At 36.1% G+C, this 72,089-nt stretch overlaps 1 protein-coding gene across 4 annotated transcripts; it reads left to right on the top strand.

Annotated features, from left to right (window-relative positions):
- Positions 1 to 18,175: 18,175 nt before the first annotated feature.
- On the top strand, positions 18,176 to 54,139 carry LOC122023781 (protein FRIGIDA-ESSENTIAL 1-like). Of its 4 annotated transcripts, none has more exons than XR_006123232.1 (6): positions 18,176 to 18,563; positions 42,237 to 42,408; positions 42,882 to 43,090; positions 43,226 to 44,538; positions 44,631 to 44,776; positions 53,829 to 54,139. XR_006123232.1 is itself a non-coding variant. In XM_042582103.1 (5 exons), exons 1-5 carry the CDS (start codon positions 18,317 to 18,319, stop codon positions 44,658 to 44,660), a joined length of 1,971 nt encoding a protein of 656 aa, XP_042438037.1. In that variant the 5' UTR covers positions 18,176 to 18,316; the 3' UTR covers positions 44,661 to 46,217. The 4 variants fall into 4 exon arrangements, 1 of the variants encoding a protein (XP_042438037.1); XR_006123233.1 differs by lacking the exon at positions 53,829 to 54,139 and adding an exon at positions 45,728 to 46,217; XR_006123231.1 differs by lacking the exon at positions 53,829 to 54,139 and adding an exon at positions 45,718 to 46,217.
- Positions 54,140 to 72,089: the final 17,950 nt, after the last annotated feature.

The following is a 72,089-nucleotide window of genomic DNA, read 5'->3' as shown; positions in this document are numbered from 1 at the left end:
TAGTACATCTTGTTGAGTTTTAGATTCATCAAAGTACATAGTCATGTGATTTCCAATCATTGGGAAAGCTAATGTACAAGTCATGTGCATTGAGCCCAAAGAACATGGTTGGATATTGGTTTTGAAAATAATTTTAAAATGCTTTTGGAAAATCTTGGTGAAGACTATTTTTTGATAGTAATCATCATTGTAAAGTTAGACATAAACTAGGAGAAAACATTGAAGTTTTCAAGACTTTTCGAATTTGTGTCAATCTTTGAAAATAAGTAGTATTTTCATAGAAAACTATTTTTCCTTGATAAAGTATATTCTAAATAATGTCTACATAAGTTTTCATGATTTTTAGAGTTTTGTAAAATTTTTGGGGAGTTTCTGAATTTTGCTGAAATTGAATTTCAAGAAATCAGAAACTCAATCGATCAGCCGATCGATTGGGATGGTTTTAATCGATCAGTCGATCAATTGGGAAGTCAATTCTTGTGAACAGAGAGTTAGTGGATCGATCAGTCAATCGATTGACCCAGGATGGATCGATCAGTGGATCGATTCATAGGGAATTTCTGCGAACAGTAGCTTGCGGAATTGATCAATGGATCGATTGAAGTGATTTCAATTGATTGAGTCCCAACTTCAATCGATTGGGAAGTCTGATTATGACTGGGAAAGCCTGATTTCCACACATTAAGCCACTTCAAGTTCCAATAATCATTCCAAATCCCTTGGAATACATTTGTATACATTTAAGGTGGAGTTTTCTTGATGAAAACATTTATGGATTGGTTAAGATAAATCAAAGTGAAGTTTAGGATGGGGTTTAGTTTCAATTTCGAATTTTAGAACTTCAAAACTTCAAGTTTTGGTTTTCAAGGGTCATTAACCATTCCTAACCCTTTGGAATACACTTGTATATATGTAGGGGGAGTTTTCATAGTGAAAGCAAGTATGGATTGCTTAAAGTAGACTTAGGTGAAATTTAGGTTGGGGTTTAGTTTCATTATTGAATATTGAACCTTAAAACTTCAAGTTTTGGTTTTCCTAACTGTTTAGGAACTCCAAGTTATTGTTGGTGCAATGATAGAAATTTAACCATATTTTTAGGGGAAGTTACTCCTTGAATGCATGAAAATTTATCTTCAAGGACCTTGGAAGGGGGTTAAACCTTCGTGATGGATAATACTCAAGGTCAAGTATTGGGGAACAATGGAAGATTGGTTATCTTCATTGCTAGAATGATAAATGCTTTTGAATAAGCATTGTGGAGTAGGTTAATGCTCAAGGGGGAGCATTGGATTAATGAAGGGGATCGGACCTTCATTGGTAAAGTGAAAAAGCTCTTGGATGAGCATTGAGAAGAAGATTACTGCTCAAGGGGGAGCATTGAATATAATGAATGAGAGTTTCATTGGAAAGTTGATGCATACTCTAGGATGAGCATTGTGAAGTGAAGTAGAGCTCAAGGGGGAGCTTTGGCGGCAATGAAGAATATGAGATCTTCATTGTGGGGTTGTTAACAACATGTGAGGTTATAAACAACGTAGAGTTAACTCTTATGGAGAAGAGTTTGTTTTCAGTTTTTGATGTGTGACAAAGGGGGAGAATGGAAGGTTAAGTTAGGCCTTCATCCCAAGCAGGGGAGTTTGCCCTCTAGGAAAGGGAGAGAATGAAGGAAACCTTCATTCATGCCTTGTCATGAAAGGGTTAAGGCTATGGGATTTAGCCTTGTGATAAAGAAGAGGTTAAGACTATGAGATTTAGCCTTGGTATAAAGAAGAGGTTAAGGCTATGGGATTTAGCCTTGGTGTAAATAAGTGATTAAGGCTATGAGATTTAGCCTTGTGATAAAGAAGATGTTAAGGCTATGGGATTTAGCCTAACTTAGGGGTATTGTCAAACATCAAAAAGGGAGAGATTGTTGGGGCAATTTCCCAATGTCAAGTTTGATTAGTTTGACTAAGCTTGAGTTGAGTCAAGCTTAAGTCAGGATTTAAGTTTTGATGTTTGACAATATAAGGAGTTTATTGGAGCAATCGTCCGGTTATGGAGATGGTCAAAGGGTAGACCAGGTTGATGAGAATACAAGTCAAGTAGGTCAAGGTTGACAGGAGACTTGACTGGGAAAGTCCTAACTGGATGTTAGGCATTTGGAAAGTCCTAGTGAGGAGCTAGGCAGGAGAAAGTCCTGGTGAGGAGCCAGGCAGTTGGAAAGTCCAAGTGTGATCTTGGCAAAGGAGAAAGCCCTAGTGAGGAGCCAGGCAGTTGGAAAGTCCAAGTGTGATCTTGGCAAAGGAGAAAGTCCTGGTGAGGAACCAGGCAATTGGAAAGTCCAAGTGTGATCTTGGAAAAGGAGAAAGTCCTGGTGAGGAACCAGGCAATTGGAAAGTCCAAGTGTGATCTTGGCAAAGGTTGTAAGTCCAAGCATATGATCTTGGGAAGGTAAGTGATGTGCGTAGATTTTATATACTTTTATGCATATTTTGGCGCATATTCACATACTTTGAGCATGCTTGATCTATGCATTTTTATACTTCCAGCTTTCCTTTTAACATATTTACTCTTTTTGTTCGGAGATCTGCTTTTTGTGCACTTTTTATACACAGGAGTCGAATTTGGTGAAGATTCTACATTCTTGGACAAACTTATGAGCTAAGCATTGGAGAAAGCACTTGGTTGTGTGCCACACAAGACCCTACCTGGGTGGAGTGCTCTGGCCGTGTGGTCAACCAGGAGAAACAGACAAGGAACTTGGCCTGGTCGTGTGAACCTCACACGGTTGTGCCAAGTCTTGAAGCAAATCAGAGTTTAATCCTTACATGGCCGTGTGGATCTACACGGTCATGTAAGGTTTCCAGAGACTAAGAAGGCCCTGGTTGTGTGCACCACATGGCTGTGCAGGGCTCCCAGTGCTTAAAAGTGTTCTGGCCATGTGCACCACACGGTCGTGCTAGGTTTCCAGAAGCTAGGGCAATCCAGGCCGTGTGGATCTACATGGCCGTGCTTGGAGGTCTTGATGGGAGTTGTCCACGGCCGTGTACACCACACGGCCGTGTATGGATGGCAGAGAGGGGAAAGGCTCTGGCCGTGTGAACCTCACACGACCATGCCTCAGGGTCGTGTGGCGCCCGAAAGCCCCCTCTATTTAAAGCCTCTTTGAAGATTTGAAAGGGGATCTTCTCCTCTTTGGGAGAAAGCAAGATTTGGTGGATTCCTCCCATTCTTGGGAGGATTTTTGGACGATCTAAAAGGAGATCTTGGCGAATTCGACTCCGGGAGCGAGGATTGGATCCGAAGATGGAGCTATATTGTAGATAAGTTTTCTTTCTCTCCTCTTCTTGGATTGGGATTGAAGAAATGCTTGTAATCTTCTTATCTTTGGTTTTCTTTCTTCGTTTTATGGAGTAGATCTTTGTGTTCTAGGATGGAGGGAGTATTTGTGAGATAAATTGATATAAACTCTTGTGGATTTGCCATTTCTTTATTTCTATGATGTTGCCTAGTTTGTATCAATTGGATCTTGAATGATTAATTGTGATTAGGGCTTAATTCTTATTCTTGATTGATTGTTTGAATATCTTATAGACTTTGTAGAGATTAACTCTCACTCGATTTTCCGAGGGATCCACGTGACAGGTGCAAGCCCGTGTAAGGACGTTTGAGGGATAACCTTGAAGGGGAAATGAGAATATTCAAGAGGGTAGGATAAATTTAATGATTCAATCCTTGTATCTTTAGGGGTTAAGAAGCTATGAACTTCTATGTTAGTATCCGAGGGAAGCATAGTAATAGGTGCAATCCTGTGTAAGGACAACGTAGGTTCATATCTAATTGATCACATTTAGGTACATTTTTCAGTCCTAAGCCGGTTATCTATTGCAAGAGAGAACCGGCAACCTTCTACAAATATTAGACAATTGAGAAATAAGAATTGGTAAACCATATACATTCAAGAGATCTTACAAAGAAACCAAAACTCCTAGAACCTCCCTTTATCATAACTCAAACTCCAAACTCTTGTTTGTTAATCTTTCATTTTAGATTTGTTTTTCATCCTAGCATTTGAAACCAATTGATTAGTTGTTTAGCTAATTCGCTTTGAGATATTTCTAGTGCTTATTCCAGCCCCTGTGGATACGATAATCTTTTATATTACTTGCGACATTTCCGTACACTTGCGGAACGTGACAGTAAGTCCTAGTGTGACTTGGCAAGGAGAACTCGATAACTAGGATGAGGCCGAAGGAAGCTCCTGAAGGCAAGGCATGAAGGATGGGGAGATATCCGAGGGACGCAAGGCTAACGGAGGAGGCTAGAAGGCTAGTTCGAAGTTGGTTGGGTGTGGCTAAATACTAGGCATGGAGACCTAACAGGTCACGGTTGACCAGAAGTTGGGTTAGAGACTTTGGACTTGAGTTTGAGTCAAGTCCAGGATGGTCAATTGATCGGGCGATCAATTGAACCAGGGTCCAATCGATCAGCAGATCGATTGGAGTGTGCTGCGAAAGGAGGAAGGGCCCAATCGATTCGTCGATCGATTAGGACTATAATTCACGAGCACAGAGGCCTTCCCAATCGATCGAGCGATCGATTGGGAGCTGCCGATCGATCAGCCGATCAATCGGGCAGGGGAGTTCTTACGCGATCGCGAGAACACAGAAAGCATCTGAATCGATCCACCGATCGATTCAGACTATCCCAATCGATTGGCCGATCGATTGGGATTCGACCGTTGCGCAGGATGCAGGTGATGGATGATTGCGATGGAGCGGTGCTAACGTGGAAATCGATTAGGGTTGATTTCGATCGATTGGAGGCACTGTATATAGTCTGGGCGGAGCGTTTTCTTCGCGAGATCTTTGCGATTTTCTCCTGTGAGCTTACAACGGTCTTCACAGTGATTTCTCCAGTACTCACGCTAATTCTTGAAGGCACTTGGGGGTATCTCCAAGGTTCAAGAGGCAACAATAAGTAGCAAGAAGAAAGGTGTATTTACTTGTATTCTTATAGTTTCTTCTTGTATTTGTATTTGTGTTGTGAGTGAGTTTGTACAAGGCTTCTCCGCCTTCGGCTGCGACCGAGAAGGAGGGTTTTCATAGTGGAGGAGCGTGTCATGTGTGGATCCTTGGATTAGTCACTTCTTCTTGAGGTGGATACCAAGTAAACCCTAGGTGTTAGCGTGTTGGTTTGTTGTGTGTTTGTATTTTATATTCCGCTGCATATCAAGACGAAGCAAATCAATGCAAGCGCGAAGAAACGTTATTCACTCCCCCTCTAGCTGGCACATCAGTCTCAACATGTAATTGTGCATCATTTGTGACACGTGTTGCAGTTTCTTGTGGTATCTCATCTTATTCTGTTGGTACTAGATTAGATGTGTCCTTTATTATTTCCTTAAGAACAATTTTACTCATGGGCTTAACATAGTCCTCTTCTAAAAATTAGCCATTGGTTCCAACAATGACCTTCTGATTTTTTAGGACTATAAAATAAACCACCTTTCGTTTATCTAGGATAACCCACAACCAAGTGAACTTCTATACGTGATTAGTGTCTCCCTTCAGCACACGTGTTGGACTACCCCAAATCCGAATATGCTTCAGACTAGGCTTACGCCTATTCCACAATTCTATGAGAGTAGAGGGTACTAACTTAGAAGGTACTATGTTCATTGTCGTTTCCAGAGTATATCCTTTCAATGAATTTGGTAACTCATCATTGATCTAACCATTTCCATAAGAGTCATATACCTTCGTATCGCCACACCATTCTGTTGGGGTGTGGTGCAGTCAGTTGGGATTGAATCCCGACTTCCGATAAGTGACTCCTAAACTCTCCTAAGAGGTACTCGTTACTACGATCAGACCGTAGTGTCTTGATACTTTTACCATGACGTTTCTCCACATCAGCCTTGTACTCTTTAAACTTATCAAAGCACTCAGACTTGCGACGCATCATGTAAATGTACCCATATCTCGAATAGTCGTCTAAAAAGAGACAAAATATTCGAAACCACCTCTTGCCTGGATAGTCATAGGTCCACACAAATCAGAATGAACTAATTCCAACATATCTTTGGCTCTATACCCTTTAGACTTAAAAGACCTGCCGGTCATTTTTCCTTCTAAGTAAGACTCACTGGTTGGAAAGTTTTCCACCACCAATAAACCCAAAAGTTCATCGGCTATTATCCTTTGAATCATACTCAAGTTAATATGACCTAGCCTTATATGCCAAAGATATGATTGGTTTATTTCCGAAGGTTGCTTTCTCTTATTAGAGTTAGAAGATGTGTTATTAATTTCCATTTATTACATCGTGGGAGTTATTGGATTATAGAATATATAAATTGCCAACCAACATACCAGAACAGATAACTTCCCTATTTTTCTTGATAACAACTTTGTTATCAAAATAGACAGAATATCAAGTTCTTTGAATAGTTTAGAAACTGAATTCAAGTTCTTTCGAAAACTTGGTACGTAAAGACAATTTTTCAAAATCCATGTTTTATTCCTATTAGAGGATAAACACCTCCCACTGCAACAGCTGCTACTTTTGCAACAGTGCCCATATAGATGGTGATTTATATAGTTGTCAGATTTTCTGGAACCCCTGTAATGAATTGCAGACATGATCAGTGGCTCCCGTATCTACATACCAGGTACCGGTTGATAACATCACTAAATATGTTTCAACAACTAATGAATAAAATACACATTTATTGTTCTTAGTTCTGAGAGGACAGCCCACCTTAGTGTCTAAGTTTTATTTTCAATCATTATAATTGGGATGACTAAATCTATTCTATAGTATAACAGCTAGAGGATTAAAAATATTTAAAATCCTAAGAATCACAAAAATATTTGGTCAAGACCAACACTTCAAAATCCCCGTGAATTTTGTATGCCACGTTAGTGTGAACGTATACAAATTCAAACATTTGTAAGAGGAGATTTTATTAATTTTATTATCTTGTCAACCTATCTTTATGACAAATAAAATTAATAGTTGGTCTTCCTTCGATCAAATATTTGGCCAAAACTTTAGAATTTAAAATAATATTGATTCCTCAAAACAATATCATTTAAATTCACCAACACCTCAAATACAGTGAATTTTGTATATCACGTTAGTGTGGATGTATACAAATTCAAACATTTGTAAGAGGAGGGTTTTACCCATTAATTATCTTGTCAACCTCACTTTATGACAAATAAAATTACCTCAAACACCGTGAATTTTGTATGCTACATTAGTGTGGATGTATACAAATTCAAACATTTGTAAGAAGGGTTTTACCCATTAATTTTATTATCTTGTCAACCTAATTTTATGACAAATTAATAGTTGGTTTTCCTTCGATCACACATATAATAGAAGTGACTCCGTTGGGGAGGATACTATTAAATGTTCCTAAGTGTATACCATTACTTGATACTAAGTCCATTAAATAGAATTGCGCCCCTTCAGTTGGAGAAGATCACACACATCCTAAATAATTTCCTATAATCATCCAATAAGAAAGTTTGATCTAGTGATCCGTAAACAAACCCATCCGTTGTGGAGGGATGCACTCAGAGCCAATACACAAGTTTGTTGCATCACTTACAAACCAGTAATGGAGACCGCAGAATTTATTTACTAATCCCTCTCCCACTTAGTTATTTAAGGTGAGGAATTTTAACCCTGCAAGCACACATCACACACATTACAGTAAATAAAAGTAATAAATATGGAAATATAATTTTCCAACTATTATGGCTTCTTTCATCACTGTCCTTCGTGTGCCGCCAGCCCTAGCAGTCGTCAACTCTAACCACCAGTCCTAGGGCTCATGTCGTCGTGTCCATCGAGCTTCCTTTTCCGCTGCGCCTCTGGTCCTCCAATAGTACCACGCCTTGCAAGGATACGATCCACGACAAAAATAGAAATTTACATACTCGATCCTACATTCCACAAGGGAATGTACATAAAGTCTAGATCGAACAAAAAAGTAAAATCCTAATAACTAATACACAAAATGCCCTCGACATGTCTGAGGGTCCAATCACACACAATCACAATAAGCCATGATAGTTGAAGCCTATAACCACAGAGTTAGCATATCCTACTATTATCATGCCTAAATTATGTATGACATGTGTATAATTAAACTAAAAACTAAACACACAGAGGCAAACCCTAGCTCTGATACCAATTGTTGATTGCTACTCGGAATATCGTACTGATTCCTCTGTACAAAAATTTTGTACAAGTTCTGAACCTTTCCTAACAACCTATTGTGTTCTTTAGAAATTAAATTTAGAATCACAAACGGAACTTAACATTATTGATTCCAAATTCAACTTATCTGTTCTTAGTGGTTTAGACTTGGATCGCAACAATGCTTAACATTATTGATTCAAATCCACCCATGTTATAAATTCAATTAAATATTAATTTCAGAAATAGGCTTCCAGGTTAAACATGGCGAGACACTAGGCCTTCTTGTGTATGGGAGCATCCACCACTTCCTAGACAAAGCCTTTCAATGAAATTTAATATTTAATTTCCTTATAGTAACCCTAGGTTTAACCAAAAGGAACAATCGAATCACAAGTTCAAAAAAAAATAAAAGAAACATAAAATCAAAAATATAAATTCGATTACCTAGATTCATTAGCCTCTTGTGTTTGATATTTCAAGATCTAAATAAAAAGATGAACTAGTTATGATGCGGAAACTAATAACTAGTTATACCTTTTATAGCTTATAGACCTCACGATCTTTTGTCGTATTCCTCTTCTTATTTCGGATGTCATGTGGATGACGATCTATCGAGACGAGAATCCACCCAAGCTTCCTTCTTCTACAAGCAAGTTTCGGCCACCACAAGAACTCCAAGAGAAGATGAGGTTCGGCCACCACCAAGCTCTAAGGGATGCTAAGAAACAAAACCTCATATCTCTCCTTCTTCCTTTAACAAGATCTGGCCACCAACCAAATTCCTTGAGATGAAGATGTCGCCGGCCAAGGAAGAAGAATAGGAGAGGGAGATGAAGAGAGGGGTCGGCCACTAACCAAGGAAGAGAGGAATAATAGAAGATATATTTTTATGAGGTGAGGCATCTCTACTCTCTCTTTTATATCCATTGGTCTTGGCAAATAAGGAAAGTTTTATAAATAAAACTTCCTTATATTCCTTGCCAATGTTTAAGAAGGAAAATTTAATTAGAATTTCCTTATTAAACCTCTAATGGCCGGCCACCTTAATTCCTCCAAACAAGGAAAGTTTTAAACACAAAATTAAAACTTCCTAATTTATTTTCGGAAATTTTTAAAATAAAAATTTCTCTTAAAAAATTCCCTTCATGATTGGTTATAAAAGGAAAGTTTTATAAATTAAAATCTCTCTTTTAAAACATATGGATGATTAAAATTAAGGAAAGTTTTCTCTAAAATTAAAATCTTCCTTTTAACTATAAATAAGGAAAGATATCAAATCTTTCTCTTAATCTTTTGTAGTAACTATAAAGGAAAGATTTAATTTTAAAAACTCTCTTTTAAATCATGGGAATGGTTACAAGGAAAGTTTTCTCAAAATTAAAATCTTCCTTTTCAATATACAAATAAGGAAAAATATCAAATCTTTCTTTTAATATTTTGTAGAAAGTTATAAAAGGAAAGATTTATATTTTTTTAAAACTCTCTTTTAAAACTATGAGGATGGTTACAAAAAAAGGAAAGTTTTATCAAAAATTAAAATCTTCCTTTTAACTACAAATAAGGAAAGATATTAAACCTTTCTCTTAACCTTTGTAGAAAGCTATAAAAGAAAAGATTTAAATTTTAAACTCTCTTTTAAAACCATGACTTCCACATAAGAAAAGATTTTAAAAATAAAATCCCTTTTATTTTATTGTGGCCGACCACCTAAGCTTGGGCTCAAGCTAGGGTTGGTCACCTCTTGAAACCAACTCACCTTGGTTTGGCCGGCCCTAGCTTGGGCTCTAAGCTAGGCTTGGTCGGCCACCTTAAGGTGGGTAAGAAGGTGGGTATGAGTGAGTATAACACTTTATAATTAAGAGGCTGCGACAGGGACCGAGAGGAGGAATTGATTTTGGTCTCCCGATGAACTTGAGCTTCCCGTGTTCGCCCTGAACACCCAACTCAAGTTCATCAATAATAACTCATTCCACTAAAGAGTTATTATTGAACTACCGCACCAATCCCATATTACTATATGGGCTCCTTCTTATCATGAGTGTGTTAGTCTCCCTGTGTTTAAGATATCAAATACCCACTAATTAAATGAGTTACTGACAACTCATTTAATTAATATCTAGCTCCAAGAGAAGTACCACTCAACCTTATCGTCATGTCGGACTAAGTCCACCTGCAAGGTTTATATGACAATCCTTATGAGCTCCTCTTGGGGACATTATCAACCTAGATTACTAGGACACAGTTTCTTCTATAATCAATAATACACACTATAAATAATATCATTTCTCAACTTATCGGGCCTATTGATTTATCGAACTAAATCGTACCCTTTGATAAATTAAAGAAATAAATACTAAATATATGTGCTTGTCATTATATCAGGATTAAAAGCACACACTTCCATAATAACAAAGGTCTCGTTCTTTTATTCAGTCAGTATAAAAAGAAACTTACCTTAAATGGTCCTGCTTAATACACTTAGAGTGTACTAGTGTAATTTTATAGTCAAGATAAATTAATACCAAATTCCACTACGACTATTCCAATAATTTGTTCCTATTCATCTTAGTCGTAAGCTACTGTTTATAATTTATAAGGAACTGATAACATGATTTTTTGTGTGTGGCACTACACACCATGTTATGTTTAATATAAATTAATTGAACAACTACACTTTACATATAAATGTAGACATTTGACTAATATGATTCTTAAATGTTTATGCAAAAGCTAGACTTTTAGTATATACTCTAGCATCATCAAGATCAGATATAGGGCTTGACCAGTCAAGTAAGGCAAGTTTTCTTGATCTTGATAGTCAGAAAGAGTTATAGCACAAGTTTGGCTAATACTAGATGGTGTTGGCTTACTTGCCTATTCACAGGCATTTTTGGAAAACATTGACAAGATGAAGTATTATTCATAGTATCAGGTGACATGGTTTCTATTTGTGATTTGATGGTTAAAGGGTGGATAATAGATGGATAGTCTGAGATTATAGGTGATACTATGAGTGAGGAAAAGAAAAGAGCATAATCCTTAGTTAGAAGGAAAGCTCTATCTGGTGCTAAAAGGAAATTTAAGTATAAACTTAAGTGAATATTAGGATGTAATAATGATTTAATCCAAAGTTTAGAGAGTGAGAATGGTGTGATATATTTGTCATAGTTATTATAAAACCTGAGATGAACATTAGTGATGAAGTTTGTACAAGCTAAGTATTGACCATCAAATTGTGTACTGATTAATGGTTATGATGATGTTTTTATAAAAGTTGTTGGCATGACTAAAAGAAGTGTATTTTCATCTATTGCGGAGTTAGTGGCTCCACTATCTAGAAAGGTGTTAGAGTGTATACTAAAAGCCTAGCTTTTGGTATAAACATTTATCTAGAAATAAAAATCACATTGGTCAAATATCTACATTTATGATAAATGTAGTTGTTCAATTAATTTATATTGTAGATAATATGGTGTATGGTGTCACACACAGGGGATCATGTTATTAACACCTTATAAATTATAAACAGTAGCTCATGACCAAGATGGAAAGGAACAAACCATTGGAAGGTTGCAGTGTAATTAGGTATTAGTTTATCTTAACTATATAATTACACTAGTACACTTAGAGTGTATTGAGTAGGACCATTAGAGGTCGTTTCTTTTTATACTGACTTTATAAAGGAATAAAGACCTTAGTTATTATGGAAGTATGTGCTCTTAATCCTAATATAATAACAAGCACATATATTTGATATTTATTTCTTTAATTTATCAATGGGTGAGATTTAGTTCGATAAATCAATAAGGCTGATAAGTTAGGAAATGATATCACTTATATTGTGTGTTGTTGATTATAGAAGGAAATTGTGTCCTAGTGATCTATGTTGATAATGTCCCCAAGAGGAGCTCATAAGGATTGTCATGTTAAACCCTGCAGGTGGACTTAGTCCAACATGACGATAAGGTTGAGTGGTACTACTCTTAGACTAAGATATTAATTAAGTGAGTTGTCAGTAACTCATTTAATTAGTGGACATTCGACATCTTAAACACAAGGAGACTAACACACTCATAATAAGAAGGAGCCCAAAATGTAATTTGGGATTGGTGCAGTAGTACAATAATAGTTCTTTAGTAGAACGAATTATTATTGATGGAATTAAGTTGTGTGTTCGGGGCGAACACGGGAAGCTTAATTTCATCGGGAGACCAAAACCAATTCCTCCTCTCGGTCCCTATCGTAGCCTCTTGTATATAGAGATTTATATCCACCACATACCCATCTTCTTACCCACTTTTGGTGGTCGGCCAAGTTAGCTTCGAACCCAAGATAGGGCCGGCCAAGACCCAAAGGTTGAGCCAAGTTGGTGGTCGGCCAATGCTTGGAGTCTAAGCATGATGTGGCCGACCACATCATATTAAAAAGGATTTTATTTATAAATTTTTTCTTATGTGGATTCCATGGTTTTAAAAGAGAGTTTAAAATTTAAATATTTCCTTTTATAGCTTTCTACAAAGGATTAAGAAAAGATTTGAAATCTTTCCTTATTTGTAGATTGAAAGGTAGATTTTAATTTTAAAAAACTTTCCTTTTTTAACGATGTTCATGATTTAAAAGAGAGTTTAAAAAATTAAATATTTCTTTTATAAGTTTCTACAAAAGATTAAGAAAAGATTTGATATCTTTCCTTATTTGTAGATTGAAAGGAGATTTTGATTTTTAGAGATAACTTTCCTTTTTGGAAATCATCCACATGTTTAAAAGAAATATTTTAATTTATAAAATTTCCTTTTTATAATCCACCATGAAGGGAAAAATTATTGGAGAAATTTTTTTTTTATAAATTTTCGGAGACAAATTAGGAAGTTTTAATTCTTGTGTTAATTAAAACTCTCTTGTTTTGTTTTTAATAGTGGTCGGTCATTATAAATTGAGAAGAGAAAATTGTTTTTAATTAAATAAATTTTCCTTTTCATGGCATAAGAATTAAGGAAGTTTTTATTTAAATTTCCTTATTTGCCGAGACCAAGGATTATAAAAAAGGGGGTAGAGGTGCCTTCATGGCTAACGATTCTATTCTTTTTCTCTCCCTCTTTTCCTTGGTGTGGTCGGCCATAGAAGTTCTTTCTTCTTCCTTTTCTTTCTTCTTCATTGGCCGAACCTCATCATCTCATGGAGCTTGAAGGTGGTCAGATTCTAGCATGGAGAAGAAGGAGAGAAAGGAAGCATCCCTTAGAGCTTGGTGGTGGTAGCCGAACCACATCTATTCATGGAATATTTGTGGTGGTCGAATCATGCTTGGAGAAGAAGGTGGCTTAGGTGGATTCTCATCTCGGTAGATCATTGCCCACACAACGTCTGGGATAAGAAGAGGAATACGGTAGAAGATCAAGAGGTCATTAAAGTTTACAAAGGAAGGTATAATTAGTAATTAATTTCCGCATCATACTAGTTGTATTTCTTTTGTATGAATTCCAAACACAAGAGGCATTAGATTCTAGATTTTTGGATTTGTTTCGAAGATGTGTTTCTTTTATTTTGTTTTTCGAATTTGTGATTCGATTGTTCTTTTTGGTTAACCTAGAGTTATTTAAGGAAATTAAATATTAGCTTTCCTTAAAAGGCTTTGTCTAGGCGGTGGTGGTTGCTCCCATATCCAAGAAGGCCATGTGTCTCGCCATGCAGTCTTGGAAGCCAATTTTAGAAATTAATATTTAATGAAATTGATAACATAGGTGGATTTGAATCAATAGTGTTAAGTTTCGCTTGCGATTCAAATCTAAACCATTAAAAACAGATAAATTAAATTTGACATCAATGATGTTAAGTTCCGTCTGCGATTTCTAATTTAACTTCTAAAGAACACAATAGGTTATTTAAGAAAAGGTTCGACACTTGTACAAAAAAATTTTGTACAGTGGAATCGGTACGTTTTCCTAGGACTAACCAACAAGAGGCATGTAAAGTAAACTCATGACTATGGATATTTACCAGACATTTGACTCTAATATCTAGAGTCTTTCCCGTATTACATATACTAGAGGCTTTTATGAAGACTAGATCTTTGTTTATATTTACTAGTGTAATTTGTAAGCCTTTATCTTTATCAGGAGAAGCCTGAGAAGAAAATGAAGGAAGGTTTTCCGTTATTTTTTATCCAAAATATTTAGTTCTGTCTCTAGTTGATTAATACGTGTTTGTAATATAGAGACCCTTGTTTCTAATAAAAAATTTCGAGCACTTCCCTTAGATAGCTGACTTATGGGTATTGTAATGGAGAATAATTGCTAAAGGAAAAGATTACATGCTTGTTTGTTACTGAAAGGAACAACCTTAGGTCCCTGATCCAACTAAAGAAACCAATAAGGTTTCCAAGTTGAGATCAAGACAGTTTTACTGTCAATTACTACTCATTCATTTTACTATTCATGGATTATTACTATGCTAACTTTGCGTTGCAGGGATATTTTATACTACTGTGCATACTAACTCTGTTTTACATAATCCAGGTGGATTGGTCGACCGAATAGGAGGATCAATCAACTGAACCAAGTTGACATGGCACAGAGTGATATAGCAAAGCACATTTAGTATGCAAGGGGATCGGTCAACCAAATCTAATGATCGATTTACCGAATCCAACGATCGGTCAACCAAATATTAATTAACATTGATGACGAAGCAGATTTAGATCCTCGCAAAGAAGGCAATTTGAGGGATCGGTCGACAGAACAAGGTGATCAGTTGATCGAACCTTTCATGGCATTAATTACACTAAGATCAGATCTTGCCACCAAAGGAAGGCGCAGTATTCAATCGACCGACAGACTGATAGAGGGTTCAGTCAACCAAACAGATAAGTCAACCGAAGGGCTTTTCAGTCAACCAAACTTGACTTATAAAAGGAGCTCGAGATTTATTCCGAAGAAACAACTCTCTGATCATTCCTCTGTTGCATTCTGCTCGTGACTCTACTGTTCTACGCCACAACTCCACGTACAAGCTGCTACGCTGAAAAGTGCTGACTCGCTTAATCATCTGCTCTTTATCGGTATATTTTATTTGTAGGTTGCATTCTTACAAGAAGGTAGTAGTGTATTACTATTATTCTTTCATTCTACGAATTGCTTCTTTCTCAAGATTTCGGAAAGAAGAATTATAGTGAATTACCCAATGGTGTGATCAATGATCGCGAGTCTTGGAGTAGGAGTCGGCATAGGCTCCGAACCAAGTAACCAATTGAGTTATTTGTATTGCTTTTACTTTTATATTCCGTTGCAACTTTGATATTTGTTTTACGAATCAATATGAAAAGGAAAAACTTTTAACAAGCAATATTCACCCCCCCTCTATCACTTCATTTCGATCCTTCAATAAACCCAAGTGTACATAAAGAATCTTAGGATTAGTAATGTCGCTAGAGGGAGTGAATAGCAATTCACATCATTCGTTGTTTGTCGATCATGTGCTCATCTACAAAATGTTAATAAATAATAAAAAATAAAAGAAAATATAAAATTGAACCTAAACATAAGCTAGATATTTTTTACGTGGTTCAGAAACCTTAGTTCATACTCCACAATTTAGCTTCCTAGCATTAACACCACTATATTTTCTCATTGTCGAACATCCTCTGAAGTAAAGAAACCTCTTACAAATTTGTTCTTACAAACAATACAAATATACAAAAGATATTGAATGCAATTAAAATAAACAAGATTAACATAAACAAAAAAACTTGGCTTTAATTACGTTATGGTTCTTTTAGATTGCTTCCTAAAGGTCTAAAATGTAACAACACTTCCTTTCAAAACTTTCAAGAATCAACATCTGAAATCTTTCATAAAATGCTCTTTTATAGGCTTCAAGTCATGGTTGGAATCTGCCTAGTAGTTGATTGCTTGTCACCATTAGTCGAATGCTCTAATTTTTATTCGAATTGCTCTGCTTTATGAGGCCAACGACTTAATCTAGCTCAACAACAATCGATTTCTTATCACCAGTAATCGACTGATGCTTATTAGTTGAGTTACTTAGTTAAGTACCAAATATTTCATTCGCTCCAACAATGTCATCAATTGCGTGTACCACCCGATTCATTCATTAATCGATTAATCACCGCAAACCCGCTAAGCCTTCTTAAATGCTAAACTTGTGATTTAGGGTTTATCAGTCAACTATTAACATTCAACAGTCAATTGCTCACAGTACAACAACGCTCGAAACCCCTTTAAACCTCGTAATTATGGTTTCAGATCATCTATTGACTAGTAAACCTATAATAGTCAATTGATACCTCTTATATTTCAGCCTTACTAAGATTGAATTCTCACTTTGTTTAGTATCCGGTTAACCTCAACATACTAGGACTTTTTTTTACCTAACATTCCGTCAACCTTACTCGTTAGGACTTCACGATTGCCTAACATTTGGTCAACCTTGACCTGTCAAGACTTCCTTTCGTATGCCTAACATCTAGTCCTCTATGACCTATCAAGACTTCATTTCTTCTACCTAACATTTGGTCTTCGATGACCTATTGGACTTTACCCACCCACCTAATATTCAAACCTTTACCCACACACCTAATATCTGGACCTCCATAACCTATTAGGCTTTACTCACATACCTAACATCTGATCATCCATACATATTAGGACTTTCCTTATTGTCAAGTGTTCGGTAACCATAAGCTACTTAGACTTTGCTCGCTAACCAACTCTGGACTTTCAATTGCCAAATATCCGATCAATTATGACCCATTTGGACTTTACCCTTATTAACTCCCTATTGGACTTTTAACTACCAAGTGTTCGATCAACCATGATCCACTTAAACTTTTTTATCGTCAAGTATTTGGTCAACCTTGACCAACTTGATCGACCATTGAAATCCAAATCAATCTTATTTAACCTTGACTCTAGGTCAATTACACCAACAATTTCTCCTTTTACTTGACAACTCTCTCTACCATTAAACATATTGATTGAATATCAAAATTTAACTTGAGTCAACTCGAGTTTGGTCAACCTTAATCAAAGATTAATTGTACCAACAATCTCTCATTTTTTAATACTTAATAATATATTTAAGTTAGACTAATTCATTAGCCCAATATCATACATCCTATACCAAAGTATAAATGAATATTTTCTAAGTTAAATCTTTTATTCTATATATAGAGGGACCTTTTTTAATATGTTGACATATATATTAACTTGGTTCCTTAATCTTCGTTTGTCATTTATTATGCCTTTAAAATGGTTCTCCCCTCACCTCATTATTTCCTTTAATTATTGCACCAATAAAATTTTAAAATTTCTAAATTTTTAGAAAGTTTATAAACTAACTATTAATATATAATAATTAAATTATTTTAATTTTAATATATTATAATTAATTTAATTATAAAATTTATAAATTTCTATATTTTATATATAAATAAAAAATTTAAAAAAAAAAATTAAAAATTAAAATTTACACAAGTTAATAAAAAATCTTTTCAAGATTTTTTTTTTTTTAATATTAAATAAATATATGAAATACTCTTTACTAAAAGTAACAAATTTATTTAAGAATATCATATCAATTTTTTTTTAATATCTTTAAAATTTAAAATAAATCATCCACTATATTAACTATACACTATATTATAAAATGATATTTTATTATTTAAGAAATAAATTTCATTCCCTAAATTTAGAAAATATTATTTATAAAATTTAAATTTAAAAAATAAATATAATAGTTAATGTAAAAACTTTTTAATATAAAATATAAAATATAAAATAAATTATATATTTAAAAAGGTAATATGGATGTTTTTAATATTTATAAATTTTTTTTACTGTACTAAAAATATGTATATATTTTTTAATTTTTAATTGACCTTTTAGGCCGATTAACCATGGTTGATCGGCCCGCTCCACTAAATATTTGGTATAATATAAAACGCCGAATTAAAATAATCAGGGAACATTACTGACGGATACATTTTTCATTGTTTTAAATAACGAGAGGTCTCTAACCTTCGCTTTCGTCCCCTTCGCAGCCGCGCCTCCACCGCCGCCGCCGCCGCCGCCTCCGAAGACGGTTGCATGAGTAGCTGTTGGAGATGTTGAAAGCCTTCCCCAAGGCAACCCTTGATTCCTCCCCTCATCCAACGGGAGAGGTCGATTCACACGCTGTCGCCGCTAATGGTGATGGCGACGCTGAGTCTCTGTTTGAACACCAGGGAGAGCGCTATGAGGAGGACGAGAAGTTGGTGGAAGAGGAACAAGGGGAGGAGATGGAGGAAGATGAAGTAGGAGGAGGAAAGGAAGGAGAAGGAGGCTCCGATTTGCTCAGAGACCAAGACGATGGTTTGTCCCTTTTACCGATCTTTCATCTTCTATGTTTTAAAATTTTTCTATTGATTCCTCTGATATTGTCTATTACTGAATTCCCTCATTCCCCTTATTGGGAACTGTTAGAATGTATGCTTTAGTTTACAGCAAATTGGCAAAGGTTATTTCCATAGTTTTCTGGCAGATCATTGAATTTATGGAGTGATAACTAGTCTATAACATGTTCTGAAATCCTGAACATTGAACATCTTATTTTGCCAGTGTCAGGTACTTTTTTCAGTTATTTCAAGGTATTCACTAGTAAAATCCACTTGAACAACTACTAACTGATTAAAAAAGCTATGCTTTTTTTTTTCCATTTAGATGGACAATTCTTCGAAGAGCTTATATCCTTTTATCTAGCCTAACCGTGGACTTTTAGGTTTGAGTTCTTACTTTCTTGCCTACGTTTCATCACCTGGTTGCTCCATTCCACTATTAAAAGGGTCTTGTATTGTCTTGTTTTGTTTGTTTTAGCAAACATAGGTTTGAGTAGAAGTATTTAACTAAATTATGATCAGTTTGTGTGATGTCATCCATCTTAAGATCAACTTGAAATAAGAGCACATGCTAAAATTACAATAGAAGTTATGATGTCTATTTTTTCTTCAATTTTCTATTCTAGTTCTTCATCCCATTACCATTTATATTACTTCATCTAGCCAATACATTTTTAGTGAATTGTAACTAGTACTTTCTAGTGAAGACTTAGCAGAACCTTTATTTAATTTCTTCTTTCATAACTTACTCCTTCTTTCATAACTTACTCCTTGTGCATCTTTTGAATTGAGCTATGGACGATTGAATACCATCAAGGAATAATATCCCATAATACTTTTGTTAATGACATTAAAGCCATAGTTTGATTCTGGAACATTCTTTTTGAATCCTCATTTGACAAAGAGCTAGCTATTCTACCACAACCTATCTCCCCTCCCCCTTTACAACAACAACAACAACCAAGCCTTTAGTCCTCTAAGTAGGGTAGATTATATAGACCCTCTTAGGCTATTGGACTCGATCCTCTACTATATCCTCATCTATTTAAATTTATATTTTTCTATCGTTGCTAATAAGTCTTTTTTAGCCTTCTCTTTCTCAATTAATGTGTGTATTTGTCATGATCTTATATCGTTTAATTGGAGTATCTATTGGTCACCTGTACATGTTTGTACAAGCTTAAATGCATCTCTCGAAATTTTCTTTCAATAGGCATAACCTCAAATTGTTTTTCCTAAAATTCTCATTTTTTATTATGTACATGCTCATATGCTCACACATCCATCTTCAGATTTTTATATTTGTGTCTCTTGTCTTTTGCTCGTGTGCTCCCTATATTATAAAACTTCTTTATAAGCTTTAGTGGTACCTTATTATAACAAAGAATGCTATCCGTCATTTCAACCATCCTACTTGTATCATATGTAAAACATTGCTTTCAACCACGACATCTTTTTATAAAAACAATCCTACATAAAATTGTCAGTTACAAGAAACTCATTATCTTCTATATTAACAATTGTTTTGCTATGTTTACTAATACTAAATTTAAATTATATATGTTTTGTATTTACTCTGCTAAGCCTAAAATCTTTTACTTATAATATTTTTGTCAAGATTTGAGTTAAGAACTCTTTTATGTCTGAAAACAATGTCATCTGGAACAACATGATGTGTTCAATGAGTTCATCCATGACTTATATAAACAAATATGAAATTTTGAGCTGATCCTTAATGTAACCTTATTTTTACAGAAAATGTTTAAGTTAATCTGCCTATCTTAACACCCTTATATTTTAGATTCTTTATATAATTTGCCTCAAAATTTTGCCATAGGCTTTTTCTAGGTTAATGAATATCATATATCTTATTTTTTTTCTCGATACTTTTCAATTAGTTGTATGTGAATTGTATAACTTACATTGTTGACCTTTTAAGAATGAATCTAAATTAATTTTAGTCACCTTATTCTCCTTTTTTTTTTTAGCACTATTTTCCAAAGTTTCATGGTATAACTTATTATCTTAATGCCACTATAATTCACACAATTTTGTAACTCTACTTTGTTTTTATATAGAGGGACTAGAGTATTTATCTTTCATAAGATATTTCTTCTATTTTCAATATTAAGTTGAATAACTTTGTAAGTCATTCACTTTCATACCTTTATTGAAATATCAACTATTTCATACCTTTATTGAAATATCAACTCGTCCAATTGTTTTCCATTTTGCATCCCATTTAACGCTTGAAATTTAAATTATTCTATAAAAAATTAAATTTCCTAAATTAAGTAGGTCATCTGAACTTTCATTAAAAAGTTAATAAACATACCTCCTTCATTGCTCCTTTATTTCTTCATCCTTCACTAGTATCATATTAGATTTATTTTTAATATATTTTATTTGGTAAGATCCCTTATTTTTCTCTTTCTTACGTTAGTTATTCTATATATATACTTTTGCCCTTTTTTTATCAAGTTGTCGATGCAAATGTTCAAAAGCTTCATTCTTAGTTTCACTTATTGTATTTCATGACTTCTATCTTGACTACTGCATACTTTTTAATGTTTCTTCATTATCACAAGTGTATAGTAATTTATAGGTTGTTTTTTTAATCACTTTCTCTTGTACTTCCTTATTTTACCACTAAGATTTTTTATTTAGTGGTGTCTGTCCTCTTAATTGAATATGCTCTTGGCCGCCGTTTTCAAATTTGATACTATCTTATTCCATGTTATTTTTGAGTCACCATGTGTTTCTCCTAATACTTGTGCTTTTGCTCTCTAAAAATAATTTGCTTCCCATTCTTTAATTTCCATCACTTGATCCTAGGGCTTATGCATGTTTTTCTTCTACTGATACTATCCTTCAGTGGCATGTCTAATATCATTAACCTATGTTGAGTGGGTATGCTTTTTTGAGGGATGACCGTATAATCTTTATAATTTTTTTTATCCCTTGTCCAAAATTTGCGACTTATTATTTTAACTTTTAAGCGTAACCAAGTGTTATTCTCGTTTCATGAAAAATGTGTTAGCTATTATAAATTCATATGCTATCACAAAATTTGATATAGCTTTTTCTTCATTTTTTGTTTTAAAATCATGACTCCTATATACCCTATCATATTTTTTTATTTCTTACTCTATATGCCCATTTAAATCTCCTATTAAGATTATCTTGTTTGTTGAAATATTTTTTTTACTATCTCATCTAGGTGTGTCCAAAATTTATGCTTGGTGTCTTCATCTAATCCTGTTTGTGGTGCATATATATACTAATTACATTAATAATTTCTTTTGATACCACTATTTTAAGAGTTATAATCCCATCTCCTTTCCAAACTACTACTATTTCGTCCCTTAACTAGATATCTATAATAATATCAATTTCATTTCTCGTTTTACTCTTTCTATGTACCATAATTTAAAATCTGACTTCTTTATCATCTCTGCCTACTTCCTTACTCATTTTATTTTTAGAAACATAAAATATTAATTTTTCTTTTAATTATCATATCTACTATCATCATTGCTTTGTCAGTAAGAGCTCCTACATTCCATGTTTTAAATCTAAGACAATTAATATTCCTATAATGTGTTCCTATCTAAGTGTAAGAACTCTTGTATATTCAATGCTACACCTAAATTTTATGGACATGTAGCGATCCTTGTCGAGATATTGTACCCCTGTAATGCATTTCTTTGACGGAACAACCTAGCATCTGTGCAATAGTTTGATGGATTCACACATAATATTTGTGTAAAGTTTAAAATTTCAAGTCATGTTGAAGTTTCATTTTATGATCAATATACAATTTTAGTACCATGTCGTGCTGTGTCAATATAATTTTAATATTTTTTAAATATAAAATATAATTATAAAAAATATTTTTATTAATAGAGTGCTATAGATTCTCACAACGGAATTTTTTTATATAGCAGTTGTGCCCAAAGATGTTTTTTTCCTCATGGATGAATGAAGAAAGGAAAAACATTTCTAGAGGTTTTTTTTTCTCTTTGTTTATCCTTGTGGACGGATGAAGGAAAAAAAATTAAGGATGGAGGGGGAAAATTATTGGATAAAAGTGGAAAAAATTTAAAATAAGAGACGGAATTGAAATTAATTACGTAAAAAAATACAAAATAAAAAAACAAAAATAGGGAAAAAGAAGAAAGGAAAAAAAATAAAAGAACCTGATGGTCACAACAACTTGTCATCATTGTTATATTTGAGAGATGTCCTAAGGCAATCGTCTTGAATTTGAGTGCACATTTTATATGTGTTTGATTGGATCTTAAACTTACTTACTGAATGTCCGTAATATGATTTATAGCATGAGAAAACTTGTGATTGGATCACGACCAGTGAGCATTTCTATATGTGTAATTATGAATGTATTGAAATCTTCTCTAGTCGACGAATTGATGTGTTTAGACATTATCGATTCTATGAGATTAACACGGATAATACTCCTTGGTTCAACCAAGCAACTGTTTCTCACTGGCTAGAGACATTGGGTTGTCGAGAGTTAAACGTGGATGCTAGTTATTATAACTAGTTCATTAGAATGACTTGGCATGAGACTTTATATGGTTTTCTACATATACAGATATGTATAAAGATCTCATTGCAGCTCGAGTGTAAGTTTCTTTCGACTTGAGGTATTCAAGTCACATTAGTCATGGAGACTTATACTTTGATATCGCAAGCAAGAATCTTCGTGGAGGTGTGGACCCGGGATGATTGGGTATAAGTCGAAGTGCTCGAAGGTTTTTGAATAGCCAACAAAGGATTCACCACTCCTTACAAGAAGATGTATACACTATGACCCCCTGTCAGGATTATTATTCAAAGTTTTTGCCAAATATCATATATTAAGAGTATGGTACTCTTTAGACACATGTCTGAGTAATTTGAATGCACAGGACAAGGAAGTATTACCTGGTTAGGTGTGATGTAGTCAGCTTAGTGGAGACTGACACATAACTATCTCCTGAACCAAGTGGGTATAAGACGAGTGAAAGGAACAAAGCATGACTCAATGTAGCTGTTGAAGGGTTTAGAAGAAGTTCTAGAATCAACTGTTGATTTTTTGGTTAATTGAGAATCATGATATACTACTTGGTGTCACTCATGATCGATCCATAATTAATGGTTAATTATGGACAACCAACATAAATCGGAAATCTACAAAGTCACATGCACTACAAGTTTATCCGAGAGACATAAAACAAGTTTGATGATTGGATTCTCAAATCGAGAGAGATTAAATCTGATTAGACCAGACGAAGGGCTAATATGGAAAGAGTTTGGCGCAACGAAAGTGCAGATAAGCCACGCCTTTTAAAGACGAATTGGACCTTCTTTGGTTTAATTATAAACCAAATTGATTTGGTTTTAATTAAAAGAGGTTTGATTATTGAACTAAGTGGTTTGGTTTTGAACTAGCATGGTTTGGTCGTTAACCAAATTAAGGCTATTGGTTTGGACTTTGGGTTTACGTTAACAGGTTTGGATTTGATCTAAACCTAATAGAAGATCTATAAATAAAATTTAGATGGAAGAGAATAATTAATTAATTCAATGAAAACCTAAAGGTTAGGTTTTTGGGATCTTTTCTCTCCTTCTCTCCTAGCCGCCGCTGATCACCAAGGGGAAACCCTCCCCTTGTGCCGTCGTCCAGCTTCAGCAACCGGCTGCCCTCCCTCCTCCGGCTAGCCACTGACCTCAGGAGCAGCCGCCGGCTGAAGTTGCCATCGCCGTTGCCCAAGGACGAAGGAGGCTGCCCCCTTGCTATCCCGCCGCCGCACGCCAACAAGCAGTCACATCCGACCGTCCAAGACATTGTTCCGGACAGCAAAGGACATCGACGGAGTTCCGCGGAAGGTGTTGTCCCGCCGGAAATTATGTTCCGGCGAAAACGGTTGCTGCCCAATTGCAACATGAACGAATAGCCATTCACGTTGACGTTGCAAACCGGGATTGCTTCATGTTGGAACGTGAAAGCCACTCACGTTGCTTGATAAGTTGAAAACGTGAATTGTTCACGTTGTTGAACAAACAATTGAAAATGTGAAACTGTTCACGTTTTTCAACCAAGCAATTCATGTTTTTCAAACGTGAATAACTTTCAACGTGAACAACAACCAAAACTGCTATGCGGTGTCAGGCTCCTATTTCAGCCAGCAACCAATGCGGTGTCAGGCTCCTATTTCAGCCAGCAATGGTTGCTGTCAAAAATTCCAGCAAGGCCAAAATTTGTTGCCGGATCTTGCAAGCACCGGCTGAATCGGTTCAGCTGCCGCAATCATGCTGCCCTCTTTTGGGTAGCGTGGTTCCAGCCTCTGGACAATAGCTGGCTGCCGTCCATCTCGATTGGTACTGCCGGGTTGCCTTGTACCGCCGGGTCCCGAGTCGAGTCATGATTCCTCTCTTGGATTGCTCGTCCTCCCCTTTCGGCTAGTACCGAAGCAGAGACACGACTCATGACTTAGTGAAGTTGCCTCGAGAATAACTTGGCATGGATATGAGTAGAGGCAAGTTTCGTTAAGCTTGCTCGTTGATTCCGATAGAGACTAGTCTTACGAGGCTAGCAAACGCTATCTACAAACATTTTCTTTTCTTTTTTACTGCCTTGGAAATGATCTAAGAATTACTTTCTTAGACCTACATTTTCATTAAGAACCAAGAAGGGTATATAGTATGAAAGGGGCAAAACATAACACATACACTCTTTTTTAGATCATCCCATTTTATCAGTAAGTAAGATTGGATAAGACAACACTAGGCATGATGTCTAATGGTTTAAAAAAAAGAATTCTCCATGCAATTCAATATGCTTTGGGCTGATAATCCTTAATAAAACTTGCTTTTATGTTGTTTTTGAAGTTCTTATTAGTTGTTGGAATTGGTTTTAAGATTGTATAACAAGGTTTTCTAGATTGTATATTCTATTTGAAGTAGTGCTTTCCCTTGAGCTGAAGCCTAGAGACTATGTTGACATAAATTAGAACTCTCATGAGTAGAAACTAGAAAGATGAACTAGACATGATAACAAAATGAAACCATAATATGTTGAAATAAACCTATTGACTTATTCAATCACACATCTCATGATCCCTTTAATGACAAATATGAGAATATGTAAAAATAGTTGATGGAGGATGCAAGAAGTTGGGTCATTAGCAGAGATTGATAATGGTGGTTCTCACATTTTTGCTAGGTGCAATTGTTGACAAACTATCAAGTTAAGTTGCGAGAACAGGTTATTAGTGGTGGTGCTTTCATCTATGTGAATTATAGTTGTAGCCAAGTTGTTAGATCACAAGTAGAGGTTGGTAATGGTGGAGCTTACTTTCGCATGGCATATTATAGATGCTAGGTAATTGGATTGTGAATATGTGGTAACTATGCTGTTCGTTATCTTATAAGTCCTCCCAATAAGTGGAGGCAAGCAATTAGGTTGAAACAACAAAGTCGAAGTGGTGGTGCTTCTCTTCACCTTGCTTTTAGATCTTCAAAAGGAGATGTCTTGCTCTTTGATCAAGAAGGTTTTTGAGTCTTGCTTAAAGAGTAAGTGGAGCTTATCCTTTTGAAAGTTGGCAGATGTGATTGTGGTGTGAGAGTTTTGGCATTGAAAGATGTTATTAGGCAATAGATAATGCTCCATGAGTAGGATTGTGTAAGAGGACACTTGAATTCTTTGAAGTGGTGCCCCATGCACGAAGGTTTTTTTTTTTAAATAAATGATTGCTAGCATGAGTTTCGAATGTTTGGGCGATTGCTTGTTGTGCTCACCCTTGGCTTATTGTTGTAGAGGTGGTTGTAATAGCATGGCTGTTAGGTGATCACAAGTTGCGAGCGCAGTGGGTTTATATCAAATTTGGGGTTTATATCAAATGTTTTAGGGGAAGTAATTGTTACAACCATTTATCATATAAATCATTCGCCTTTTAAAATCTTAAGGTTCAATAATCCAAAGGAAACACTCTCAACATTCTATCTATACATACCATAGTTTAAAATCTCATTTTGTTTCGCCCAATATGGGCAAAACATTTCGTTCTGCTCCCGGACCAACACCGGCACACCTTCAGTGCTCGTGTGCCTCGAGGCCCTATGGACGTGCGGGCCCGATGTGTCTGGAGGCGCCAATGACGCTTCCAGACACGTCGAGTGGGCCCGACGATGCTTTTGGACATGTCATGCTGGCTTGACGAAGCGTTAGGATGAGTCGTGCTGCCCAACGATGCCTTCGGCGCGTTGCGCTAGCTTGAAACTGCTAGCGACGCATCCGGAGGTGTCGTGCTGTCCTGGTGACATGTCTAGATGCCAGTGACATGTCGCAGCGCAGAGCGGGTGAGCGGAGCATTCAGGGCGAAAGTTTTAACTTAGGTATAATTAAATAACTTAGGTTAATAATTTTAATTAACTCCTACCTATGATTGAGATAATTTAGATAGATTAATTCAAACCTAATAAAATTATTCCATTAATTCTATATATATATAAAATCTTTTTTGTTATAAATATTTATATTAAATTTTTTATTTTTAGTTAATATATTTTATATTTTAAAAAATACTTAAACTATGTTGGCGCGGATATGATACCGAAATTGTATCATTCTTGTCAGGAATTGAAACCTCATCACGATTCAAGATTTTAAATCATTATGCATACGCACTACAAACAAACTTGTTTGTTCTTAAGATATTTGGATGTGTTATTTTTTCATGTGCATGGTCAAAAATAGAGGGAAGCTAGATCTAAGGGCGTTAAAATGGTACAAGTGTTATCTGAAATCAACATCAATTGAAATGCACTACCTAAAATTCAACCAAATGACAATTTTGTGGCTTCGGGTTCATTTGACGACTAGAACTTTAACTCTAACTAGGTGCCTAGAACCCAAATTCTAGCCACATCAGAGATAAATCCATGTCGTGCCAAGAGATTCCGTGTCTCTGGGTCTTCCTCGTTTGCTTAGTACATGCCAACCTCGATCTTCCAATGCTGTGATAAATTCTTTGGGACTTCATCTATTGCCTAGTCCAGCCACCATCGACTCTGGGACTTTTACTTGCCTAGCTTGAGGTTGACCTTGATTCACAGTGACTTTCGCATGGGTAGAGTTTACTCCTGTGGGACTTCAACCTTTCCTAAACTTGACTACTTTAGGGATTTCAACACTTGCCTAGTGTTCACTTCTTTAGAACTTTATCACATGCCTAGAGTTCTAAGACTTCAACACTTATCAAGCATCTAATCACTCTTGACCACCTAAACTTTCACTAGCAATAAATGTCAAATGTGTAGTGTACCTCACTTAGACTTCGTATCAACTTTCAATCAACCTTAGTCCACATGGACTTTCTCTCTTGCCAACTCCTTAGTGGATTCTCCATGTTTGTCAACATATGTTGCTCTTCAATCGATGCCAAATGTATAGTTATTCTTGACTCAAGTCACTTTTACCTTTAACCTACTTGCCACCTCATCTCCAATCACCAAACATATTTCTTAAACATCAAATTCCTAAATTATGGTTAACCTTGACCAGTTAGGTCAACCTCGACTAGGGGCTCACTTCACCAACATGAACCTCTGTGCATGAAAATCATTGTTGCTGATCTAATGAAAGTCCAAGAATCCAACCCCACCAAGATTTAGAGTATGATTAATAATTTCTAATTCTTCGTTATAAGTTAAAACTGAATTTCATGGAGCTAATGAATATCCAAAACTCTCCATTGCTATAGGAATGGAACTAGAGAGTTCACAAAACGACCTTTATATCCTTTTGCAAATTTTGCATCTTTAAAATAGTTTTCACCATCACATAAAACTTTCTTAGTTAACCCGAACACCATTTTTATCCCTATCACCACCTCATTTGAGGCATTAGCAAATGAGAAATGAAAATAAACTATGAAAGAAGAACTGAAGGCATTAAAGAAGAATAAAATATGGAAATCAGTGAAATTGCAAAAGGAAGGAAACTTATGGGGTCTCTAGTGAAATATTAAAGGAATGGATCAATAGAGAGGTATATGGCAAGGATGATAGGTAAGGGATATACTCAAACCTATGAAATTGATTATATAGACTTTGGCTCATATTGACAGAATTCTACTATCATTGGCAGTTAATTATAGTTGAGAGTTACAATAGTTCGATGTGAATGCTTGTTTTGCATCAAGAACTGGAGGAAGGAATTTATATTGAGGTCCTAGTAGGATATGGAAATAATTTGGATTCTCATGTTGTATATATAAATTGAAGAAAGTCTTATATGGATTTAAACAATTACGACAAGCATAGTTTAGTAGATTTGCAAGAGTTGTATGATTGCCATGGATATAAACAAAGTTAAGAGAATTATACATTACTTATTAAACAGTCTTCTTTAGGGGGATTCAATCTAAGCAAATTATCTTTATCTTCCGACAAATATCTTTAAGAGATGCTAATAAGTACTCTAACAAACCTAAATATTATACTTGGAGTGATAAAGGAAGATGCTGCATTAAATAAGAGAATGCATCAATGTTTAGTCTGAAAACTTATCTATGCTCCATACATGGCCAGATATAGTATATATGCATTAATTCATGTATAACCTAAAAATAACTCATTTGTAAGTAGCTTACCCAGTATTACAATTTCTCAAAGGAAATCAAATAGTATTCTCTTTAAAAGAAAAAGAGGTTTGATGCTAGAGATAGATCTTATTATGCTGGGTTAGTGGTTGACCGGAGGTCAACCACTCAATATTGCACCTTCTTGGTAATAATCTTGTGCCTTGGAGGAGCAACAAAACAGAATCCAGTGGAGTGGTCTAGTGCAAGGTATAATTCTGAACAATGACTCCAGATGTGTGTGAACTACTTTAGTTAAATATCATCTTAGAAATTTGAGATGGTTCAATGAGACTTTATTATGATAATAAGTCTGCAATTAGCATATCCCACAATCTAGTAATATACGATCTTATGAAGCACATTGAAATTGACACTTCATCATGGAGAAACTTGCAAATACGCTTATTAAGTGGTCAAGTAGCTTAGTGTTTCAAAATATTATATCAAATTGAGAATGTGGGAAAGATAAATATTTATTCACCTGCTTGAGTGTGAAAATAATTTTTGTAATCATGTATAAGTTGAAAATATTCCATAAATTATGGAATATGATAGTGTAGTTAGTTTCCACAACAGTCTCTATACTTTAGATAAGTTTTTTTTAAAGATAATTAGTTGTGTTATCGATCTATAAAAGGTGGTAAGAATTGCATGTATTTGATATGTTTTGCGTTAATATAATCTTCAACTTTGACAAGTACATTTCAAATTGTGCGAACTCTTTTTCTTGCATGACAATGATCCAATCTCGATCATTTAATGCTTCATTTCTTTTGTTTGGTTCAATATTAAAGCAAGGTTGTTTCATAGATTTTTAAAATGATATCTTTTCAATAGTTGATTTGTCTCCTAAAATTTATTCGGTAGAATGAATAATATTAGTTTTATATGTTTGTGGTTGTTCTTCTATATTATCTACATTTTCTTTATTTTTTCAACATTTTCTATTATTGATTGTTCGTCTTTTTTATTTACTTTGTTTTTTTGGAAAAGGTATATATATATATATATATATATATATATATATATGTCATATTGCCATGCAATTAAAGATACAATCAAATGGAGATCCACAAACCAATAGACATGCGTTTGTAATTTGTGAAACATCTTATCAACATCAGGTATATCACTCTCAAAACGACATCTATTGCAACATTCCCACAAAAGATAAATCATACATGAAATGACAAGGTATCGCACTTTCATGATGCGCTGGTTGCCTCTTTAGTGTGGCTGGAAAACTGAAGTAGTCTCTCTATGGTTCTGACCTTATATCGAATGTCTAGCCATCTTCTTACCTTATTCCATAGGAGTTTGGTAATGGAACACTCAAAAAGAAATGTGCATTTGATTCATCATACCTGCGGCACAAAGCACAACTTTTGTACGATTCACACAGAAGTGTATATGTTTTCCTCAGCCTTCCATGAGCAAGCAACCAAACAAAAAAGTGGTGTTTGAGTACTGTTGGCCTCCATATCACTTGTGCCCAAGGTACCATCGGCCCCTTTGGCCGAAAGAAATCGTACGCATCTGTTGTCCCATTTTTCTTCGCAGCAAACCATTCCAACAACTTCATATTCGCTACTTCGTTCCTGTTCAGCCCTTGAACTAGCTGGTCTCGAATGTCAATAAGTCGCTTAGCCACCGGAGAATCCGAGAGTTTCGTGCACCATTGCCAAAAATCAACTCCTTTGATGTAGTGATGATGAACCCATCACACTCATAAAGAATCAGTGTTGCATTGGATGTTCTAAAGTGTCTTGCAAAATAGAGCATTATTCCATGCTTGTAGGTCCTGAAGTCCATATTCTCTTTATTTAGATAGACAAATCTTGGCCCAAGAGAGTGGCAGATGCTTGGAGGACCAAACAAACGTCTAACATATGACATATATCTTCTTGTTTACTTTCTTTTTTATGATATATGTTATGGTTTTATCAAATACTATATTAGGTTTCCTCAAACAAAGATTCATTCATCCACTTTGGGTGAAAATCTTCCTAGACAACACTTAGTGGTTAATATGTATGCCTTATTCCCAAAAATTTAAAATAGTTAATGGGTTCTCATTAAAATATAATTCATAAGGTGTTTTAATTCAGAATTTTATATTTTGAATATAACATCCGCTATTATGTGGCTTAGCCTTAGATTGACTTAATGAGGAGTATTTCACTTAGTCCTAGTGGTTTCTTATAATGCTTTGTTTCTCCTTTCTGCAACATCATTTTGTTGTAATGTTCTAGGGATGAGAATTCAAAATAGCTATTTGTTTCACAAAAGTGATGAACAAAATTTACTACCACGATCATTTCTAATCGGTTGATTTTGAGGTTCATTTTCTACTCTCTTTTAAAAATTTATGAACATTTAAATATATCACTTTTATGTCTTAAAAAATTTACCCATGTAAACCTACTAAAACAATGATAAGACAATATGAAAATGTCATGGTTATAAAGCAAATGAAGATGTAATAGTTCTAATGCTTAAAGGTATTTACAATGATTTTAGTTTTATGAATAATTCTTACTTGTTTTTCCTTTTGGCAAGCATTATAAACTTTATTCTTGTTAAATTATATTTCAGGTACTCCTTTTATTAAGCTTTCTCTAGATATTTTGTTGATTGATTGCTTATTTGTGCATGCCAATCTCCTATGCCTAGCCATGTTTCCTTTCTTACACATTAGACACTAAATAGAGGAATTAGGAATAAGTAATATGAAGGAGATCAATAACATATACATTCTCATTCCTTTTGCAAGATTAACATGAAACATTTTGTTGAATAATATTCTTTATAAATATAAAATTAGAATATAACAACAATCAAGTCTTATTCCACTAGATGAGGTCAGTTATATGGATCCTTTTATATTATTGGGCTTTATCCTCTACTATTTAAGCATTTATACTTAAATAAATTTTATCTTATTTTATTGTTGGTTCTTTTCCGCATTTGATGTGCGTATTAGCCATAGTTTCACTTCGCATAACTGGAGTATTTATTGGTACATGTCTATACCATCTTAAACGTGTTTCTTGAAGTTTTTTCTTAATAGATGCAACTTTCTCTCTAATACTCTCATTTCTTATTCTGTCCATCCTCATATGTCCACACATCCACCTTAATATCCTCATGAACTCTCATCTTCAGCTTAAGTCATAGTCCAACATTTAGCGTCATATAACATATCAAGTTTAAACACGGTTTTGTAGAATTTTCTTTTAAGTTTTAGTGGTACTTTATAATTACATAAAACATCTGACACTCTTACATTTTAATCATCTTACTGGCATTCTATGTAAGACATCTCTCAATCCTTCCATCATTTTGAAAAATGATCTTAAGTATATTACGTTCAATATTTCTAAACTTAGATTCCATATATTTTGTCTTTACTCTACTAAGCCTAAAACTTTTCACTTCTAGTATAACGTTTACTCCTTCATGTGTCTCATCTACCAAAAATAATATTATCTACAAATAACATGCTCCACGGTATTGTGTATAGAATGTGTCCAAATTCGTCTATAATTAGTATAAAAAGATAAGAACTTAGAGTTGATCCTTGATGTAATCCTATTTTTATTGAAAATATTTCAGTTAATCTGCTTAAAGTCTTCTGGTCGTTATATCCTCATATATATCCTTAATTAATTCAATATATATTACGTTAACACTTCACTTTTATAGAATTCTCCATATAATTTCTTTTAACACTCTATCATAAGTTTTTTCTAAGTCAATAAATAATTTTTTTCTCTCGATACTTTTCAATTAGTTACCTGAGAAGATGTATAACTTTTATTGTCGACCTTCCACGTATGAATCTAAATTAATTTTTAGTCATCGTTGTCTTCTTCCTTAATCTTTTTCTTATTATTATTTTTCAATGGTTTATGGTATGACTTACTAGTTTAATATCCCTATAGTTTGCACAATTTTACATGTTTCCCTTATTCTTATATAAGGGAACTAGAGTACTTACCCGTCATTGATCGTACATTTTTTTTTATTTTCAATATTATATTAAATAATTTTGTAAGCCATTCAATACCTTATTTCCTAGACACTTCCATGCCTCTATCGAAATATCATCTGGTCTAACAGCTTTTATATTGTGCATCCCATTTAAAGCTTGTTCTCCTTTTGACATTTGAATTCTACGATAAAAATTTAAATTTCTATAATCATTTGACCTACTTAAATTATCTTAAAATATAATTCAATGTTCTCAATAGGGTTGTAAACATGCCAAGTCGAGCCAAGCTTTGTGGTGTTTAAGCTTGTTTGATAAGATGACCGATTCAAGCCAAGTCGAGCCTAAAATGAACCAAGATGTTGAAATCATTGTTCAACTTGGCTTAGTTCCCTTTTTATGAGCTTGAGCTTGGTTCAAGCTTAACTTGAGCTTGGTTCAAGTTTGGCTTAAGCTTGATTTATTTAGATATTATCGAGCTCTCAATTCAAATTTGTTTGATTGTGTATAACTTTTATATTTTAAGTTTGTTTGATTGATTATTGAACTTGATTATATAAATTTGTTTGTTCATTTTGAAAGTTTCTTTATTTGTTTAATAGGTTGATAAGAGATTTATTGATGAACATGATTCACGATCATTATTCAAGAATATTGTTCATGAACGTTATTCACGAACATTAACGAGTTGAACACATATATGTTAAAGATTATTCGTTTACTTTAACGAGTTATTCAAGTTTACTCATTTAATTGATCTTATATGTATTAAACGAACATAAACAAGCTTTTACTAAGTCGAATACCAAGCTTGTTCACGAACGTTTGGTGGGGTCGGCTATATGGATCATTTTATACCATTGAGTTTTATCTTTTACTTTTCATCATCTATGCTTAAATAAATTTTATCTTGTTTTATTATTACTAATAAAATCTCTTTTGGTTTTCCTTTTCCTCGTTTGATATGTGTATTTGTTATATTTTCACATGTATTTATTGCTCGTCTAGATATATGCCCGTACCATCTTAAACATGTCTCTCGAAGTTTTCCTTCAATAGATACAACTCCGACTTTCTTTTTAATGCTCTCATTTCTTATTCTGTCTATTCTTGTATATCCACACATTCACCTTAACATTCTCATATTTCTAACTCTCATCTTCTGCTTATGTTCTCGAGTCATAATCCAACATTCATCTCTATATAAATGACAGGCTTAATTGTTGCTTCATAAAACTTTCTTTTAAGTTTTAGAGGTATTTTACGATCACATAAAATACCTCATGTTCTCCATTTAAATCATCCTACTTTTATTTTATCTAAGACATCTCTCTCAATTTCTCTATCGTCTTGTAAAAAAGATCCTAAATATTTAAAGCTCTCAGTCCAGGCAAATCGTCATCTCCTATCTTAACAATTGTCTTATTACACCTAATAATGTTAAACTTAAATTTTATATATTTTATATTTATTTTACTATGCCTAAAACCTTTCCCTTTTATTGTTTTCCACCAAGATTCTAGTTTAGCATTTACTCTTTCACTTGTTTCATCTGTCAAAATAATATTAAACAACATGCACCATAGTACTGTGTCTTGAATGTTTGAGTTCATTCATAATTAGTGTAAAAAAATAGGGACTTAGAACTAATACTTGATGCAACCCTATTTTTATTGGAAATGCTTAGTTATTCCGTCTGAAGTCTTTACTCTAGTCGTTACATTCTCATACATATCCTTAATTAGATCAATATATGTTATGGTAACACCTCTTTTTTCTAAAACTCTATATAATTTCTCAAAGAGTTCTATCATAAGCTTTTTCTAAGTCAATGAATATCATATGTAGATCTTGTTTTGCTCCTGATATTTTTTTTAATTAGTTGTCCAAGAAGATGTATAACTTTTCTTGTTGACCTTCCAGACATGAATCTAAATTAATTTTCAGTCATTGTGTCTCCTTAATTTTTTTTCTATTATTTTTTTTTCAAAGTTTCATGGTATGACTCATTAGTTTAATACCCCTATAGTTTGAACAATTTTGTTTGTCATCTTTAATTTTATATAAGGGAACTAGAATATTTATCCGCCATTGATTAGGCATGTTTTTTCGTTTTCAATATCATGTTAATTAATTTTATCAGTCATTTAATACTTTGTTTCCCTAGACACTTCCATACTTCTATTGGAATATTATCTGGTCATTTTTCCATTGTGCATTCCATTTAAAGCTTGTTCTGAAGTTTGAATTCTATAATAAAAATTTAAATTTCTATACTCATTTGACCTACGTAAATTACCTAAGTTAAGTTGGTTAACTAAACTTTCATTAAAAAGTTGATGAAAATATTTCTTCTACCGTTTTTTGTTTCTCCATCGTTTACTGGTACCCTATTGCATTCATGTTTAATACATTTTATTTAGATAAAATCTCTCGTCTTCTTTTCTTTCACTTTAGCTATTCTATAAACGGATCTTTTTCCTTCTTTTTAATTTAATTTTTGATATAATCGTTCAAAAGTTTTATTTTTATTTCAATCTAGAATATTTTTATTCATACACAGATTCAAATATCTGCGGAGAAGTGGTGAATGGTTTGTTTGGAACTATGGAGAGATTGGTTTCAAACGCTGCTGAGTAAGATAAAATCACTATCCAGTTCTCTATATATCGAAAGGTAGAAGGGCTATTTGGGAGGAATGTGACAATTAGACATAGAAGAGCATTATCTCCAACAGAATTGTGGGAATGTTGTAGGAATATCTGTATTGCAAAACTTTGTATTAAATGCTTAGCCTCACTTGCAGGCTTCTGGTTGTGATCGAACGCATGGATCGGTCGATCGAACCAGGTTGACTCAGACCAGATCAGAACCGAACAAAACACAGCTTCCGATCTAAGCTTGATCGGTCGATCGAACACTGATGACTCAGCACAGATTAGATCGAACAGAAGAAAAGAAGGAAGACTACCTAATCGGTCAACCGAACCAGAGGATCGGTCGACCGAACAATAAAGACATTAATGGCATATTAATGAAGAATCTACGGGGAAAGCTCACCGTTCGGTTGACCGAACAGTTCGATTGGTTGACCAAACCATTAAACATCATTAATGTCCGAGGATCATATCTCAGCAAAGAAGGCAGGGAGCGGGTTCGGTCGATCAAACCCAAGAATCGGTCGATCGAACAGTACCGATTCTTATAAAAGTGGAGCTCGAGGTTTGAGGAAGTAACGAAGTTATCTGTTCATCGCTGTAGAAACTCTCTGTTCGTGCTACTGCTCTGCAACCCGTCTTCAAGCAAGTGTCTACTTCGTTCAAGTGCCGACCAAGCTTCATCTCCCATATAGTGTCGGTATACATTTACTTTAAAGCTTGCATTGTACGCACTATTCGGAAAGAAGAGTTTTAGTGAATTGTCTAACGGTGCGATCAAGGATCGCGGGTTTTGGAGTAGGAGTCGACGTAGACTCCGAACCAAGTAACTGAAACGAGTCTCTATTTTCCGCTGTGTTACTTTGTTTTTAAAAAAGAAAAATAAAAGAGTTTTTAAATGCGCGATATTCACCCCCCTCTCTATTGCACTCTTTCGATCCTACATATATACGCCTCAAGCATAATATCAATAGAAAGAAAATATATACGACTCCTAGAATTAAGTGGTGGAAGTTAAAGGATGAGAAGCAAAATATATTGAAGGAGAAGATAGGAGTATAAGCATTAAGTGAAATATACGGTGATTCTAATACGACATGGGATAAAATGGTATCAAAGTTAAAAATAGTAGCTAAGAGTGTGCTTGGTGAGTCAAAGGGACATGCACACTAAGTAAGGAATCTTGGTGGTGGAATGAGAATGTACAAGAGAAAATGAAGGAAAAATGAATAGTTTATAAGGAATTATATATTTGTAAGAACGAGGAAAACTTAAAAAAATATACAATAGCTAAGAAAGAAGCTCAGAGAGTAGTGAATGAACTAAAGAATGAAATTTTTGAACGATTATATCAAAAATTGGATACAAAAGAAGAGGAAAGATACATTTATAGAATAGCTAAAGTGAGAGAAAGAAAGACAAGAGATCTTATCCAAATAAAATATATTAAAAATAAATGTAATAGAGTACTAGTAAATGATGGAGAAATACAAGAGCGGTGGAGGTATTTTCATCAACTTATTAATGAAGGTTTAGGTGACCAACTTAATTTAGGTAATTTAAGTAGATCAAATAAGCATAGAAATTTTAATTTTTATCGTAGAATTCAAACTTCAGAAGTAAAACAAACTTTAAATGAGATGCACAATGGAAAAGCCGTTGGATCAGATGATATTCCGATAGAGGTATGAAAGTGCTTAGGGAAACAAGGTATTAAATGACTTACAAAATTATTTAACATGATATTGAATACGAAAAAAATACTTGATCTGGATAAGTACTATAGTTCCTTTATATAAGAACAAGAGAGACATACAAAATTGTGCAAACTATAGGGATATTAAACTAATGAGTCATACCATGAAACTTTGGGAAAAAGTAATAGAAAAAAGATTAAAGAAGGAGACATGACCGAAAATCAATTTGGGTTTATGTTTGAAAGGTCGACAATAAAAGCAAAAGCTAATGAGTCAATTAATTATCTTTTTAGTTAATTAATTGAAAAATATCGGGAGCAAAAACAAGATCTACACATGATATTCATTGACTTAAAAAAAACTTATCATAGAGTCCTAAAAGAAATTATATAGAGAATTCTAGAAAAGAGATGTGTTAGCATAACATATATTGAACTAATTAAGGATATGTATGAGGATGTAACGACTAGAATAAAGACTTCAGATAGAGTAACTGAAGTATTTCTAATAAAGATAGAGTTACATCAAGGATTAGCTCTAAGTCTCGATCTTTTGACACTAATTATGAATAAACTCACTACACATATTCAAGACACAGTATTGTTATGCATGCTGTTTACAGATGATATTGTTTTGGTAGATGAAACACGTGAAGGAATAAATGCTAAACTAGAATTTTAGCACGAAACAATATAAGGGAAAAGTTTTAGGCTTAGTAGAATAAAGACAAAATATATGGAATTTAAGTTTAACAATATTAGATATAATGAGACAATTGTTAAGATAGGAGATGACGAGTTGTTTGGAACCGAGTGCTTTAAATATTTATGATCATTTTTGCAAAATGATAAAGGGATTGAGAGAAATGTTGTACATACAATACAAGAATGGTTGAAATGGAGGAGAGCGTCAGATGTTTTTTATTACTGTAAAGTACTTTTAAAACTTAAAGGAAAATTCTACAAAATCGCAGTTAGACCTACTATGTTATATGGAGCTAAATGTCGGGCTATGACTCGAGCACATGAGCAGAAGATGAGAGTTGCAGAGATAAGAATGTTAAGATGGATGTGTGGACATACGAGAATAGACAGACTAAGAAATGAGAGCATTAGAGATAAAGTCGGAACTACATCTATTAACGGAAAACATACACGTTTAAGATGGTACGGGCATGTACTACGACCAATGAATGCTTCAATTAGACGATATGAAACTATGACAAATACGTATATCAAATGAGGAAGAGGAAAATCAAAAATGACTTGGTTAGCAACAATAAAACAAGATAAAATTTATTTAAGTATAGATGATGATATAGTTGGAGACCCCATCTAGTGGGATAAGGATTGGTTGTTGTTGTTGCTGTTGTTGTAGTATTGGTAAACTCATTTATATACGAGTGTAACTTGCTATTGAATTGATAATTCTTTGTTGACCTAAAAACGTTTATTAACATATCAAGTTTTTGATGAAGCACACACTACTCACAATATCTTAATTGATGTGCTTAATTTTAAAAGAATACATATTAACTTCTAAAATATTTTTAATATTATTTGATAATGCTAGTTATGATACTACTAGTATTGAAGAACTTAAAATTATATGTTAACTTGCTATTAGTGGTTTATATTTTTATATTCGATGTGTATGTCTTGCTTTAAATTTATACGTCTAAGATAGCTTAAAAATTAAAATAAAAATCAAATTAGATCAATTTAAATTGTATTTTTTTATTTATGATTACATCCTAGTATAATGAAATGAGACCTAAATTCTATGTGATCCACCAACACGTTAGAATTTAACATAATTCATTTCAATATAGAGGATTATTTTATTCATTTTTTTTGTGTAAAATGATATATATATATATATTCACACCAACAGAATATATGAAGTAGTATTTGTGAAAAATTGTAAAATTATTTAATTCCCACTTCTCATTTAGTTATAATGAATTTTTGTAGCATAAATGTAATTTTAAATAAGTATATCATGAATGAATTTTTATCTCCTAGAGAGTTAGCAATGAAGGCAAAATAAGAGAATTATTTTTATTATATACATGATATTTATTTAATTGCATTTGTCTTATCCTAAAATAGATGTTTTGCATAAGATGTTAGTTTTGTATTATTATGCTTTAATTCCATTTAAAAAAATTTCTTCTCCTATTTGACTTTTATTGTATAAAATACTAGAAATAACTTATATGTTATTTACAAAGATTATAATTTAAAATATGGATAAAAAGGTAATGTGGTTGAAACATAGAATATTAGTAGTATTAATAATTTAAAATTCACAAAGGCATAGCTTTTACTATGAGAAAAATGTCTATGAGTATCCTCAAGTTCCAGTTTGAAACTTGAGAGTTATTTTTCGACTTATTTTTATTTCAATGAAATATACAGCGAGTCGGATTTCAATATTTTACGATAATGATAGTAGAATATCTAAAGTTATTCCACTCTCTCTATCATAACAAAGAAGATTTTATCTTCTCTAGTGGCAAACTATTGTTGTAGAACATACATTTAGTTTATCTCCGACTCTTTAGAAGCCTAGGTATTACTTTATTATTAGACGAGAGTTACTACAAAAAAAATATAATTTTTAGAATGTTTTTTATGTTGAAGCCCGAAGGAATTATTACTACAGGAATCGGAAATAAATCCTAAATGACGCCACTTCTTAAGGTAATAAGGGTAAAAAGGTAAGTAAATTACGTGAGCTTTCATTGTCCTGTGCCCTAAGTGGATATGTAGGAAATTTAAATAAATTTAAGTCTTTTTATTTTTTAATTTTTTTTTAAAATTAATATATAAATAATATTCTTAAACCTCCTTAAATTGTGAACCGAATTGTAATTGGCGGTTTCAAACGGTGAATTGTAACTACCTTTGAAGATTAAGGTAAAGGGTCGAGATTTTTCGAACCGTCGAATTATCAATTCCAAACCGAGGTTGAGTCTGTTTCTTCCTTCATGATTTTCATTTTTTTCTATTGTCTTTTCTCGTGATGTTACTTATTTTGTTGGTTTCACATCATCACACTATGGTAAACTAAGCCTTTACAAACCTACAACATACACAATCTGATCCTTTTACGTTGTCTTGCAATATTATATTGTACATCCAAACTTAACCTTCTTATTCGTGCAAGGAATGGTTCTCGTAAGTGCACCTCCTCACACCTTCACATTACCTCTCTTATGCTTCCTATCACTATTTATGTTTTTTCTTTGGCTTCGATTAAGATTCCCAGTCTATATAATTTGCTCTATCTAATCCAAGTTTGAGATGAGCTATAATAGATAAAATAATAGTGTTGCATTGGAAACTAGTTCCTTTGGAAGGAAATTTAATACCTCAGTGCAAAAGGAAAAAAAATATACATATGTAGTGGCAAAATCAAGTACAATGGCAGTTGCAATGAATCGTGCAACATGTGGATTTCTTTGGCTTAAATAGCTAATGAGAAAGTTGGGTATCAATCATGTTGAACTAATGAAGTTATATTGTGATTATCAAATTGCAACACAAATTAGTTCCAATCCAGTGTTTCATGAGAGGAAAAACATATAAAAGATTTTTCATTTTGTGAGAAAGTGCAATCTAAGGGCAACTTTTATAAGCACTAATAATAAAAAGGGCAGCCCGGTGCATGAAGTTCCTGTCATGCGGGATCCTAGGGAAGGATCTATTGTACGTAGTCTTATCCTGTTTTTTTCAAGAGATTTTTTCCAGGGTTTGAACCCACAACCTTTAGGTCACAAATCAATAATTTTACTGTTGCGCGAAGCCTCTCCTTTATAAGCACTAATAATCAATTGAAAATTTTTTGAGTCCTAAGAGCAATTCTAGAATTGAATATATTTGTAATAGATTTACACCGTCATATAGAAACTCAGGATGTGTTGCATTAATCAACAAGCTATGATTCACAATATGCATGACACCCATGCCTTACAATGTATTAACAACTAGTGTTGTTAGACTAAATTAGTTTATTTCTTCCCTAGCTTAGCAAAGAAATATTAATTAACTAGAACACAGACTCACAGGAAGGGTGCAGATGATATCTATGAAGAATCAAATGATCATTTAGGATGTTTATGATGACTTATTAGATGACTTTCTTCCTAGAAAATATTATTTAAACATGTTCATAAAGTACGAATGGGTTTTTATTGCATGGCATGTTTCTATGTGATAGATACTTCACTCACATTTATGATATATTATTAGTTAAGTGATGGTTGTGAACAATATCTAATGATAATTAATAATGTTTTAAGTTCTTAACAACTATCTAATCAGTTTTTTAGCAGTTCAATTAATTTTAATTTTTCCCAACAAAAAATGAAACTACATCCAACGCCAACCTATATACACTGTAAAACCACAGTAAGCACCCTTAATTCGTGGTCTTTTTTTTCTCAAGCAAACCTTTTATGCCGATTTTGTTTTTTTGTTTCCTAGTCACCTTCGATACAACTTTCGTGGATAAGTCAATGCTCTATCTATAATTGCATCCCACATGGGCTCAATTGTAGTTTACCTTGGAAATTTTTAATCTTGGAGTTGGCTTCCTCTTCCATTTCCCTGATGATGTTTGACCGTCTTTGTGATTGTCCCTTTCATGTAGATACAAGCACAAAACATGAAGGCTGTCTCAAGGAACCATCTTCCAATCCCGCGAATTCTTTTGTCAATTCAGCCAATTCTCAAGCTGAGTATCTTAAGGGTGGCAACCTTGTCAATCATTCTCCATCTAAGTTACATATCAAACAGACTTCTGAAAACAATAATGATCTCAGGTAAGGTTTTCGACAAAACCTAGTAGTCAATTTGAACAATCTCCAAAATCAATTTTCACTCAGATATTCAAGTTAGTTGTGATTATAGTTTGAAGATGCTATTCGTTGGTCTCTATCTTACTCGACAAATCAATTTTAGTGAATTAAAAGATAGTTGTATGGCAAAAAAAACATCATATATCCATTCCAAAAATGAAATGATAAGCCTCCTAGGATTAATACACCACAGTTGGATGTACGTTAGTTAATTCTAGTTATAATAGTCAACTCCTTTGAGATAAATTAGAATTCAAACAATCTGTTTCCTGAAGGACTTAATGCATTGGTAATTAGATGTTATGTTGGATGTCACCTTTAGTAGCCAACTCCTTGCAGAAATTAGGACTCACGTAACAGTAGGATTGCACTCTTATCTTTACTTCTCCCTTTTATCCTATCCTTGTTTTAGAAAATATAATCAGCATCCATTTCAGCCAGCCTACTTCACAAAGAAGACCAAGGAGCTCCTCTCCCTGTATTCAGCATGAGAGTAAAAATCCTGCAATTATATGTAACTTTTTTGCTAGAGGTTGGTGCATCAAGGGAAGCTCTTGTAAATTTCTTCACAAGAAAGAGGTGGTTGACTATGCCAATCAGGGGACACAGGAAGATAGGACTACTAAAGATGCCATTGATTGCAAAGGTATGAAGTATGAACATTTGCTGTTGTTGTTGTTGTTGTTTTTTTTTTTTTTTTGCATAGAGATTACTTGAAGGAATACTTATTGGTTTACTATATTATGTTATGGTTGAAAATGAGGTTTCATTGATTTGATAGGCATGCCAAATGTGGGAAATTTAACAAAATCAGATTTTCTTTTGCATCGAGCCCTTGTTCAGACATATGGTGGGGAAACACATGGATTTTCTCAATTCAAGGACACCAATTCTCAGGCATCTAAGAATGATGAACATTTTCAAGTGGATGGAACAAGGCAGCCAAAGTTCCAACAAAACTGTGCAGTAACAGATGTACCTTATACCGATTTTAGTGAAGATAGATACTCATCAAGTGTTGAAATTTCATCTCGTCATTTTTCAAGTGAACGAATGATGTACAAGGAAATGCCCAGCGGAGAGCATAGATATGATGCATCTTCTTTGATAAAGAATCCATTGACTTCAGAATCTATTTGTTCTGTGGGTGGATCCTCTATGCTTCTTAATGCACACAATGATAGCTGTGACATCTATTCTATTGGGAAAAAGCCAGATGACCTTGCTAGACAATATCAGCCAAGCCATTTCACACTTCATGGTTCACACACTTCTGGCTTAAGTAGCTCCATCAAATCAAAATTTGACTACTCTACTCATTCACTTCGGGAATCACCTGCAATTGAATCACTTCATTCATTCGCTCAAGTGGGCACAAGATTAAGTCAAGGATCTCCGCCAGTAAATATTTCTGTGGAACAAAAACTTCAAGAAAATGCTTGGGAAACGTCTGTACCTTTTCGACCCTCATTTTCCCTTGCACCTTTTTTTAAACCTTTTTGTGAAAGCCAATATGATCCATTTGTCGATAGCATTGACCATCCAAAACGAGTTTTAACTTCTACTTCTCCAAAAGGTACTCTTGTAAGTACGGACAGCCAACATACAATTGGTGCTTTTATAGCCGGAGATCTTAGACCTGGATATGATGCCAGCAAATCTGTGAATTCTTTTACTTCAGCTAGTGAAGGGATCCTTGTTATAAGAAAAGAAGTGCATGAATATTCTAGCTACACTATGTCACCTGGTTTTACTACAAAGGAGGAAGAGAAAGGGCAAATCCCAGATTTAACTAATCCTGCACCTGTTAATGAGTCAGAACGCAGGAATAATTTGAGAGTAGATAAGGTAAAATATTCCATGGAATCAAAGGCAATGAAGATATTCCATTCTGCTTTGGTGGAATTTTTGAAAGAGTTGCTAAAGCCGTCATGGAAGGAGGGCCGCTTGAACAAGGATACTCATAAGTTGATCGTTAAAAAGGCAGCTGATAAAGTCTTGGGAGTGTTGCAACCGCATCAAGTCCCTAATGGACCAGAGGCAATAGACCAATATCTATTCTCCTCCAAGTCAAAACTTCTGAAACTAGTGGAGGTCCACTTTCTATCTTGGCATTTATAACCATTTACTCCAATCTTTTAAGATTTAATGCTCATTCTTTGTTTTTTTTTTTTTGCACTTTTCAGGCTTATGTAGACAAGCATAGTAAAACCTGAAAAATTCCATCTTTGGATAGTTTAGTTAGATGTGGATAACTACACTGCTAATGAATGTGATCTAATCATTTCGTGAGCATACTAAACCTACATCCAGGCCTTGCTATTTATGTGTGGTAAGCATGCAACTCATTTCCCTGCTTTCTATTCATGTTTTTTGCTGGACTATGGAAGTTGCAGGTGTACTTTATATGTCAAAATAATAGAGAAACATCAATTTTCCGAGTTATAACGAGATGGAAGTTTCCATGTCTTTACTAATTAGGAAACCGCCAATGGGACTGATAGACGGCAGGGATATTTTGTGTTAAATGGATAGACATATTGAAGCAAGTCTACATTTGTGCATGTCTTTGCAAAAGCATTTAATTGTTAAATTAGTGTTGCTTTTTGTTCTACTTATTCGCTATAACTTATTGGCTTCACTGATATAAGTACCGAATAGGTTACTCAGATAAGAGAAATAAGTTTCCCTAAGAAGAAGGTTATACCTTTTGGTATTATGCTGAGAGTAGGACATGTTTCGGTAGAAGCCTATGCACATCCTCTTATGTCTAATGAAGTGTCATATTTGGGTAGGTGCTCGGGAATTTGTATACATGCATCTGTAAATGCATAGTACCTTGCTTTTCGAAATCTTGCTTTATCAATTTGTCAATTTTCTCTTGTATTCTGGTCAGATTAAAATCAGCGATTATCGAGAGGTTGCACTCGTGCCTCATTTTGTTATGAGATTAAATATACTGGACTTTCTGATTTTCGTATGTTTAGGATGAAGGAAGATACAGAAGTTTGACAAAAGGTTTGGAGTGGATTCTCGTTATAAAATCTTGAGACGTGTCCGAATTTTCCAATCTCTAACACAATATGATGTCTGACTAAAACAATTTGATTTCGATAAATAGTAATTAATTAAATTATTATATAATTCATAACAAATAAATTAATTGAACCCTAATTCATTTGTTATTAATTATATAAACTAGGTCATGAATTATAACAAATTATACAAATCTAGTCAACATTTCTAACAGGTGGAATAAATCTAAATCTGTAGGAATATGCAGGTATCATGACTGATGCTCTCTTTACTTTGAAGTGTGAATTGAAGAAAAGAAATTCAAGGAGGGAAAAACAGAGAGAACGACAGTCTTCAATGAGTTTGCCAATGTGAGTGACTGCCTCTCGGACCTTGTGGTCTCAAGCAAGGCTGCTTGTGGCCGCCTCACGAACAGCGGCCACCAGCGACACCGCCTTTGGCTGTGAACGGCCTCGTTGTGCTACTGCAGGAGATTCGAGTGATGCATGCATTGACGAGGAAGGGAAGGAAAGTTTGTTTTTGCCTCATTTTGAACGGATAAAAAAAATGCCCAAAGAATGACCTGTGAGTGTGGCATTTGACTGCTTCTATTTTAATAGTTAAAATAAATTTATTCTACAGGAAGACATGGAGAAGAGATAGGAGTTTGAAAAGAATTAAAATGTACATAACATGATTTGCCATTTTAGTTATAGATGGTCAACTTATGATATGAACCAGTAATATAGTTCAACAAACCACAATGCTTTTCTTGAAGCCCCAAGACCTCTAACGTCTGTAAAAAATTTAAGTGCATCTACTATTTGTGATGAAGTGTGAACGCATATATATGATAGTGCAAAATGTACAATGTTAGCAAAGGATAGTTGAGATCTGAGTCAATATTCAAGGACCGGTATACATGTACTTGTGTCTTCCTACATACCAACTCGGCATCAAAATTAATACCCTCAAACATACTTCGGTTCCTTGTCCTTTATATATAATGAATCATGGATGACATGATAAGTGCCGAGATAAGTGCCGAACCTCTCTACCAAGTTGTTGGCCCTAGGAATGTGCTATTTGAAAACATTAAGCATCCTTCGACATGTGAACATTTCCTGATCCATGTGTAGCCTCCAGCTCACTAACCGATTGACACCTGAGAAACAAATGAGAGCCTTCTCCACCATCTCAAAAACGTGCACCTCCGGTCATCAATCTCAAAGTAGTCCAGTCTATTGTTAAGGAGCCTGACACGGATGTGTATTAAAATATATTTCACAAATATACTCAGCAGAAAATAAATATTAATTACGCTAATTATTACAATATATGTATCACAAGCATACAAGCAAGACATAATTGCATAATAAAATTTTAAAAAAATAACTTTTATTTTAGTTATACCTGACGGATGACGAGGAGTGGGAATAACATCAACCAAGTGACGTTGTCAAATCTTACCTCTATCAGTATCTATGCCAAACTTTCGTCAAGACGACTTCTAAAGCCATGAGTCGCGTTTCTGTTTTGGTACTAGCCAACGATTAGAGATGAGGTGATCCGAAAGAGGATCTCACCAACGGTCTGGTATCTGGCAGGGTTTGCAACCCGAGGTGATCCGAAAGAGGATCTCACCAACGGTCTGGTATCTGGCAGGGTTTGCAACCCGACGATACTAAACACGGAGGTTACTCACTCACTTCGATGCCCGGCGAAGTTCGCAACCCGATGGCACGAAGCAAGGTGAACGACAACCTCAGAGCTATTGTTTAGGGTGTACTTCACTACTATCGGTGATGTGGTCGGGACTCTGGTGGTCAACACTTGACGACCGGAAGGAGGGCAGTCAATGACAGGAGCAAACAACGACTGCTTTGTGCAGCGGCGGTGGCGCGCGAGCAACTCCCACGGCCAAGGGCTGCGGGAGGAGGACACTCCTTCGTGCTTGTTGTCGTGTGGTTGAGCCTCACTGTGGCGCATGACTGGATGTGATGCATGGGCAACGATTGTCCAATAGCATCTGAAGTTGCTAGCCGACAGTGGCCAGCTCGCCGGAGGAGGGAGGCTGGTCGGTGTCCAATGGGCAGCGTTGATGGGTTCTTGAGGTCGGTGGTGCAAGAGGGAGGGAGAGGAGATCCCGAGCAATTAAAAACCTAACTCTTAGTTTTAATCCAAGTCATTAATTTCTTATCCATCCATATCTTATATATGTACCTCCTATTGGGTTTAGATCAAATCCAAACTCATATCCATTAGCCTAAAACCCAAACTCATTTGCCTTAAGTTTGGTTCATGACCAAACCAAGTTGGTTCAAAATCAAACCATTTGGTTCAACTCATATCCATTAGCCCAAAACTCAAACTCATTTGCGTTAAGTTTGGTTCATGACCAAACCAAGTTGGTTCAAAACTAAACCATTTGATTCAATAAATAAACCTCCTTTCAATTAAAATTAGACTAATTTAGTTTATAATTAAACTAAAGAGAATCAATTTCGCCTTAAAAAGAAGTGGTCCATTCGCACTTTCATTTCGATAAAATATTTTCTATATTTGTCTTTCATCTCGTCCAATCAGACTCAATTTCTCTCGATCTGTGAATTCAATTCTCAAACTCATTTTAGTCTTTCGGATAAACTTATAGTATGTGTGACTCAATAGATTTCCAGTTATGTTGTTCATTCATAATTAACTATTAATTACGAATAGATTATGAGTGACAGCTAGTAATATATCATGACCCCTAATTGATAGGAAAATCAATGGTTGATCTCTGAATCACTTTCTGAACTCTTTAACAACTATAATGAGTCGCGTCTTGTTCCTTTCACTGTCTTATACCTACTTGGTTCAGGATATGATCTATGTGCCAATTCGCACTAGTCTGACTACATCACATCTAGCCCAAGTCATACTTTCTTATCCTATGGATTTAAATTACTCAGACATGTGTCCAAGAATATCATACTTTTGACATGTGATGCTTTGGCTAAAGACTTCGAGTAACAATCCTGACAAGCATCCGCATGGTATTTATCTCCTTTTACAAGGAGCGTAAATCCTTTGCGGGTTATCCAAACACTTTCGGGTACTTTGACTTATACCCAATCAACTAGGGTCCACACTTACAAGGAGATTCTTGCTTAAGATGTTAAAGTATAAGTCTACCAAGGTGACTTGAATACCTCAAGTCGAAGGAAACTCGCACTTAAGCTGTAATGAGATCTTCATTAACATATTCATATATATATATATAGAACCATATGAAGTCTTATGGCGAGTCACTCCAATGAACTAATTACCCTTAATTAGCATCCACATTTAACTCTCAACATCCAAATATCTCTAGCTTATAAGGAATAGCTGTTTGGGTAAATCAAGGAGTAACATATACTAATCTCATAGAATCGTTCATATTTGAACTCATTAATTCATCGACTAATGATTATTTTAATAAATTCATAATTACATTCATTAATTCATCTCCAATTATAAGTTCTCTCATGCTATGAATCATATTACATACATTCAGTAAATAAGTTGACGATCCAATCATATACATAAAGAATGTACACTCAAATAGTGATTCTCTATTTATTCAATAAATAGTATATACCATAAAGCGATTGCCTTAAAACATTACTCAAATATAACATACTCTCACGTGAGCTAATGTCAATCGTTATGGTATCCAATACCACAATCCTTTATATGTCTCTCAAACTTATTTTGAGGTAGAGGTTTTATCAAAGGATCGGCTAGGTTCCTTTCGATGGGAATCTTCTCGATTTGTATTTCTTTCTTATTGATGATCTCTCTGGTCAAATGATAATGCTGAAGTACGTGTTTGGATCGTTGGTAAGACCTGGGTTCCTTCGCCTGGGCGATTGCTCTATTGTTGTCGTAGTAAACTAGTAATATTTCAACAATGGTCGGAACCACTCCAAGTTCATAGATGAACTTCTTGTTTCAAACCTCTTTCTTTGTTGCTTTAGAAGCTGCAATATATTCTGCCTCTGTGGTAGGATCATCAATGGTGTTTAATTTAGAACTCTTCCAACTTATTATGCTACCATTCAATGTGAATATGTATCCAGACTGAGACTTGGAATTGTCATTATCTATTTGGAAGCTAGCATCAGTATACTCACATGTAACCATATCACCATCTCCATATACCAAGAACATATGCTCAATCCTTCTCAAGTATTTAAAGATTGCCTTGATATCCATCTAATAATCCATTGTTGGATCTAACTGGTATCTACTCGTGACACTCAAAGCATACAATACATCGGGCCTCGTATATATCATAACGTACATGATAGATTCAATCATTGAAGCATAGGGTATCGTACTCGTGCAAATCCTCTCGTCTTCTATGTTTGGGCACATATACTTCGAAAGGTGAATCTCATGTCTTATGAGTATAAAATATTTCTTGGATTCAAGCATGCTAAACCGCTTTAGCACCTTATCTATATATGTAGATTGCAAAAGACTAAGCAACCGTTTCGATCTATCTCTATATATCTTAATCCTGAAAATATATGTTACTCTCCTATGTCTTTCATGGAAAACTTTTTGGATAACCAAACTTTAATCGACTGTAGAACATGCACATAGTTTCTTAAAAGCAATATGTCGCCAACATATAACACTAGGAATCCGACCACACTCTCACTAATCTTCTTGTACACACAAGGTTCATTAGGATTTTATGAGAAATCAAACTCTTCAATTGCCTCATCAAAATGGATATTTCAACTCTTGGATGCTTTCTTCAATCCATAAATAGATCGTTAAAACTTGCATACTTCATTTTTATTAACATATGTGAAACTCTCAGATTGTATCATATACACATTCTCAAACAGATTTCTATTGAAGAATGTCGTTTTTACATACATCTGTCATATCTTATAATCATAATAAGATGTTATGGTTAGGAATATTTGAATAGATTTAAGTACTTAAGTACTAGTGAGAATGTTTTATCATAATCAACGTCTGGTCTTTGATGATAGTTATTTGCCACTAATCTTGCTTTATAGATGATCACATTACCATTCATATCAATTTTTTTTCTTGAAAATCCACTTGCACCGTGATGCCTTCAGGTGGGTCTATCAAGTTCCAAACTTGAATTTCAGACTTCATAACGGTTAACCACTTGTCCCTTTCTAAATTTTTCATAACTTCTTCATAATCAGTAGATTCTTCATTCTCAATGAGTAACACATCATTCGATTCACTTACGATAAATCTATATCTCTCAGGAATATTGCATGTCCTATTAGATCTATGAAGACATTGTGTCTCCATAGGTTCAACCGATAGCTCTCATCATGAGTAATTAGTTGTGGTTCTTGACTAGGTGTCTCTTCTGTATCAATCAGAATCTCTTGAACTTCCTCAAATTCAACCTTACTCCCATTATTTACCTACAAGAGAAACTCTTTCTCTAGAAATATAACATGCCTTGAAATAAACACTTTTTGTTCTAAGGGATGATAAAATTGATAACCCCTTGTTTCCTTAAGGTAACAAATAAATAAACACTTATCAAACTTAGCTTCCAACTTATCTAATAATGTCCTCTTCACATAAGCTGGACAACCTTATATCTCCAAGTAATATAGGTAAGGTTTTTTACCAGTCCATTTCTCAAATGGAGTAGTTGAGACGATCTTGGTCAAGACTTTATTTAGTAAGTAAATAGTTATCTCAAGTGCGTAACCCCAAAAATATTTTGAAAGATTCGCATGATTCATCATTAACCGAACCTTGTTAGTAACCATGTCTAATAAGGTTCGATTTCGCCTTTCAGATACATCATTGTGTTGTGGCGTATAAGGCAAAGTTCATTGAGACAATATTCTATTATCCCTTAGATAATGTAGAAACTCTTGACTTAAGTATTCACCATCTCGATCGGATCGAAGTATCTTAATACTTTTGTAAAGTTATTTCTCTATTTCATTTTTGAATTATTTGAAAGTCGAGTAGCTCTCCTACTACATTTTTTTTTAGAAAAAATGCAACTTAGTCATCTTACTTTTTAAGCATGATTCATATGTATCAAATGAATATAATTCAAATGATCCCAAAATGCTAACCTTTTGTAGTTTGGACATGTGTCTCTTGCTTATATGGCCAAGTTGATAATGTTACGAGTAGAAGGTTAACTGATCATCATTTTGAGCATGCTTGTTGCTCGTTTCAATATTGAATACCTCATTGGATATATCTAACACGTAGATATCATTTCACAATATTCTAGTTCCATAAAGAACGTCATTCAAAGTTATGTAACAACAATTATTATTAAAAGTTAAATGGAAATATTTTCTATTTAAGCAAGAAATAGAAACAATGTTCTTTATCAATGTAGGAGTAAAATAATAGTCATCCAATTTCAAAACTAGTTCATTAGGAAGATTGAACAATAAGGTTTGACGGCTACATCGGCAGCATTTGCCCCGTTGTCAACTCGCAAATTTAATTCTCCCTTGACCAATTTTCTACTATTCCTCAGCCTTTGTATGCCATTATATATATATGAGTCACACTAGTATCCAATATCCAGGTGTTAGAAGAAATATTATGACATTCAATAACGAAGATACTTGAAGCAGATGGGGTATCAGATGCCAATTTCTTCTTAAGGGCACAAGATAGATCTTGTAGTTTCTTCGCTAGTGTCCCAGCTTACCACAGTGGTGACATGAGTCATTTGAAGCCAGTTCTACTATCTTAGCCTTCTTCATCCCTTTGGCTTGATGTTTTATTTTCTCTTAGAACCTTGGCTTGAAGAGTCAATTAACATCACTGTCTTCTATTCTTTCTTAACAGATGACTTCATAATTAACATCACTGTCTTCTATTCTTTCTTAACAGATGACTTCATAATCTTGAACATGTTGATCAGCTCTGGAATTATGGATTCAATACGATTCATTTTATAATTCATCACAAAATATAAATAACTATCAGACAAATTATGTAGAATTAAGTTAATACTTAATTCATAATCATGACAAAATCAAGTGATCTCAATTGCTCAATGTACTTGTTCATCTTTAGTACATAATGTATCGCAGGTGAACCCTCTTGCATCCGTGAGCGAAAGAGGATCCTAGAGATGTCGAACCTTTCGGATCTCACTTGCTCATCAAATAACTCACAAAGGTGATAAACAGTCATATAAGCATATATATGCTCATTTTGTTTCTACAGTTCAGGTTACATCGAGGCTAACATGATGTAATTGGCTAGTTTTAAGTCAGCCAAGTGCTTCTGATGGACCAACTTTTGGCCATCATTAGCATTGTTTCCAAGAGGTTCGAGAAGAAGATCTTCGAGGACATAGGCAAACTTTTCAGACTTAGAACAATTCTCAAATTTTGATACTAGTTTAGGAAGTTTATCCTAGTTAGCTTGTTTATGTCCAAAATCGAGCGTAAATTTAAAGACATTATGCGTAATCTATTAACCTAGAAATGCACAATCCAGTAAATATGAGAGAGATTAAATCATTTACATACATTTAAGAAATTTTGTTCATTTATTAAATTCAAGAGCCCTTACTTTGAATTTGGGAAATTGTAATTTTTTTTTCAAATGGATTGATATCCACCATAGATAAGAACGACCTTGGAGTGAGTTCCAACAAGTCATTCTTAGTTATAATGGTAGGTATCAAATATATCAATTATGTATCATGTATATACATAACTATCACATTATGATATCAACTAATTGATATTCACATAAATATCGTGTTGGTGCAATTTGCACTAATGGTCTAACTTATATTTTGATGAATGATAAGGGGATTAAAGTTAGAGTATTTTGTGGTCTAATGACTTTACCAAGTGTGTAGGAGTTGATGGGTTTGAAGGACATGAAACCAGACTGAAATCCAGCTAGATCCGCAGGACTTGATAGTTGGTGGAAAGTCCAGATAGGTACGCAGGACCCGATATCTGACTGGAAGTCTGGTTGGGTCTGCGGGACCTAACAACCAGCTGAAGTCCAATTGGGTCTGCGGACTTGACAACTACTGGCAGGAAGACCTGGTGGGTCAAAGGCAAGTTAAGCGACTGTAGTTGATAAGTGGAGGTAAGCAACTGTAGGAGAGATCCAGTGAGGACGCATTTCCGGTTGAGGGAATTGTAGGCGTCGGTCCAACTTAGGTCCATTTGGGAAATCTAAGTTAAGATTTTGACTAGATCCTGGTTTTGAGGAAACATGATCTAATTACTAGTATTTTACTGAATTGGGCTAACTTTATTTTGCAGGATATACTTATTTTTGCTGCCCAGGACTAACTTTTTTTTTTTTTTATTTTTTGCAAGGAAGAAAGCTAAAAGTAGAGGAGTCCGGGCACCCAGAGTTGGTCCGGGCGCCCAAACCAACTCGCCCGGGTAGGTGCCATGGGCACTCGGGCAGTCTAGGCGCTCGGAGTCGGTCCAAGGCCCGAATATGAAAACTCATCCAGGAGCTGAGTTGGAGCACGTCGACTAACCGAGCCATGTTGACTGACGTGGCGCTCGGAGGGGTTCCAAGTGCCAGGAATGGGCCTATATAAGGGCCTTCGACCAGCAGCTTCAGACATCGACTATTACATCTTTCATATTCAAGTGCTCATCCGAAAAGGCTCCGACAACACCAAAAGGCTGCTCCAAAGTTCAAGGAACGAAAGACTTTATTTTTCCTTTCTGTTTGTCGATAACTTTGTTATTTTCAATTCCTGTACTCAACTTTTGTAATACTTTTATGAATTGATAGTGATTGCCCAACGAAAGCATTCGACGAGTACGGGCCTTGGAGTAGGAGTCGTTGAAGGTTCCGAACCAAGTAAAACTACTTGTGTTAGCGTATGATTTTCTTTCTTCTTCCGCTGCGTAATTCACTCTCGATTTTCAAAAAAATACTATTCACCCTCCTCTAGCGTATTACGGTCCTACACATCGGATTGTTAACACATTAACACATATACATCATATGTATATTGTTGAATCAAATGAACCGACTAGAGGGGGTGAATAGACGACTTGGAATTTAAAATTACAATTTCTCTTGCTTCTTTCTTAGCAACGACACATAAATTAATTAAATAGAAAAAACATAAAAGAAATAAGTGGCCAGAAATTACTTGGATATAACCTGCATGATTGTTAATCTAAAATAGTAGAAAGCTCACTAAAAATGTTGGTTCGTCATAGGTTGACTAGAGGGGGATGAATAGCTTGCCAAATTAGTTAGAACAATTCTCTTGCTTTTTATTATAACAAGGACACACAATTTAATTAAATTAAATAAATAAGATAAAAATAAGGACTCTAAAAGTTACTTGATTACAACCTAGGGGTTGTTAATTCAAGGTAAAAAAAAGCTCACTATGAAAATCTCCTTCGATCAAGGTCGGAGGCGAAGAAATTACTTACAATGATTAGAAGTTCAAGAAAAGAAGTACAGAAGTGAATAATGTTTGTGTTATTGAACTCCTAGCTCTAGGGTGTTATTTATAACATTCTGGACGAAGTTACCGTAATGCTGATTGGGCTTGGAGGTGCCTCCAATGTCATCTAGGGCGCTCTCAATGGATAAAGTTTTATCTACGTAGGCAATGACTCTTCAACGACTCTGCTACGTTGGAGGTGCCTTTAATGTGATCTAAGATGCCTCGACTACTATTCATCCAAGGCACCTCTAGTCACAATTGAGGCGCCTCTAGTCCCATCCAAAGTACCTCGAATATTGTATATCCGAATGGTTAATTTTAGCATTGACCATTCTTCGTTCTACTCGTTTAGGTGTGTTCTGGGCGTCTAGAGTTGAACTCATCCGAATCCAATTTCAACCGTCTCCTCGAGCAGACTTCCTTCTCGCTTCTCGTCCTTTGGATGCTCCATGCGCATCCTTTTCGCTCCACCAGTGTACTCTTCCGTAGCTCCTCATCATTCGGATGCACCAAATCTGTCAATTCATTTTCCGTGTCATCCTTCATACTCGCTGCGTCCTCCGCTCAACTTCTTTATGTTCCTATATCCTTGCACACTTAGACACAATGCATGAAACATATATAAGACTTAACTTAACTTAGTTGGTCATATCAAAACTATTCAAAGATACTGATAATTTCTCACTTTTTGATATCTATCAATAAAAGTTAAAGTTAGGGCAAACCAAATAAATAAATAATGAAAGTAATTATTACATCAAATATTGTATTTAAGTACAATTATAAAACAATCAAAATATGATGCAATTGAATAGAAAAAAATATTTTAGTTGTAATTAAATCCTTTCCTTAACACATCTTTACTCTTTTTTGATGATATAAAAAATATGAAAAAAAAAATATTAGAGCAAAATATTTGAGAAACTTATCTAGGATTTGTTCACAGATGATCTAATATTCTGTATTTTACCCAAATTTATTTCCAAAATTAAATAAATTTTAAAACTCGAGCAACATAGAAAATTATTTTTGTTTTTTAAAAAAACACTAAACCTTTTTGTCAATGTCACATAGAATCATTTGGATCATACAAAAAATTTTCACATGCAAACTAAATTTCTTATAATCACAAATAAATATTTTGCACAAAATTAGTTCTTTTTAAGTTTTAAATGTTTAAAAATAGATTTTGACTTCTAAAAATTTTGCTAATTTTTCTAAACATACGAAATATAATGATTATCTACATAAAAATTAAGAAAATGTTTGATTTCTTTTTTATTTTCTGAAAAATATGTATTTTTCTTTTTCTTATAAAATCTTATAACTTTTAGATATTCTCTATTTTTTCATAAACGGATCTCTTTTTATAGAAATTAAATATAAAAATTATCAATCAAATAGTATTTTTTATTTTCTGAGAAAATAAAAATAGAAAACACGTAAATCAAACGTTATCTAAGTTTTTCAAGAATTAATATTTGGAATAGTTTTAATTTAAAAAATTTAAATTTCATTAATGAATTCATAAAAAAATTTAATAACGATCAAAATTTTATGATAATTTTTATATTGATAGATGACAATTTTATCTACCAGTGGAAAAAATTTAAATACAAAATCAAACAGAAAATTTTAGGAATATTTAATTTAGCCAATCTAAAAAAAATAACTAAAATAAATTTAAACATGCATATAAAATTAAATCAATAGGCTAGAACAAATTTTGGGATCCAGAATAAATTTTTACTTACTGAATTAATTAAATATTTTCTTGATATATTATTTCATGATATCTTTATAATTTGACCCCTATGATTTTTTTAAATATCAATTTAGTCCTTCATTTTTTCTAAAATTTTAAATTTGTAAAAGATTCAAATTTGTGCATGTATAATTCTTTTCTAATAATTCTTTTTTTTTTAATTTTGTATTTTTAGTTTGGATTTTATCAAATTGTTTTGAGAAGCTTGTATTTTGTTTCTTTGAATCAATATATTTATTCCCCATTTTGTATAAGGTTATACTTAACATTTTTATAGCATCGTAAAGTTGATCAATAGGTAAGAAACGTATCTCACTTATCGTGTCAGACTCGTAGGTAGATGCTCCCCCTTCATCGTTCCTTTCTTCTAAAGTGGCTTCCTTGACTTTTTCTTGGTGACTAGTCGTTAGTGCTAGTCTGGCGTATTGTTCCATCTTAGAATCTTCTGTTGATGATTCGTCCCACGTTGCTTTTAGTTTCTTGTGTTTGGACCTTCTTGTTCCTTTTATTTTTTTCTTTTTCTTTGTTCTTTCATCTGGGACAGCTATTCTTGATATACCCTTCCTTTTAGCTGTTGTAGCTCTTTACTTTCCTTCTCCCTTGTAGAAGCTTCTTGGCTTGTATCTCATTAAATTTGTTAGTTTTAATTTTTTTTTGAATTTTCTTATCATGAATGCTTCTTCATTGTCATTGAGCGATGATTCTGAATCCAACTTGATCTTTTTGGCTTACAATGCTAAACCCTGATTCAGGTTCTTTTTTTGTCTTATACACCGAGACTCGTATAATTTCAAAGTTGAAAATAATTCTTCTAAAGTATTTAACTCTAAGTCTTTTGAGATGTAGTAGACATTTACTATTGATGCCCACTCTTGGGTTCTCAGAAAAGTATTGAGCACGTAAATGAGTGAGTCTCAATTCATTACCATTTCTCCGAGCTTGTTGAGTCCAGTTATTAGCTCCTTTAGTTTCGTGTGTAGTTGAGCCACTCACCTTCTCTGCCTTTTCCATCTGGAGGTTCATTAGGTAATTTTGGAGAATGCTTCGTCTTTCTAGCTTGGCTCCGATGTTCGTTCATGAAGCTATAGGAACTTCTCCCAGATTTCTTTGATAAAATTATAGGCTCCGATCTGGTTGACTTCTTGGGGCAGTAGTATGCTAAACAGATGGAACTTTACTTTGTCATTGGCAACAAAGTCAGCCTACTACTTCTTGTTGGTGCAGGAAGCATCCGACGATCGAACCTTAGTTTTGATAATGGCAAAGAATTCAAAGTTAAGTTAGTGTGTGATCTAACATGTTTGAATGAGTGTTTCAGGAAAGTCCTAGCTGCGGTTAGGCAGGTGAAAAATCCTAAGGGGTGGTAACCTTAGGTCATAGGGGGCGGTAACCCTAGGTGGAGTAAAACCCTAAGGGGCGGTAACCTTAGGTCCTAGGGGGCGGTAACCCTAGGTGGAGGAAAACCCTAAGGGGCGGTAACCTTAGGTCATAGGGGGCGGTAACCCTAGGTGGAGAAAAACCCTACGGGGCGGTAACCCTAGGTCCTAGGGGGTGGTAACCCTAGGCGAAAAGTTCAGTCGGTCTGGAGGATCGGACTGGCATAAGGTAATCTCTCCTGAGGGGAGTAGGTGTGTCACGCCCCGGAGGAGTCACTGTCCGAAAAAATTTCGGCAACATCTCCCCTGTACGGCGGACAATCTGAAACTTTCTACATAGTCACATACCTCAGCCACATGCGGCTGGAATAATAACAGAAATAAACAATCATATATATAACCATCACACGCATTTAATAATAAACACACTGTAACAATGAACATATGACCCAAAAACAACCCTACTCAACTACACTCGTAAATCTCAAAATCCGACGATAAGATTAACTTACCTCTTCTGCCGTCCAGGCAGACATGTAGTAGAACAAATCCAAAACATAAAAAAATCCATCGATCATATGAATCCATACAATATCCAAATCCTCAAAGAGAATAAGTCTAACACAGTCTAAATAAGAAACCCAAAAGATAAATACAGCTTGAGATCTACAGGGGACTAGCAACTGGAACTCTCTCCTGACAGCATAACCTGAAAAATAACAACAATGGAGGCGGGGTGAGTCCAACACTCAGCAGGTACAATTTATATGCAAAGTAAAGAAATAACACCTAGCACTAATCATGCGTACAGTCTCCTGATAAAAATAAAGGTAAATGCAAACCGAAGTAGACAGGAGAGAATTTGTACTAACCAGGACCCGGTATAAGGACAAACAGTCCGAAAGGTATAGAAGACCTGTATGCATGTCAAACATAGGTATCCAAATAATATGCAACATATAAATGCAGCAAACACAATCACAAACAATAAAATGCATCATGCATATGATGCCAATGTCATGGTCACCCCTGACGCCAGTCAGCCAACTCATAACAAAAGTGGGACCGAGTGGGTAGGGTTGTGACGACCGTGCACTCTGCAACACTACTCCTGATGAGTGATCGAGTGGACGGGATGCTGTCGGAGTACATACATACTCTTACCCCAAATCATAAATGGGGGAGCGCAATGCTCTCATCTCCCGGTACACTATGACGGGGAGGAATCTCTAACGTGCTACACACTGCGTCACACTACCCATGAGCGGATCAACGGAGCACCGGAAGAGTCAAACTGACGTGCTACCACGCTGTGTTACGCTACCCATGAGCGTCACAACGGAGCACCGAACAGTAATGAAAACTGGCAAAGTGCTCAACAATAATGGAGCAATCTATCGCACAGCATGCGATCATGCAAATGGTGCATGTCACTAAGCATGTTAATATACTAAACCAACCTCTGGACATATAACAATGGGCACCATAGTGAATAAATCATATCAAGGTATACTGATCAAATAAGGTATCAAACCTAGGTCCTGACATGGTAAAACATGGTTATATCACTACCCATGAGCAGGTGAAATCAGATAGGTATCAACACGATATACAAACAAACAATCAATCAAGCAGGTAACATGTATCGGGCAGTGATTAACCGAACAAATAAGAAAAACACAATTAATGCAAATTGTTAATTTCATTACTAAGCATATCAAAGACAATAAGTCAAAAGTACCCGCCTCCAATCGAAAATGTCCAATCCGATAATCAAGATACTCGTCTCGCGTCAAATTCCTGTAGTAAATCGTACAGTTTAGCTAAGTTAATTATAAACAAATAGTTAAACAAATTTCTAATCCACCGACCATCTAGGGTTAGCTTCATTAACTCTTATTAACACATAAACAACTAATCACCCATTAAGCAAGCTATACAGATTAGCAACCTCAATATCCAGAAATGAACTAATCCTTTGCTCACCATTAACACTTCACACTTAAACACTGGAATCTATCTCATATAGCTAACATAACAATGGATATAATTTGGCATAAATTTACTGTTATACAAACCTTACCCTAGTCCAAACCGTAGCAAGCTGATTGAGGTGGCAACACCGACTGGAGCAACACTACGTCACTACCTTCCTAACGACAATCCAGATTCAACACTACAAATGAATCAACTGCCCAGCTCAAATACCATATTTAAATCACTTACCTTAATCTTGTGACCACAGCCTCCTGTCTGCCGGAACAGGGTGATCAGAGTCGTGGCTCGCCTATGAACGATGCTGGCCTCACGAAAACGACAGTGGCACCAACCGATCAGGACTGTGGGACCTTCCTAATGAAACCACTGATGCTTGCTCACCTCTCTGCTGTCTTGTTTGGATCCGGCAGTATGAAGTAACCTAGGGCACGCCATGAAGAAGGAGAGTCGGCCGACTATGAATCCAAAATAGGGCACGGAATGTAACCACAGTGAGGGAGAAGGGAGAGAGAACCTCAGCGTTGGTTGCTCGCGTGGAGAAACAGTGACGCCGGCTGTCAGCACTCGAGCGGACCAATAGTTCGGCTGGCGACTCCGAGAAAGAAAGGAAGAAGATCAACTGAGGGCTAGGTCTAGCCTCGTCCTCTGTCGCGACCACACCCAATGCTGGTGGCCGGGCTTTAGCACAGTGCGGCGCTGGAGTTCCTGTGGCCGGTGATCGGCGTCGGCGCGCAGGTCCAAAGAGGACTTAGGGCACGGCGGTAGGGGGTGGCCGGCGCTACTCGAGTGGCTGGCGATGGAAGATCGGCGCGGCGGAGAGTGAAGTCGGCTAGGGCACAGCGACGATCGGTAGAGGAGAAGAAGAGAGGGGAAGAGAAGAAGAAACCGCCTCCGAGCGGTTTTGGGCAGAAATGGTGGCTCGGCGCGAGGAGGGAGGCTAAGGCATGCGGGGAGAACTCGGCGGAGAAAAAAAAAAGAATAAAAGAAAAATAAAAGAAATAAGATAATTAAACTTTTCCTCGTTTAATTCGGGTAGCCTAAACAGGCTTTTCCGGACCCCGTTTTTATCCCCGTGAACTTATCCATACGAACTCCGAAAAATTCCCGAAAAATTTCCAAAAATACCGGAAAAATCCCTTATTAATATTCCCTATTTTTTCGGTATTTTACATTCTCCCCCACTAATAAAAATTTGGTCCCCAAATTTCGTTATCTACCATCAGCAAGTACTATCAACAGTAGAGCGTATAAATGCTGAACGGTAAATAAATCGCATACCTCAAGTAAAAAGATGGGGATATCGATATCAAGCTCGGATCGTATCCTCGAGCTCCCAAGTAGCCTCCTCGTCCATATGATACTGCCATCCGACTTTAACCAGTCGGATAATCTTGTTCCGCAACTTACGCTCTTTCCGATCCAAAATACGTACCGGAACCTCCTCATAAATAACGTCAGGCTGAACAGGAACTGAAATATCTGTCAGCACATGTGTCGGGTCAGGTATATACATCCTCAGCATAAACACATGGAATACGACATGCACGCCTGACGGGAACAGTAGTAGTGCCAGATAGTAAGCTACCGCTCCAATCCACTCCAAGATTTGGAAATGTCCAACATATCGCAGAGCTAGCTTGCATCTGAGATCAAATCTCTTCACCCCTTTCGTGGGTGAAACTCGCAGAAATACATGGTCGCAAATGGAGAACTCTAAGAGTCTCCGACTCCGGTCAGCATAACTCTTTTGGCAGACTTATACCTCTGACATCCTTTGTCTAATAATACGGACCAAATCTGTCTTAAGCTGAGCTCTATGAGGTCCCTATAATTGGGCCTCCCCAATCTCATCCAAAGGGTGGGTGTCCGACAAAGCCTACCACACAACGCTTCAACGGTGGCATTTGGATAACCAAAAGCAAACCGTTGCTGTATGCGAACTCTACCAATAGCAAATGGTCCTCCCAACTGCCTCCGAAAATCCAATACACAAGACCTCAGCAAGTCCTCTAGTGTCTGAAAGGTCTGCTCTAACGGTCCATCTGTCTGCGGATGAAAAGTTGTACTGAAACAGAGTTGCGTGCCCAAGGCCTGCTGCAGACTCTGCCAGAAACGAGACGTGAACCGTGGATCTCTATCCGAAATAATACTCAACGGAACACCATGTAGTCTGATAATCTCCCGACAATACAGATCTGACAATCGATCCAGGGGATCAGTCCTCCGAATTGCTAAAAAGTGCGCAGATTTGGTTAATCGATCAACGATAACCCAAATCGCGTCATAGCCTCGTCGTGTCCTAGACAGACTCACCACAAAGTCCATGGTAATATGTTCCCATTTCCACTCAGGAATAGGAATCCGCTGAAGTAATCCTGCAGGTCTCTGGTGCTCAGCCTTTACCTGCTGACAGACAAGACATCTAGTTACAAATTCTGCGATGTCCTTCTTCATACCGTTCCACCAGTAGGAACGTCTCAAGTCTCGATACATACAGGTCCCGCCTGGATAGATCGCAAATCGAGAGCGATGAGCCTCCGGAAGTAACTCCTATAAGACCGGATGAGACTGAAGCACGTAAAATCCGCCTCGGTAGTGTATAACACCCTCCTCGTCTCGTGTGAACTCGGTCTGCTGCCCGGAAACTATCTGGCTGTAAATAAACTGCAAATACTGATCAGCAGCCTATGACTCTCGTATCCTTGTCCTGATCAACGACTGAGCAACCATAGTAACCAGAGTACCCTGTTCTGTCTGTCCTTACCCCTCAAGGCCCAAATCGGAGAAACCTTAAATCAAGTCTGTGACCACAACTCGGTGGCAAGCTAAAGTCCCTCCAGACTTCCTGCTAAGCGTATCGGCAACATATTAGTTTTCCCCGGTGATAGTCAATCGTACAGTCACAATCCTTCAGGAACTCCATCCATCTCCTCTGTCGGAGATTAAATTCCTTCTGGGTAAAAATATATATTTGAGACTCTTATGATCAGTGAGAATCTCAAATGTAATACCGAACAGATGCTGCTGCCAAATCTTCAAGGCAAAATAATGGCAGCCAGCCACATGTCATGTACTAGGTAGTTCTCCTCATGCTCCTTCAACTGCCGAGAAGTAGGAGACTACCCTGTCGTGTTGCATCAAAACAGCGCACAAATCCTGTAGAGATGCGTCAGTATAGAGCACGAATCCGTCCTCTTCATAAAGTAAAACCAAAATCGGAGCCGACACTAGTCTCCGCTTCAGCTCCTAGAAGCTGGTCCTGCCATCCTCAGTCCAAGTGAACTTCACGCCTTTCCTGGTCAGGCGTGTAAGTAGCATAGCAATCCGTGAGAAACCCTCAACGTATCCCTGGAAATATCGGGCCAAACAAAGGAAGTTGCGAGCCTCTTCTATAGACTCCATCTACTCCCAACGGTAACAACCTCGATCTCCTGTGGAACCACGGTAAACTCCTACTGATGACCGTGTGTCTCAAACATCTCACAGAAGACAATCAAAATACGCACTACTGATCTTCACATCTAGACGTTTCAGTCGAAACATCTCTAGAACTATGTAAAGATAGTGTACGTGATACACCTCAGATCAGGAATAAAACACCACATCATCAATAACGATAACGAATTATGATCCAATATTCTAGGGATACCCAAATCATCTAGTCCATGAAAACATCTAAGGCTCCGCAAGCCCTAATGGTAAAACCAATACACATAATGTCCGTATCACAGACATTCCCAATCCATAAGATCCTTGACAATAAATCTGAAATATGATCACCAACGATATAAATCATCTAAGCATAGATCCTCCAGTGTGAGAGCAACGCTCCATCACAGAAAATACCACATATGTGGGAGCAACGCTCTACCACAAGAAATCCTCAATATGTAGGAGTAACACTCCACTACAAATAATCTATAACATGTATCTGCAATAGATATGGGAGCAATGCTCCGCTACAAGCAATCCGAAATATGTATATGTGGGAACTCCGCTCCACCACAAACAATCCATAAGTGTCCAAGGCACCTTACTATCCAACTAGAGACTGCACGAGATCACTCAACCACAGATCAATGTGAGTAGCCTAGGGTATAATAACCTAGTAAGCAAATCAAATCCATAGTCAACTCTATCATCATCCTAGTGGATCGGTCACCCACTAATAGAAGAATTAATTGACAGAATAATACAACCAATAACATAATGTAGACACTTACACTCTACATTCAACATAGGTAGAATCATCATGATACTACCAACAATGCACCTGGCACACGTGCACACACAACATAGGTATGATCGACATAATCATCCAATTAGTACACACCAAACACACTCATAGCACAGGTATAAATCAATGTAATACCTCCAACAATACCTACCGAACCCGTGTGCATATATCGACATAGGTATAATCAACAATACACCTCAACAACACTCACATGACATATGTACACCTATGCCAAGAGTATAATCAACGTAATACTTCCAACAAATCATAATCGGCACAAGTATACTCTCAAAACAATCATATAATAAACAAGATACCTCAAATATTACACCCAACACATCCGCACATATCATAACTCAGATTAGATCGATAAGATACATCCAATAAAACACTCAAACATATGTGTACACATTCCACAACATAGTTTTTAATTGACAAATACCTCCAATAAATAATCAGACATGTATGTCTAACCACTCGGGTATAATCTACTAGAAACCCACAATAATCATATGTATAAAGGTGTACGACCCAAAAGATAAAGTCAGAATTTAAGAACATCAAGACACTCTCATTTTTTTATCCTAAAAAATATCAGCCCACATAATATCAGATGAATAAGTCTCTACTCCCCATGTGAGCAAATTAATATTACAAACATCAAATCATTATTTATCCACATAGTCCAATATCAGAGGAAACAAATATCAATTTTATCATCCTGTTAACTAACCACAACTAACCAGATTTATTAAAATTCATAGGCACACTCAACCGTAAATTCTCTAGCACCTGATCTATATCTGATCACCAACTATAATCATCAAATCTGTGAATATCATACATGACACTTACTATATCACCATCAATGACAACCCAAATAATAGATCATCAAAATAGTTATCCACTACTAAATCATCAAAACAAATATCTAGTAATAGATCATCAGACAACCACATAACATTTACTCTCATAAATCATTAGAAATCAACACATCACAATATCTGATCTCACAATATTCCTCAACCTCAAATCATTCTCAACAATGATCAAAACTGATAACTCCCCAAATGACCAATTTTTATCGTATCGGATACCCTAATATCCAAAAGATACGAGTATAAAAACTCTACTGGCTAAGTCCACAGGAATATATAGGTATCATCCATTACCCAGCTAACAATAGCAGAGGCTGATATGTGCCTCCATCTCCTAATAGTAGTAACAGAAGCTAAAACTACTTGTGGTAAGATATATAAAATCACCAGAGACTATAATCCTTGATCTTTATTAGGGTCGACCAAGATCAGTGGCTAACCCATCATATGTAATATGGGCTACAACAACCAGACAGGTACTAAAGATAAAGTGCTAATACATGTCATAACTATCAAATTAAACATCATACCTATATGTCGTCTGGAGATGTTCCGTCGTTGTCCAGTTCCTAACTTCTGACCTCAAAATTCCGAAGGAGAAAATCGCCGAAAATCCATATAAATTTGAAACGAAAATTCGAAACATAACCATAACGGAAATCCGTACAAACCGAAATAGACATCCAAAAATGCAGAACACCAAAAGCAGGTATCATAACCCGCTCTGATACCAATAAATTGGTATCAGATAAATCTCGAAAATCCATAATACAAAAATCCAACAAGTATCGCCAAACTTGGCGCTCTGATACCAAGTAAATAAATTGGTATCAGGTTATCCCAAACATCCAAAATACGAAAACAAAAGATCGTATAACCTGCCCTCTGATACCAAATAAATTGGTATCAGAATAAACCTCGAAAATCCAAAACACATAGCAAGTATCGTATACCTGCTCTGATACCACTAAATTATCACGCCCCGGAGGAGTCCCTGTCCGAAAAAATTTCGGCAGCATCTCCCCTGTACGGCGGACAATCTGAAACTTTCTACATAGTCACATACCTCAGCCACATGCGGCTGGAATAATAACAGAAATAAACAATCATATATATAACCATCACACGCAGTTAATAATAAACACACTGTAACAATGAACATATGACCCAAAAACAACCCTACTCAACTACACTCGTAAATCTCAAAATCCGACGATAAGATTAACTTACCTCTTCTGCCGTCCAGGCAGGCATGTAGTAGAACAAATCCAAAACATACAAAAATCCATCGATCATATGAATCCATACAATATCCAAATCCTCAAATAGAATAAGTCTAACACAGTCTAAATAAGAAACCCAAAAGATAAATACAGCTTGAGATATGCAGGGGACTAGCAACTGGAACTCTCTCCTGACAGCATAACCTGAAAAATAACAACAATGGAGGCGGGGTGAGTCCAACACTCAGCAGGTACAATTGATATGCAAAGTAAAGAAATAACACCTAGCACTAATCATGCGTACAGTCTCCTGATAAAAATAAAGGTAAATGCAAACCGAAGTAGACAGGAGAGAATCTGTACTAACCAGGACCCGGTATAAGGACAAACAGTCCGAAAGGTATAGAAGACCTGTATGCATGTCAAACATAGGTATCCAAACAATATGCAACATATAAATGCAGCAAACACAATCACAAACAATAAAATGCATCATGCATATGATGCCAATGTCATGGTCACCCCTGACGCCAGTCAGCCAACTCATAACAAAAGTGGGACCGAGTGGGTAGAGCTGTGACGACCGTGCACTCTGCAACACTACTCCTGATGAGTGATCGAGTGGACGGGATGCTGTCGGAGTACATACATACTCCTACCCCAAATCATAAATGGGGGAGCGCAATGCTCTCATCTCCCGGTACACTATGACGGGGAGGAATCTCTAACGTGCTACACACTGCGTCACACTACCCATGAGCGGATCAACGGAGCACCGGAAGAGTCAAACTGACGTGCTACCACGCTGTGTTACGCTACCCATGAGCGTCACAACGGAGCACCGAACAGTAATGAAAACTGGCAAAGTGCTCAACAATAATGGAGCAATCTATCGCACAGCATGCGATCATGCAAATGGTGCATGTCACTAAGCATGTTAATATACTAAACCAACCTCTGGACATATAACAATGGGCACCATAGTGAATAAATCATATCAAGGTATACTGATCAAATAAGGTATCAAACCTAGGTCCTGACATGGTAAAACATGGTTATATCACTACCCATGAGCAGGTGAAATCAGATAGGTATCAACACGATATGCAAACAAACAATCAATCAAGCAGGTAACATGTATCGGGCAGTGATTAACCGAACAAATAAGAAAAACACAATTAATGCAAATTGTTAATTTCATTACTAAGCATATCAAAGACAATAAGTCAAAAGTACCCGCCTCCAATCGAAAATGTCCAATCCGATAATCAAGATACTCGTCTCGCGTCAAATTCCTGTAGTAAATCGTACAGTTTAGCTAAGTTAATTATAAACAAATAGTTAAATAAATTTCTAATCCACCGACCATCTAGGGTTAGCTTCATTAACTCTTATTAACACATAAACAACTAATCACCCATTAAGCAAGCTATACAGATTAGCAACCTCAATATCCAGAAATGAACTAATCCTTTGCTCACCATTAACACTTCACACTTAAACACTGGAATCTATCTCATATAGCTAACATAACAATGGATATAATTTGGCATAAATTTACTGTTATACAAACCTTACCCTAGTCCAAACCGTAGCAAGCTGATTGAGGTGGCAACACCGACTGGAGCAACACTACGTCACTGCCTTCCTAACGACAATCCAAATTCAACACTACAAATGAATCAACTGCCCAGCTCAAATACCATATTTAAATCACTTACCTTAATCTTGTGACCACAGCCTCCTGTCTGCCGGAACAGGGTGATCAGAGTCGTGGCTCGCCTATGAACGATGCTGGCCTCACGAAAACGACAGTGGCACCAACCGATCAGGACTGTGGGACCTTCCTAATGAAACCACTGATGCTTGCTCACCTCTCTGCTGTCTTGTTTGGATCCGGCAGTATGAAGTAACCTAGGGCACGCCATGAAGAAGGAGAGTCGGTCGACTGTGAATCCAAAATAGGGCACGGAATGTAACCACAGTGAGGGAGAAGGGAGAGAGAACCTCAACGTTGGTTGCTCGCGTGGAGAAACAGTGACGCCTGCTGTCAGCACTCGAGCGGACCAATGGTTCGGCTGGCGACTCCGAGAAAGAGAGGAAGAAGATCAACTGAGGGCTAGGTCTAGTCTCGTCCTCTGTCGCGACCACACCCAATGCTGGTGGCCGGGCTTTAGCATAGTGCGGCGCTGGAGTTCCTGTGGCCGGTGATCGGCGTCGGCGCGCAGATCCAAAGAGGACTTAGGGCACGGCGGTAGGGGGTGGCCGGCGCTACTCGAGTGGCTGGCGATGGAAGATCGGCGCGGCGGAGAGTGAAGTCGGCTAGGGCACAGCGACGATCGGTAGAGGAGAAGAAGAGAGGGGAAGAGAAGAAGAAACCGCCTCCGAGCGGTTTTGGGCAGAAATGGTGGCTCGGCGCGAGGAGGGAGGCTAAGGCACGCGGGGAGAACTCGGCGGAGAAAAAAAAAAGAATAAAAGAAAAATAAAAGAAATAAGATAATTAAACTTTTCCTCGTTTAATTCGGGTAGCCTAAACAGGCTTTTCCGGACCCCGTTTTTATCCCCGTGAACTTATCCATACGAGCTCCAAAAAATTCCCGAAAAATTTCCAAAAATTCCGGAAAAATCCCTTATTAATATTCCCTATTTTTTCGGTATTTTACAAGGTGAGGACGCGTTCCCCGTAGAGGGAACAGTAGGCGTCGGGTCGACCCAGGGTTTCCGGTTGGAAATCCGAAATCAGACTCGGACAGTCCGAAGACTGTCAGTTATTACTTACTGTGTTTTATCAGATTCTTGCACTGTCTTGCAGGGTATTTTGCTCGGACTAACCTTTGTTTGCAGGTGAGGAACCTGCTGGAAAAAGGTGGTCCGGGCGCCCGGGATGGATCCGGGCGCTTGGAGGTCCGGGCGCCCGGGACCAACTTTTATCCCTACCGCGACTTCGCCACGTGGAGCATCCTAGTTAGTTGGCCACGTCACACTCCAGGCGCCCGGAAGGGATCCAGGCGCCCGAAACGTCATATAAAAAGAGGGTCGAGGGTGCAGCCAAAGTACATCGAATCCCAAGCTTTCTTTTGTGAAGTGCTGCCAACGAGACGACCTTGAAGTGCTACTACTCGACATCGACAACCCGAAGCTCAGACTCTTCGATCTTTTGTTGTCGGTATTAATTTACTTATTGCTTTAATTGTAACTCAAATTGTAATCTTTCCGATATATAGTTGTTGCCCACCGAAAGCGGTCAAGGACCGCGGGCCTTCGAGTAGGAGTCGCCATAGGCTCCGAACGAAGTAAAACACCTGCGTCTCTGTGTTTGATTTTACTTTCCGCTGCGTTATTATTCTGTGTTTAAAATCGTTAAAATAGCCACGAGTGCTATTCATCCCCCCTCTAGCGCTTTCGATCCATCAATTGGTATCAGAGCTTGGACTGCCAGAAGGTTTAACCGCCGACTGTGCACAAGATCTATGATCTGATTGAGCCATGTGGGTACAATATTGACCTCGAACAAAAAAAGTGGGGGCTCCTATGTTCGGATCAAGAGGACCAGACACCAGGCAGGAAGTCCTAGTTGCGACTAGGCAAGGAAGTCCTAGTAGGTCGGGTGGACCGAGGGGCAGGAAGACCTGGTGGGTCGAGGATCGGACGTGGGAAGCCTATGGTCCTTTGTTTGAGGGGGGGATTGTTGGGGTTACAAGGTTGCAAACATAGTCCCATATTGGAAACACATGGGAAAGATCATGAGTTTATAAGAGAAAAGATATCTTCATTGGCATGAGGCCTTTTAGGGAGAGCCCAAGAGCAAAGCCATGAGGGTCTAGGCCCAAAGTGGACAATATCATGTCATTGTGGAGATATCTAAATTCTTTTCGATCCTTCAATTGGTATCAGAGCGGGGTCATTTTGAATCGGTGCAACCACCATTCAAAATAATTTTTCGTGGTATTTTTTTCTTTTATTTTCGGAGTCGATTAGAATTTAGCCTCATAGCTATATTCTAATTCTTTTTCCCTCGAATCGGTGTTTCTCGGAATTGGTGCAACACCACCCGAGTTCGTGATCCTTTTCTTTCCTACCGCACTACTAAGCCAGGACCAAGTCCTGGGACATTCCTTTTTGGTTGTTTTTCGCTTTAGGTAAAACTGAAATGACCCTTCAAGAAGGCTACAGTACTGCCCGCCCTCCGCTATTCACCGGAGACGACTTCGGGTACTGGAAAGGTCGGATGGAGGCATATCTCCAGACTCACTTTGAAGTCTGGATGATTGTCAAAACCGGATTCGAACTACCATCTGACACCGCCGGCAAACCACTACCGTACGAGGACTGGGATGCATCCTTAATCAAGAAAGTGGAAGCTAATGCCAAGGCAACCTGCACCCTCCAGTGTGGCCTATCAAAAGAAGAACTCAACCGCGTCGGCCCCTTCAACAGCGCCAAAGAATTGTGGGAGAAGCTAATTGAACTTCACGAAGGGACATCCGACACCAAAGTAAGTAAAAGAGACTTAATTTTTAATAAATTATTTAACATCAAATTGCAGGAAGGTGAAACAGCTGCACAACTCCATGCCCGGATTCAAGATCTGCTCAATGGTCACAGAAGGTAGACAACCGGGACATCATAAGGTATTCTCTAAACGCCTTTCCAAGGAACACCTTGTGGGCATCCATGGTAGATGCCTACAAGGTCTCCAAGGACTTATCCACCATTAAATTAGATGAACTGTTTGCAGAATTCGAACTTCACGAACAGACTAATGCAAGCCCGACCGAGAAAGGGTTGGCTTTGGTTGCAGGAACAGGGAGATCGCGCGAATCAAGAATCAAGCGGAGAACCGAACCTGAGTCAGAAGAAGAACCAGATTCAGAAGACGACGATGAACTTACAACCGAGATAGTCAACTTAGTTAAGAAGCTCTGCAAAAAGAAGGGCCTCAACAAAAAGGATCTCTGAAAGACCATCCAGTCTAAAGAAGCCCAACCAAACTCGAAGGGTAAATTCGAAGTGACCTGCTACGGGTGCAATCAAAAGGGTCACATCAAGGTAAATTGCCCGAACCAGAAGGATCCAAAGAAACCCAAAAGAAAGAAGGCATTGAAGGCAACATGGGACGAGTCTTCTTCCGAGGAATCCGACGACGAAGAACAAGAACAGACGAACTTTCTTGCCTTGACAGCCCGGGACTTCACCAACGGATCCGGAAGTGAGGACGAATCGGAAGCCGAGTCTTAGAGAAGCCACGGATCCGCATCTGTTTCCGAAGGGCCGAACCCCTCTGTAAGTAAAAGTCGTTTATATAGTTTAATTAATTATTTAATGCATAAAGTAGCTAAGTCCAAGATTCGAATCAAAGCGCTTCTAAAGGAGGTAACACTCCTTAAAAAAACGCCAAACAACGAATCCTTAACTGATCAAGTTCAGACTGGAACCTCAACTCAAGTTCAAAAACTTGAGGAAGAGAATTCCAATCTGAAAAGTCAGGTAAAGGATTTAAAAACTACCCTAGAACGATTTTCCTTAGGATCCAAGAATCTTGACTTGATTCTTGGAACACAAAGGGCAATCTACAATCGAACTGGACTAGGATATAAAAAGAAATATAAATCTTACCTTTCCTTAATAAACAAACCAAATAGAAAAATGGTCCAAGCATGGGTTGCCAAGTCCAA

This window comes from Zingiber officinale, chromosome 9B, assembly GCF_018446385.1.
Source record: "Zingiber officinale cultivar Zhangliang chromosome 9B, Zo_v1.1, whole genome shotgun sequence".
Classification (NCBI taxonomy): domain Eukaryota; kingdom Viridiplantae; phylum Streptophyta; class Magnoliopsida; order Zingiberales; family Zingiberaceae; genus Zingiber; species Zingiber officinale.
Note: the sequence above shows the minus strand (reverse complement) of the source record. Positions and strands in the feature narration are given on the sequence as shown.

Excerpts from the sequence above, each read along its gene's own strand:
- LOC122023781 (XM_042582103.1), top strand. The coding sequence starts at position 18,317 with ATGTTGAAAGCCTTCCCCAAGGCAACCCTTGATTCCTCCCCTCATCCA. Across the intron at positions 42,409-42,881 it reads GAAAACAATAATGATCTCAG|CCAGCCTACTTCACAAAGAA; the intron begins GTAAGGTTTTCG and ends CATCCATTTCAG. Across the intron at positions 43,091-43,225 it reads AGATGCCATTGATTGCAAAG|GCATGCCAAATGTGGGAAAT; the intron begins GTATGAAGTATG and ends TTGATTTGATAG.